Here is a 61,732-nt window from a genome sequence, read left to right as displayed (position 1 = left end):
ATGTATTTAGGTTTTTTAACTGTTTGAGATGTTTTTGAGATTATGCTAAAACTTAGGTGAACATAGTGTTTTACCCTACATATTATAATATGGAAAAGAACTATTTTTTTAGTCTATTCTCAAACTTACATCCACAGGAGAAAGAAAACTCCAACTCCCACTCATAGCCAGACTTTTGTTAATTTTTTCTTTTAAATAGAAGGGTAAAATAGTTATTTTATTGTTTATATTAAAAAGTTATAAAGTTTATTACTCCTTGCTCCCCAGGTTTAGAAACTAATATTTCACCTTTACCTAAAGTTTTCAAATTTTAAAAAATAATATTTTCACCCCCAAACCTAGGGTTTTCATAACTTTTAAAAATAGCAGTTTCACCTTCATTCTTCAACTTTATCTTCCGATGTCGTCTCTGACCCCCTCTTCTCCTAGTGTGACGGTAGTGGTGCAATAAAGAGATCTTCATCTCTGCATCGCACTGTGCAATGAAGAGATCTTCATCTCTGTGTCTCATGGTGCAACGAAGAGACAAAGATCTCTTCGTCACATGATGCGACGAGGAGATGGAGATCTCTTCATCGCACCGTACAATGAAGAGATCTCTCTTTGTTGCACCACCCAGATGACGAAGTCGTCCAGATGCAACGAAGAAGGACGATGAAACGTTGTCTTTCATCTATTCTTCTAGACCTAGATGACGCTTCGTCGTTTAGATCTGGGTGACAAAAGGTCGTCCTTCGTTATCTTTTGTAGTCAAAGATGGGAGATGTCAACTATCGATGGTGGTCAAAGAAGGAAGCAAACCCTATAGGTGAAATCTAAATTTTTTAAACTTTGAAGATGGGTTGAGGTGTTAATTTTAAAACTTGGAGGGGAAATGATAAAATTTTAAATTTTTAAAGTTTATAGATAAAATAATGATTTTACCCCTGTCTCTAACTAAAATTTTAGATGATAATTTGGTCATAAGTGAAAGTTAGGGTTTTGATCTCTCGTAAGTGTAGGTTTGAAAATAACTTAAAATTTGGATGGACATAGTCGATGGCCTAATATCTTATTTTCAACTATCTTTTTAGGCCCTCTTCAAATTTGACAACTGTAGCCATCCCCACCAAATCTCTGCAGGGTATAATTAATAATCAATAAATATAATTATAATATCTTCCTCTGACAATTTAATTCCATGGAGTCTCACAATCCCAGCTCATCTACAGGCATACATGAATGAAAAGCTTATAACTAGGCCACAACGGAAAGAGAGGGCAAACAGAGAGAGGTTGAAGAAGAAAAGGAGAGAACATACCTATCAATGGCGAACGCCAAGTATGAAGAACCTTTGAGTCCTGCAGCTCAGTTATTTCATTCGCCCAGCTTCAACTGCTATATTGTCGCGATTATTGGGACCAGAACTAGACTAGATCCAGTTGTTATCAAACAAGGATTGAAGACTTTGATCAATCACCCTCGTTTCTCCAGCAAGCTGGTGAGTTTTCTTCTTGAATTTCATATATTTTATAATATGTTTGACTTTTAAATTATATATTTAATGCTTAAAAAAGGCCATGAATGAGCCTCCGATATTACATCATAACCCTATTTTAACTGATAGTAGGACTCTCTATAGATTTTCATATTTATTATAACCCCTTCATCTCCTGAGTACAAACATAACAACAGAAGGAACAGGGTTTAAATACCTTAATCCTCTTCCTTGTTTTTATAAGAAATTTTTATTTTTATTTTTGTCTAGTCTCAATATAAAGATGATAGAGAATTCTTATTCTTTCCTTGCATGAAAATTTTCTCCTCCCTTTTCTATCATATCTTTGAAAGGAAAATTCTCTATATTTTTCTCTTCTCATCCTAATTAAAAAATAATCAAATAGTTATTATGTATTAAGATATTTATAATAATTTAAATTTTTTAAAGCTAATTTAATATAAAAGTTCAAAGAATATATAAAAGAGAAAACGAATTGAAAGAGCATGAACGAGAAAAAAATAAGTCAAAATATATTTATCTCTATTTTGGTCTATTCTTTACTATAATAATTTTAATTATTCTTGTTTTTGCCCTTATTTTTGTTTTTATCTTTTATCGGGAATGTTATCATTTACGTAACATTGAATCGATCGACGTAAATTTGTTTGGTTAAAATGAAAAAGGTAACACAAGGAAGGAAGATGAGGTGGGCTCGAACAACAGTAAATGTTGACAACCATGTGATTATTCCAGATTTAGATGCAGAGTTGGAAAATCCTAAAAATTTTGTTGAAGACTACATCTCCCATATGACAACACAGCCTCTGGATCTCTCAAAGCCCTTATGGGAACTTCACCTCCTCAATGTCAAAACTTCGGAGGCAGAAGCCGTTGGAGTTCTCCGGATTCACCACTCGATCGGAGATGGGGCGTCTCTCATTTCTCTTCTGCTTGCATGCACCAGAAAAACTAGGGACCCTGAAGCGTTGCCGAGTGTTCCGGTGCAGAAAAATGAAGGCCCAGGTGGCCGTGCGAAGGGGGTTTGGTGGGTGTTTTTGGCAATATGGTCAGGGATAATGTTGATATGGAATAGTGTTGTGGATTTGATTATGTTTTCGGCAACAACTTTGTTTTTGAAAGATACAAAAACTCCTCTGAAAGGTGATGGCCCTGGAAATGAGCACGCTCCCAAGCGGTTTGTTCACAGAACATTGGATTTGGAGGACATTAAGCTTGTCAAGAATGCAATGAACATGGTATGCTTACTATTCCCTTTAAAACCATTAATGGATGAAATTTTATTTCCTGGTGGATGTGAGAGTGGACTGGGCCAATGCCGGTGTAGACCACCAGGCCCATGTGTCAGGTTATATCAAGGCCCATCATTTGATGGGCTTTCACGTCAGACCAACTTGACAAAATGTCAAACTTGGGCATGGCTTAGGGTTTGTAGGCCATCACCCATGGGTTAGTGTAAAAAATCGTATTAAATTGGTCAATTTTGTTGTGACCTGAAGTCTCACATCACTCTCGTTCTGTCTACTGAGCTTGTATATAGGCAGAGACTAGACTCTTAACTCAATACGCGTAGAAAGCCGTGTAGAGCCTGAAGCCCAAAGAGAACAATACATATCTGCTGATCATATTGGTGGATTCCATTATATTATTGCAAAAATTTTGACAAATTTGAAATGCATAATAAGGAAAAATGAAGCTTAGTAGCCAATTTAGAAAATTTTGGTGTAAATGCAATAATGGTCTAGAGGCCAGCAGGAAATTGGCTATATAAAGGACATTTCCCTTCTTCATTCGACTGTAACATTTTCACAATCTTCTTGCTTCTTGCCTTCTGTTTCTTCACTCTTACTTTCTTCTTCTTATTTTGCAGCCTTGAGTTAAAAAATTATCTTTCTATTCTTCAATTAACTCATCTTGCAATTTGTTTATCTTATATTTATAATACGTTATCAGTACGATAGCGAAGGGGGGATGTGTTGTGACCTGAAGTCCCACATCGCTCTCATTCTGTCTATTAAGCTTGTATATAGGTAGGGGTCAGAAGCCTTAACTCAATAAATGCGTAATAAAGTCGTGAGGGCCTGAAACCCAAAGTGGACAATATCTGTTGAGTTGTTTATAATACGTTATCAGCACGATAGCAATTGGGGGGGGGGGGGAGGGGGGGTTGTGTTGTGACCTGAAGTCTCACATCGCTCTCGTTTTGTCTATTGAGTTTGTATATAGGCAGATGCTAAAAACCCTTAACTTAATAGACGCGTTTAAAAGCCATGAGGGTTTGAAGCCCAAAACGGACAATATCTGTTGGACTGTTTATAACAAATTCATCCAAAAAATTAATAAAATATAAAAATAGTTCAACTCTATTAAGCAAACTCACAAGTCGTACCTTATAGCTTGAGGTAAGGCCTGCTTTTTCTTGTGCTAAGCCAAAGTGAGCTGTTTCAAAATTGTCATGTCCAGTCGAGCTATGGGTGGGACGGATTCATTTGTCATCTCTATTTTCGAGTATTATATAATAAATATATTTTAATGCATGAATATAATGTTTTTATGATGTCATAGAATACCCCATTAAAGGGAGCATGTTATTTGTAGCCCTCTCAAGGCGGGAATATATTTTGGGTTTAGACATTGAGGAGGTTAATTTAGGTTTTATTTATTGCATTGAAGTTTCGTTTAACTGAAGGTTTTAGGTTTCATACAGACATTCAGATCTAAATTAGACCCAAAATCCATTATTCAACAACACTGAAGCTTTGATCAATCGGTCTCTCATTGCACATTGCCATTACAACATTGTTGGTTAAAAATTCGCCTTCTTCTCCACCCGTTAATAAAAAATGCTCCACCAAGTCTTCACTCCAACAGCCTTCTTCATGGAAAATGAAAATAGGACGAAGAGCAAATGAACAAAATCTTAGCCACTGCAAACCCAAAACTGTTCTTGGGCTTCGGGTTTGAACAACCCAAAGCTACCTTATCTCAAGATGGATTCAAGCGAAGCTTTGGGTTTAAATCTAGGCCAAACGACTATTTCCCACCCAAGGTATGCTGTAATGACAAGTTTCCCCCCTTTAACTATGGAAATACCAAACACCCACCCATGGCCAGTTAAAAGTAACGGGGTTAAGGGTAAAATTGTCATTTTCTCTATAATATTAAAAAATAAACTAAAATATAATTTCCTTTTGCCCCCCTAAAGTTTGAAAACAAAAATTTCCCCCCAGCCTAAGTTTAAGAAAATGGCAGTTTCACCCTAGGGTTTGGTTTTGAAATCTCCGGCGACCTCTCCGGCTCCGTTGCCGACGGCTTCTCCCTCCCGAAGAATCCTCTCCTTCCGGTGATCGGTTTCCTCCCATTTGGAGGCCCGATCGTCGCCGGAAAAGCGGTGGGAGACGAAGAACTTCGTCGGGGAAGACGAAGTTCTTCGTCTTCCCAGACGAAGACGAAGCCGTCGTCTTCGTCTGGGAAGACGAAGAACTTCGTCTTCCCCGACGAAGTTCTTCGTCTCCCACCGCTTTTCCGGCGACGATCGGGCCTCCAAATGGGAGGAAACCGATCACCGGAAGGAGAGGATTCTTCGAGAGGGAGAAGCCGTCAACAACGGAGCCGGAGAGGTCGCCGGAGATTTCAAAACCAAACCCTAGGGTGAAACTGCCATTTTCTTAAACTTAGGCTGGGGGGAAATTTTTGTTTTCAAACTTTAGGGGGGCAAAAGGAGATAAAATTTTCAGGCGTTAGGGTTCTGTTAAATTTAACTGGCCATGGGTGGGTGTTTGGTATTTCCATAGTTAAAGGGGGAAAACTTGTCATTACAGCATACCTTGGGTGGGAAATAGTCGTTTGGCCTTAAATCTATGTTCTTATTTGTTTTTTTAAATTATTTACCTCTTTTATGTTGTCATTTATCTCATTGATAATATTATTTATTTTATTAGTAATCTTTTAATAATATTAAACAAAATTAAAATTTAATATTATTAATTCGAATTAAACTTAATTTGGTCCTCATCAAAACTTTACTGACCCAAATCGACCGGCGTAAGAATGTTGAAACGGAAGTGCAGTTTTTACCTTTCAAGTCCACGGTATTGAACAAAGAGAGAGCAGCATTTTACAAAAATTATTCTCATTTGGTTTTTCATAATTTCTATACTTAATTTCCTCTTCTTGTTTTTGCATCATGAATTAATGGGTTGTTGTTAATTGTCAGACCGTCAACGATGTTCTATTGGGAGTGACTCAAGCTGCCCTCTCGCGGTACCTCGATCGAATTGACTGAGTTCTCTTCCCTTAAAATCCTCTTTTTTTTTTTTTTTTTTTTACCAAGGGAATATTTTCCATCCAAGATTTAATGGAATGACAAATTTTTATTTATTAACTTTAAAAACTCAAATACTTATCCATCTGTTAAAATTCATTATTAGAGTTAAAGATAAAATTGTTATTTAGCTAAAATATTTAAAAAATTATCACATTTCATCCCTCAAATTTAAAAACTAACAATTTTCCTCCACCCAAAGTTTGAAAAATTATATTTTTTCCCTTAAGATTTGATTATTTTCAATAACCACTTTTCAACGACCACTTTAAGAAGGTCATCAATCAACCTTCCCACCAACCCCCTCCCTAGTGGTTTCCCAGCATGAAGACAACCAAAAATCTAACCAAAATGCTTAGACAACATCGCACAAATTTGTGTAACGTCACACGGATCTATGCATTGTCTGGATGATGCACAAACATGTGCTTCATCATTCAATTAACGTTGAAGTGGCTAGACAACTCACAGATATATGTAACATCGTCTGACCATTTTGACCAAATTTTTGGTGGCTTCCATGTTGGAAAACCATTGGGGAGGTAGGGGTGAGAAAGTTGACCAATGGCCTGGTTGACCAATGGCCTTCTTAGAATGGTTGCTGAAAAGTGGTTATTGAAAAAAATCAAATCTTAAAAGGGGAAAATACAACTTTTCAAATTTTAGGTGAAGAAAAATTGTTAGATTTTTAAACTTAAGAAATGAAATGTAATAATTTTTTAGTTTTTTAATATTTTAGCTAAATTACAATTAACCCTAATAGTAAATTTTAGTAGATAGGTGGGTATTTAGATTTTAAAAAATTAATGGGTGGAAATTTGTCCTTTCACTATACCTTGGGTGGGAAACACTCCTTTGGCCTTTTTATTTTGATAATAGCATGTCTATGGAGTTTCAGCTAAAACTGATCAAGATGGAGGACAGAAGTCAAGTAATCATCCAAGAAACATCCGCCTCAGGGCATCTGCTCTCGTCAACCTCAGACCAACTACAGGGATCCAGGTGAAAATTTATCTCTCTTTACTATTCAATTAATACTAATAATTAGGAATAAAGATGAAGTTTTTGTTAATATTTTCTAAAACAGGCTTTAGCTGAAATGATGGAGAAGGGATCCAAGTGCAGGTGGGGAAATAAGATCGGATATGTTCTTCTTCCCTTCAAAATAGGCTTGCAAAATGACCCATTGAATTATGTCCATGGAGCTAAAGCCACCATGGATAGAAAGAAGCTTTCTCTTGAAGCTTTATGCACGTATTCAGTTGCCAAGTTTGTACTCAAGGCATTTGGTTGTAAGGTATTTATATATGAATTCAAACATCTCATTTTCTTTAATAAGAATTAACTGAAATTGTTCCGAATTACAAAACAGGTAGGTGCTGCTACAGCAGTGAGAGTTCTTTCAAACACAACAATGGCTTTCTCAAATGTGGTTGGCCCTTCTGAAGAAATTAGTTTTTATGGCCATCCTATTGCTTATATTGCTCCATCTGTTTATGGGCATCCACAGGTAAGAGTCGAGCCTCGTCATTTCATATAGAGACATCAACCAATCTGTCACCATGAATGATATGTTGTTGGTTTTGCAGGCATTGACAATCCATTTCCAGAGCTATGTGAATAAGATGTCTGTTGTTATAGCTGCTGATCCAGATGTGATTCCTCATCCTCACCAGATTTGCGAGGATGTTGATGAATCTCTCCAAATCATAAAGAAGGCTGCTCTAGATGCAGGAAGAACAAATCTCAGTGATCTTGTCTAATCATATATATGTATTTGTTAACTTTAAAATTGTGATGTTTGGTTATCCGTAATCACATCTGGAAAACAGAGCAACCAAAAAAGGCTTGAATATAATTGGATATCAGAGGAAATTTAGAAAAATGCTGTAACAAATTCAGGAAGATTTGTTTTACAAATTGTGTTGCATTCATGTACTTCACTCAAGTGCTTTTATATGGAAGGATTGAAACAAGCATCTGTAGAAGGATTTGCTTTTCATTAAACATAAGATGAACAAGTACACTTCTCGGCTTCGTCTTATTCAACAAGCTTTATATACAATCCTACTTGCCCGCCGTTCTGTTTACTTGGTAGGTTATTATAGAAAATAAAAGATTGCCTACCTCCGCAAGAGCGGAGGGGGGGTCTTGTTTATTTAGCATTACCTCCTTCGGCTTTCTACGAATTCTCTTTGCCAGGCTTCACTATTGCACATTCTTTGCATGATACTTCATCAGACCCAGCTATTTCATTCCCGTTCTTCCTCCTCCTCCTCCTCCTCTTCTTCTTCTTCTTCTTACTGAATTAGGTCCGAGTCATTGCCTCCTCGACATCTCTGGTTCTTCAGTCTTTGCAAAGCGTCCACGAATCCTTGGTTGGCTGTCAGCAAGAGCCTTTCTGCATGCATACTGAAAAAAGCAACATATAAGTTTTAGTAAGGAGTATTCCATAGAGCACCATTGCCACAAGCAACACAAATTTTTGTAGGTAAGTTGTGTGAGTTTGTAGTTTGTTTTTGTAAGTACAGCAAAAATGACAACAATGATATACAAAAAAAAGGCAAAAATATAAGTATTACTTGTAAGTCTTACCTTTATTTTTCTGCCAAAGTTTCTCTTTGTCTTTTTATTTCTGTATCTGGAAAGCTTTTCCCTGCGGTCCTCAGTAGGGAAGTTGGTGATCACCATAGGCCGTTCATGAGGAGAGTGGATGAAGCTCATATTGCCATTACCAAGAGTCTGTCATAAAAACTCAGTATCAATGACCCAGCCCCATCCTGTGGAAATGGCCAGAAAGGTCTAAACATTTCTCAGTCCACAGGCTACTATGCAAAGCCAATACTCAGCAGGTCATGCCACACGGATGTGCCAGGAGTAAATGACGATACTAAGAAATGAGCAGCATTTCCCACAGCTAGGCCCTTAATTAAGGAGTGAATGTTTTCTATAAGCGGTCAAGAATTTATAAAGGGTAAGTATTTAAGCCAACTCTATCAGGAGAATGGTTTCCATCTTTCTAAAACACGTGGATAAACCACTTCTCTGGACTACAGAACCTATTTAGCATATATACTCTCTCTGTATTGGTGGCTTTCAAGTAATTCATGTCAGAGGCTTGAAATTACTAAAGTCTTAATGCTTTACTCGTTATTCAGAGACACCAGTAGTGTACCAGAATGTTTAAAGAAAAATTACTGTCGACCATCATAAACAACCTTGATATTAATTATTTGGAAAGTAAGCCTCACAAAAAGACATTCCCCATCTACCTCATCTAAAGAGATTTATAGGATTGTAGGGAAAATAAAAAAAAATGCAAGTGATTTAGGAAACCTACTACTCAAACATGCAGAGCAAATTATAGTGTAAGTGCATAGAAAAAATAAGTCAGACCTCTATGTCTCCTTCACTGAAAGCTCTCCGCATGCCATAAACAGATCCAAAATCCATACAAGCAATTTCCAGAAAGCTCGGTTTCATCATAGTTCCATGCACCCATTCCATTGAGGTTAAGCTTCCAGAGCTCACACTTTTCTGAAATGGTGTATCAGGAAGCATCTTGCCTTCCTGAATTTGGCTTTCATGGTTCCTCAAAACAGGAATCTTGACGTCAAGGACCTCAGAGAGTGGTGCATCTATTTCTGGCTTTTCCACATGATCCTTCTCCCACTCAAAGAAAACCTCATTCAGAAGCTGTTCATGGTGAATTGAGTCAATATTTGCAGCCTTGAGTGCTTGGGTAGCGACAACATCTTCACCACAAGAGATCATCATCGAAATGGCTGATGTCACAGGATCAAGCTCCCCAAGCAGTTCTTCAATGATTGGCTCCGGAGCTTTGAATAAATCTCCTTCTCCCCCCAGGTCATAGTGTGATATGCTGGAGGTCTGGACATTGTTGCTCTGCACAAAAACAAATAATTAAAATCAACAATTATTGCATAAGATGTGAATTAAAAAAGCTCTAGGTTAGAACACTTCACCAACAACATTAGTTACAATTAAGATGCTGAAATTACTTTAAGAATCCAAAAATGTAAATTAAACAACTATTCCTAATAATCACTGATCAAGCAAATGCTGCATTGACTAATCACAAAAAACCTCATCTCAAATGCCCTGACACCATCTTACTTTCTTCTGAAATCTGTGATGAATAACAATTTTAGGAATGAAATACCCCACATCAAAAGTATGATAGACACTCAATCCACAAAATCAAGAGAAAAATTCTACAATTACCATAATTTTTTTTACAGCATCAATGTGCATAAAAGCATCATCTGAGGTAATTGGCAATTTTTGTAAATCTATTTTATCAACTTCTTAGACCCCAACACAGAAAGTCTACTACTTCAGTATTCATATTTCCACCAAAGCAATTGTTTCTAACTTCAAAAGCACAGCATCACTTCAACTTAACCAAACTAAAATATCATATAAAAAATAATAATAAAATTGAAATCTTTTCTCCCAAAATTTCCACATGACAAAGTCTATATCAACAAGAAATTTCCATTATAATCAAACCACCGAAAAAAAAGGTAAATTAACTTAATCTCACTGAGGATAAAATTCACTTTTACCTAAAGTAAACATCTACCATAACTTTCATGGGAAATTTTCATTTCTTCTACTTTCACTAAATTAGTTTTAAAAACGAAAATAAATAAATAAAATAAAATTAGAACAATAATAAAGGCAGAAATAAACTGTTTTCTCCTTTTAGTCTCTTAAAGAAATTAAAATTAAAATTAATACAAAAACAAAAGATTCTGCTTTTCAAAGTGCTGTAAAAAGCTAAAAACCAACTAACACCACACATAAAAAGTAACAACAGAACGAAAGAATCCTTGAAGAACACGGAACTTGTGACCGTGAAACCATTTCTAATTATATTTTCACTTTTCTTTTTCTTTTTCGATTATTATTGTCTATACCCTGTTTGTCTTCCAAGAAAATGTGGACAAAGAAAAGTCATTAAAAAAAGTTACCTTCTTTGTAAAAACCCATATAGCATATTCCACAAACTATTAGAAATTTATAATATTTCAAAGAATTAAAGAAAATAATAGAATCAACAAAAATACAAATGGAATTTGTATTCAATTTTCAGGATTTTTTTGCAATTTTCAGAGAAACGAGACAGAGACTACAATAAAACTACAAACAAAAATAGAAAACTAGTGAAACCCAGTTGAAAACAAGTAAAATAAATGCAGATCACTTGAAATTAAAAGAGAGTAGACATGGAAAGAGTACCAAAAAAGAATCAGGTTTATTTGATTCACAATATTCCTCAAGTTGCTGAAAATCTTGAGAGAAATTGTGCATGTAAGGGAAGAAAAGGCCAGTTTCTGCATACATTTTCTGGGGTGCGAAATCAAAATGGTGAAAGAAGAGAAGGGAAATAGAAGCAGAAAATTAAGAGAGAAGAGCAAAATGTAAGGAGGCAGAGCAGAGAAAAAGAGAAGGTTGTATTTGAGTTCTAATGTTGGGACATCAAGAGGAGAGAGAATTCATTTATATAATAATCTGAGGTGCTATTTAAAATTAATAAAAATTAATTAATTTTTTGATTTAATTAAATATAAACGTCATATATCAGAACCGACCTATATTTTTTGTCATTTACTATCAATTTAGTTTATTTTTGGCCAATTTTCAACGATTTCGAAATTTGATAGGTTTTGGTTTTATTAATGAATATATTTTTTTGTTTTTTAAAATAATATATTGGTTAAAATGAATTGTCTTCACAATTGATTTTATATATATATATATATATATATATATATATATATATTTAAATAATACCCTTTTATGTTACTGTTTTTAAAATTTTATTTTCAAGTTTGGAGTAGAGGTTGATTTAAATGATTTTTTTCATGGTTTAAAAACAAATGCAAATGGACAAAAATAGTGTATTGTATGATTGAATATTGTGCATGTTAATTGGAATTATATCTTAGTAAAAATAAAAATGTGTATATATTTTTTTTATATATAATTTGGATATATAAATAATATGTTATTATATGAGTGAATAATTTTAAATTAAAAATAAAATAATATCAAATCATATAATGACATTATTTATATATCTAAATTATGTACAAAAAAAGAACACATAACATTACTCATTTAACAAATAACATTTAAATTGTTTATAGTGAATTACATTTTTCCTACTTTAGGTTTGGTCAAAAAATACTATTTCAACTATTGATAGAATGAACCAGAGTTTTCCGCCCATAATTATACTTTGTTTAAAAAGAAAAAACACTATAAGAGTAAAATCGTAATTTCACTTCTAATGTTTAAAGAATAGAAGAATAAACTTTTTACATATCTCACTTTAATGTTTTAAACATGATATTTGACTATTTTATATGATTGAGAACCAATAATTCATTCCCTATCATTTTGGAAGCCTTAGTTGCCACTCCAAACAATCACAGAATACTATTTCTTGAGCTTCATAAACAATTTGTACACCATAACCACACACAAATATTTCATTATCGCAAAAAGATATTGTCGATAAACACCAAAATTGACAAACTAGTCAAAGTAGACTATTAGCATGCGGAAAGAAGTCGTAGACGAAGAAAGCAAGCATGATGAGCTAGAGTGGGTCGTTCGCATGCCAAATTTGATTAAGTCGAAGTGAGTCATCATATAATAGTTTTGATTAATTCTCGAGCGAGAAAAGAAGACAAATATTATAGCTATGATGGCTTAGTGGAGGCAATAATGGTTTTTGTTTTGTGGGATGGGGGGGCGGGCGTAAGGGCGAGCAAGACAATGAACTAGATGTGTGACCAAGAGAGAAAATATGGTGGATGTGGAAGAGATGGTGGATTGTCAAGATAAGCCGGTTGTGCCTTGGTGGCGACAATAATGATCGTGGGGAAGAAGAGTACATTAATGCAGATTTAATATTTTAAGGGGTGATATGGTAATTTTGTTATTTGAGAAGATATGGTAATTTAAAAAATATATATTTACAAATAATATGATAATTTAACTTTCTTACTAATTTTGAATAAGTATGATATATATCATCAAGAAGTGAAAAAGTGTTTTAGGATCAAACCCTAGTGGAAAAATATATTTCATTATATTGTTTATTACATAATTTGGTGAAATGACAGTTTTCCACCCATAATTTATTGTAAAGACACTTTCTCACCTTTCATCGTTTTTATTAATAAAATTTCTTAACTTTTATATACTATGTATTGAAAAGACAAAAATAACCTATTCTAATGACATTTTTAATTACAAATCTTTCTTCCACCCATTGCTACTTTCCTTCACTCATTGCACATTCAGACAATGATATTTTTTCTTCTAATCTTCACTTTTGTAAATCGTAAAAGAAAAATACAATAACTACACTAAACTAAATTAAACCATCGTTAAGTGAAATCGGCTATAGGTTTCTAGAAGATTTTAGAAGAAATGGTCATCATTGTTTTTGTCCTTGAAAATGAGATCTTTGAAAAAATGTTGATCTTGAATACTCTTTGAAAATATTCAAGTATTTACAATTTAAAAATGAAAGAGTAAAATAAATGTTCGAGGGTAGTAGAAAATAAAATGAAAGGAAATAAAAGCATTGGAAGAGGAAATTTAAGTGTTGAAAAAAACAATATTGAATCATAGCAAAACAAAGTTATCACATAAAATGATCCATCGCCAAAACCATCTTTAGCTTGTGTATGTTTCATCACATAAAAACTTCCATCGGAAGATGAAATTCTATCGCTATCTTCATCATTGTTGAAAAAATTAATATCATGTATAACAAATTGAGAAAGGTTTCAAAAGTGATGGAGTTTTACCATTCATTAATGTAAAAAGATTCACAGTGGGATTTTGGGTCCAGTGTGGTGGAAGTATTATCGATGGAAAAATAAAAGGAAAAAGAAGAAAGAGTAGAGAATCCACCCAAAAGGATTTAGAAAAAAAAAAAGAAAGAGAGAAGAATAAAGAAATTTTTTTTATTTTTTTCAAAATTATAACTGATTTAAAATAAATATAAAAAATTATTTGAATAACTTTTTATAGTTAAAATTAATAGAAATATTGGATGAAAGGTGATAAAGTGTTGTTTTTAATGTTTTAAGGTGGTAAAATGACATTACAAACAAGTATTGGTAGGAAACAGTGATTCTGCCACATAATATTATTGAATCACTTGCCCAAATCTCAAAGGTCCTATTTATATATAAATAATATACGTAATATTATATATAAATAATAATATATTATTATAAAATTAAAAATTTTAAATTAAAAATAAAATATTATTTAATTATTTAATTATATATCATTATTTATATAATTATTTAGATACATAATTTTATGAATAATAAAATAATTTTATTAAAAAATAAAATATTAAAATATTAAATAAAACAAAATAAAAATAGGGAAATGGAAAATAGAAAAAAGGGAAAAAGGGGAGAAATGACACAATATAAATAAGCTAAAGTGTACACGGACATGACATGATAGAACTGTGGAGTGTCTGTCCCCATATCTTGACTTATATGCAGCATCACCCTCTTGTCATCTTGGCCTTTTGTGGCCTACACGGTAAATGCATCAGTCATCCTTTATCACCCTCACGCTCCTTTTCAGCGTGTGTCCGTCTCTTCTCATACATGTGGATGACATCTCGGCTCTTATTACTATTTGTTTTCCTTTGTTACTCCTATTAAATCATATTTTAGTTAGTAAAAATTTTGATTATAAAATTTTGATTCATTTAATATAATAATTATAATTTAATTAATATATTTTAGATTGATTTGTCTAATAAAAATAAGAGAAATCTCAATTATCAAAAAAATATATAATAATAATAATTAAAAAAAGGGCAAAGTCAATTTTATTAAAAGATTTTTTATAATCAAATCAAAATTATTAATACTAATTATGCCAATTACATAACATTTTTAATTTATTAAGCAACTAATGAGGTAAAGACATCAAGCCAGTTTTTGTGGTTGAGAGTGAGACAATTTAATTTAGGGTTATATCATAAATCTTAAATTGTAAACTCTAAATAAATATTTCGTTTAACTTTGGTAAAATTAGGAGTTCTTTACTTTCATATTACTAATATCATTTATAACCTCAATATCACATAAACAAATTCATTTCATCCAAATTATTTTATATGTTTATTTTTTACTCCTTCTCTTCTTTTTTCTTTCTTCTTTTCTCATTCCTAATTTTTTGGCCCTAAAAAAACATCTTAGGTGGAGCTAATGGATCTTAAAAGAACAACTTTTACATCCAAGATGTGAATTGTAAGTTGGAGGTTAAGCAATGCAATGTTCTATATTGGAGTAGGAGCTAATTGTTTCCTATCTCAAAGCAGTCTTTCATTCACCTACCAAATAAAAGAAGTTACTATCAAAGAGTTTGCCCAATTGAAGTACAAAGGTGTGCTCTGCCTAGTATGTTAAAAGGAAATTGGTTTGCGGTTGAATTGAAAATGACGATGTTGCAAAGAGTAAAGTGGGGCTTCTATCAAAATTCCCTATCTCAAAAGACAACTAATTCTCAATACTAGTTATTTTGTTACATACACTTTTTTTCCAATATTATTGAATAGCACGGTATGACGTCAAGGTAACTCAAATAGGAGTGTCTAGTTGTGTGCAAGTGAGTGTTTATAAAAAAGTTATCAAAATATTTTTTTGTTTGTTTGGTCATTGACCTTATCTATTTATAGCCCATGAACACATTCATTCTTCAGTCGTAGAGGGACTTTTTTCAATTGTAAGATGCAATATATATGAGCATTATTCTATAAAACAAGTTGAATTTCAAATCATTTACTTGTTTTTAACTACCCATGTTTTGTATGTAAGAGCATCAACTATGATCTTGTGGGCTTCTAAGGAGCAAAAGAAATTGTTGGAATTCTATGAAAAAGTCACAAAAGTTGGGATGCATACCAATTTCATACGAGCAAGTGGATTGGCACAAGATCTACCTCGTGGCTTATGTTAAGATATTGATTACTCTATCCAACAATTTGTTTCCCATATCAACAAATTAGAAAAGATGTCAATTAGCATCCAATTATGGGTAACAATGATTAATAGATATTGGTATTATCATTAGACAACAAGCATAGGATTTGGGATTAAGTGGTGTAATAGAAATCAAGAGACATGAGGATATAAGGATTTGTGGCCTTTAGTAACGAAATTAATTACAAAAAAAATACATACAACACCAAAAATCATACTTCAGATCGTCTTTGTAAGATAATGAATATACAACTATTATAAAATACGCATAGAGTGTTTATTTAGTTATACCTATGTAAACGATCCCTCTAACCGATTGAGGACATTATATAGTTTGTGAGAGAAAGGGTAAAAGAACTCACTATGTAGGTTGTGTATATTGAATACTATTTCTAAAAGACATGAGAATACATGTGTTTTTATACACATAAAAGAAGTTTGCTCGGTCCTTATATGAGGACTAGGTGATCTTGGCTTTTTCACACCCGATCCAAGCACAAGGACCAAATCTACAATTTAAGCTTTTGGGCATAAGCCTGATCAAACCTTATGCAAGGACTGGGTAGTTTACCCTTTGGCCAAGATTCACGCTTGATCTTGGACCAAGCGGTCCCAATTAATTCCTCCCCATGATTTTAATCAACCTAAGTCATAGGTGTGGATTTAGATAAAATAAAATCCTATAGTGCGTAATTTTAAATTTCAAATTAATTGGGTTAGGTTTGGATTTATCCAAATCTTGTCTATTCTCGTAAATGCCCCTAACTTTTCAAGATGATTATGCTAATGTCTTTAAGTATTATAAAATATACTTTCAAGCTCATAGACCTTTTGAAGGCTTTAAATCTTCTATTCAAAATTTGGACCAATCCAATTCGGATAATCTTATGTCTCTAAAGTTCATCAACTCTTTTTCTATATGACCCATAAGCTCTCCACTAAGTTAATAGTGATCAAATTTGAATTGGGTTTTTGACTCGATATTTATCTAGATATAAACCAAGATAAACCTCTATTAAAATATTATGACCACCTAATTAATAAAGGGTCAACATATGACTTTTTAACTTGTTAGTGACACGGTTACTCATACAATTCGATCATTTCATTATATGATATCTCTTCAATGTTGAGATATAAATAAAAATGTCTCCCTCAAGGATCTTTGAATTACATAAATTGACCTTTATCAACAATCAGATAATATCAGTTTGAGCAATAACTCAACCTCACTGTGCCTATATGTTTAAGTGGTTGTTACCATTTGTCAAAAGACCATAAATAAGATATAATCCTTAAGCTTGAAAGAAACGAATCATTTATTGATTCATCAAAACCTTCCTATAGATCTTGATATGGTCAATCATCACCTTTTTGACAATCCTCTAATTAGACTATATTGAGCTGATATCAAACTATATCAATATTTGAACAAGATGGTTTGATGACTTAAAGTCTAAGGATTATATGTACCTATTTGGAATCCTTTTGGTGGGTCAGTCTAGCGAATATGTCTACAATATGTACTCATGTATTGTACCAAATAATCAACAAACAACTTTGACATGTGAAAACTGTCATTATCTTTCAATGAGATTATATAACACTATGATAACTTCATCATTATTACTAGTGTCTTAGGTCATAAAAATATCAGAGTTACAAAAGTTTTAAAAATAACCACCTAATGTGCATATAAGGTTCTTAAAATCAGATGTTAAACACTGATTTACTCGTCATTATTCAACTATTCTTAAGACAATTATTTAATTTGTATAAACAAGGAAGAATAATGAAATTGTCATGTTTATTAATTAAAATGTCAACTATTACATAAATAATAGTTGTGACAATTGGCTCTAGGGCACTATCCTGATAAAAGACATTGATAGCAACATAAGGTGGATAAAAATTGAAAGATTGGTTAGTGGTTACACAAAGGTGGCGACAACGAGAAAGAATTAGTTATTATTAGACAAGAGCAAGATTTCATTCTTTCCTATATTTTTTTATAATTTTTAGTTTTTTTAGTTATTAACTAGGGATGGATAGAAATTTTATAAATGTTTTGGGGCAACAATATTTGGTTTCAATAAAGATTGAGAATATTTATATATTTTCTCTAATTTTATGAAAAAAAATTGATTTTATTAACAAACTTAATAGATAAAAAGACTAAAGAATTTTTCAAACTTAAACGGTAAAAAAATGTTGTTGCTTCAAAGTTTGAATAGAAATAGCCACTTGACCTTTAATTAATTATAACAAAGATTAGCATAATCACTAATAATGATGATTAAGTGATCAAAGAAAGCAATTAGACAGGGGATATATGAAGCAAAAGCAATTATGTTGTCTAAGTTCGTCTCCCCCTTTAATAATCATTGGTTCGATAATGTTCTGGTTATATGGTCAATTCCTTCGTGTGGAACATCTTCTGGAGAAATTTCTCTTTGTTTGAATCAGTTTGAAAAAATTACCATCAACTAGTTATATGTCTATGTCAAAATATATCTCTTATCCACCTATTGTCCAACAAAATAGATGAAACTTTCACTTTGAGATAGTGAAAAAAAAAACTTTAAAAAATAGTAAACCTTTTTAGCATCAACAAGATAATTTTCTTATTTTCCTTCGTGTCAACATATTCAATTCTAGTTCAATTAAAATATGAGTAAATCTCGATAATCATATTTGAATAAAGAATACTCGGATTTTGTTATTCAATATAAGCTCTCTTATCTATCTTATAAAATATGAATGATTAACACACAAGGGATGGGAAACCACAAAAAGTAGAAAGAGGGTAGAGTAAAAATAAGAAGCTAATAGATATATTATTCCGGATACAAATAAGAAAAATGTCACTTTTTCCTACCCAAGGATAGTTGTTCAAAAATTACATCATTCTTAAGATATTCTTTATTGTAACATCGATTAATAAATATAATAAACATAGATTTCTTGACTATCAAATAGAATCACGTTAACATTTTTTTTGTTTCATTTATTATCTTTCATTTAAATAATTTTACACTGTTATAGATATCAAGATTCATTTACAAATTTTTAATTTCTAATCATAGTTTATTTTACACAAAACTTAGTAGGTAATAAAAAATTTCATCAACAATTCATTTCTCAAATATTAATATAATAATTATATGTTATTAAGTTACCGATTTAACATGAACTCCAATATCATGAAAATCCTCAAATAACCCCTATAATTTTAAAAATTCACATATAAAAAAATTAATATTTTATATATATATTAATTAAAAAATCTTTGCAAAAATCTTAAAAGACCATAGGTAACCAGGTTGAAAGAATGTACTTGACCAATGCAATTGTAGATTTAATCATAAGATATGAATTCATAAATTAATCTCCACTAAGCATGTTTATTGGGCAGCTTTATTATTCCACTAATTTTTACCTAAAATTTATATTATTATGGTTTGAATCTGAGATGGCAAAAGCATACTACCTCTAAATACTATGCATGAAATTAAACACAAGTTGACAAATAGTGATTTGATTAGACAAATTTAATTAAAAAGACAATGAACTACAAGAAGACAATTTTAGGCCTTGACTGCAATGGCAAGTGCCCAATTTGGCTGCCTAATAAGTTAAATTTAGGTCTCTAAATTATTATTAATCTTATCATCATGACATCTAATTAACAAAACATAATTAAGAATTAACAAATTGTCAAGTCTTTAGTGTCATTTGAATTTTTTTTTTTTTTTTAGGGTTTTATATTAGTTCATCAAGTTGCATGCCAACACACATCATTTGAAAATAAATTTTGTCATTAAAATTGAATGAATTATGTTTATCATTTTCCTTTAAAAGAATTATATAAATTTCTCAAAGTCTTATTATAAATTTTCTGAAATGATTTGTCCTTAGGAGAAAAAATATCACCACTTAGTAAATGATTTGCATAAAATCAACTTTAATTTAAAATGTGACATTTTTGTTTTTATTTATTATAAATATTCGCAATAATATATTTTAATTCAGTAATTATAAAACAGCAAGAAATTGATGATTGTAAATTAGTATATTAGATTAAATTGATATTATGAGCTAGAAACTTCTCTCTCTCACAAAGACAAAAGGAGAGAAGGAAGAGGGACTAGCTGAGAGAGAAGAAGAGATCTAGACAAGTTGGTCGATATTTGAAAAGGAGATAGTCATTGAAGAGAAGGAGAAAAAGACTTTTGAAAGAAAATTATCGTTTTTTAAATTTTAGATAAAAAAATTATTAAAATTTTAAATTAAGGGACGAAATGTGATAAAATTTTAATTTTTTTAAATATTTTCATTAAATAACGGTTTGACTTTAATCCTAACCGAGAATTTCAATAAAATAGTAGGTATTTGAGTTTTTTTGAAATTTCATAAATAGAAATTTGAGAATACACTAAACTTTAAGTGAGAACAAATCTTTTGGCCAAAAATAAATAATTAGATATAATACAACAGATTGACTTATAAAAGATTTACACAGATACAATTCGAGAGATTTTCTGTTATATTGTAGATTGACACGATCCTTAAGAGCAGTCAATTAGCAAGTCATGACACAACATCACTTAGAGGCACGATATATCACACCAGATCCTACTTGACATGGCCCAAACTTATTGTATAAAAAATAATAATTTTGAAAAGAAAGAATCTAATAGAGTTAATTATGAAGTGAAAATGGTATATCCTTTGGATAAACTATTATTCATGCTAAGAAGAGATTCAAAGGAAAGTGACTCCTCAACTACACCCAAGTCGACGCAGCTTTGAAACTCTTATCAATTTATTATTATTCAAGATATAAAATTTAAATATAAGTTTTTTTTTAAATGAAAATAAAAAGGATCTTATGAAAATGGGATTGATCAAAAAAAGTTTTGATAAAATTCAAAACAAAATTAATGTGAACTTAGAAAACAAAGAAAATGATGTTTTCTTAAATTTTTTATAGATTTTAAATTTTATATCATCATCCGTAATTTATAATCTTACAAATATAAGAATATGACTCTAATTTTCAAGTGCTAGTTTTTAAAAATTGTTTTAGGATCAAAAATTAAAAGGGCCTACTTTTTAAGAGTAATTATTTCTCATTTTTTTCATGAATTAGAATTAATTATTTTCAATTCAAAATTATCTCGTTAAAATTTTATTTCTTATTTTTTCAAAATAAGATAATATCATTGTAAGTTATGTCAAAAAGTTTTAATTAAAACTTATTGACAATTTATTAATGTTTCAATAAAATTAAGTAGAAACGTAATTTTTGAAAACATAGTATATATGAGAAGGTCAAAATCTGAATCTATTCATTGAATTAGGTAAATTAAAAGTTTAATTTTGAAATATCGTCAAAATAAATTAAACTCATACTTTTATATACATAAAATCATCTCTTTTATTACTCAAACTACTTTTTACACTAAATTTGGAAAATTTTAATGATAGAAATGTAGTTCCTGACTCTTTGGTTATTGAAGCAATGGTCTTGCATTAGAAAAATAGTATGAAAGCTCCTAGTCATAATGATACTTTATCTATCATATCACATAAATAATATTATATTTATTAATTTATCTTAAATTAAATTTTATATCTACTCTTTAAAATATATAGATAATTTTAGTAAATATTTTATTATTCAATTCATATATATTTTGTTGTTAATAATAGAAAGAGTGCATACATCATGCATGCATGCATGCATGCATGAGAAATTGTGATTCATGAAAACTAGATGGATGGGAAATAGTCTTTTTGGCCAACATCATTTATCAATCGGAAAAGAGTGCAATATATTCCAAGTGAATGAAGGCTAATTTTGGAGAGTCTATTATTGAGTGTAAACTTGAAAAGGAAGAAGAAGAAACAATCTCTAGTTTTTACATAAATACTGCATTTACTCTTCATAATCCAAATGATACTTTAATTGAAATATAGCATGGAGACATTGGACATTGGACAGAAGAAAACAACAACAACAACAACAATCAATCTTATGGTTCACATTGCTAATTATTTTTAACATAAATTATTCATAATCTACCCTAATCCATGAATCTAGAGAGAAGGTTTATATGGGCAAGTGGATGAAATCAAATCAACATAACAATAATTATATAAGTGTTGAACTATTATTTTTTTAAACAAAAAATAATTTTTTTTTATTAAATATACCAAAATTATTGAGTGGATCAAACTTAAACATATATTTTATCATGTAAAAACAGAGTTAATCTCTGACGTTGTCAAAAACTAATGATGTGGATTTTATATTTTAATTAAAAAATAAACACCAAAATAAGTTTATTGAAGAGACTAAATTTTTATATTTTCATATTAAATGGATTAAATTTATATTCTTCTCTCTGAAATAATTTTAATCTCCAAATGTGCATTATGTTTTTTATTCAACCTCTCTATGATATACCTTTTATGTTTGAAATTCTTTTAGTCAAAATTATGCTAAATTTTGCTTTTATTCTATTTTTTTGTGTATTTTATTTATTTAAATATTTCAATAGAATAATATTTTATTAAAATCCAAAAAAAAAATTATTTGTACTATTATCTATTATTAGAACCTGATAAAATTAAGTAATAACAAAATTCTGAACTTTCAACTTAAAAAAATCCTTATAATAAAAAGTTGGAAAATTTGATTCTTTCTTAACAAAAAAAAAAGTTTAAATTTTTAATAAAAATGGAAAAATTCGTTTTTAATGAAAAAAAAAAAAAAGAACAAAGTGGGATCTTTTATTAAAAAAAATTGATAGATTGATAAATCAACTCGTAGAAAAAAAAAAGTGAATGAATATGGCTTTAGAATATAACTTTGATTTGATGGGTAAATTGTGTAAATTATGCAATAATTTAAAATAAAATAATTAAAAGAGACAGATTCCTTCCTGTCGCATTCCCCAAGTTTAGAACCTTCTGCATCAATCACAAAGGTGTCACGGAGATGTAAACGATATATATATATAGCTGTAAACTTAATTAAAGTAATGAGAAAGACACAGATTCCGACTTCCAATTTGATCAAAATGGCTCAAATTCTCTTTTTAAATGTGGCAAGTCCACGCTCTCATGTGTTAGTTTGAGCGTAAAAAAAGAAAAATTTATATATAATATATCAAAATTAAAATTTTAATTTATTTAATTTAATAATTTTAAAAATAACCATTAGATCTAAAATTTATCTTCATAAATATGATTAATTTGACTCTGTAAAAATAGTTGGATTCAGAAAAAAATTCCGCGTTAAAAGAAAAAAAAAAGGGCATAATCCCATTTCTCTCACATTGCAGGCTGGACTACATCTCCACTTTACTCAAACTTGAAGCATAAGTCAAAAAATAATAAAGATGAAACTGAAAGAAAATAGACTTTTTGTTTTCTTCTGAAAATTTTTAGTTTTAGAAAGAAATTTAATTTTGGAGTGAGAGCAAGCAAAACTTATCTCTTTCCAATTATATTATTGATCAATAATAATCAGTTTCAAATGACGATAATTAATTTTAGTTAAAGAATAGTATTATATGTATAAATAATATATAAAAATTTATATATAATATTCAATTATTATATAATTGAATATTATTTTATTTTTAATTTAAAATTATTAAATTTTATGATAATATATTTTGTTTATACAAAAATTTATGTATGTTATTTGTATTAATAATTTTACTCGCTACCAAAGTATTTAATACTAGCGTTTAAAACTTAATAGTAAATGAAATAAAAGCTAATGATTATGAATAAAAGCTAATGATGAATCTTGAAAGTCATGAGCTCGAGTTTAATATAATAATAATGCTCAAACTCGACTTTATATTATAAACACAATTTTGTTTTGATTCCAAAATTACATCATATGTATGTATAATTTATAAATAAATAGTTTTTAAATTTTAAATTTTTTATAAAAAAAAAGATATGAATGGTACAAGCGACACAAGGTTGTGTCACAAGTGAGTTGACACTATCCAAGAGACAACGCAATAGGGCTCATAAAAATTAAAAATATATAAATAATCAAATAATTTTATACAAACACAACTAATCATATCGTGGACCTTGAATATTTGATGGGCCAACATGACCTATCAAAGGCCAACGTTTTAGGACTTTGGTACGATACAACTTGTAGCATTAGGTCTTGCCAGTTTAACCATTTTCGAGTTATTACCCCTTTTAATTGAAAAAAGTTGAATTATGTTAGAGAAAAGAGTGAGTTTATTTATGATAGGAGAAACAATTAAATTTAATATTATTTTGATTATCATTCGTAATTAATTAAAATAATATTATTTTTTTGTGTTTGTGAGCCGCTCATACACTTGTAATCAAATCAATATGACTTGAAATGATTTTATATATTTATAGCTTAAATTTGAACTTAAATTTATCAATAATTACTTATTTTTAATTCAAACAAACTAAATTGATAATCAAAACTCGAGCCTCCCCAGCTAAACTCCAACCCTCAAAATTGGAAGCATTCAAATAGGCTCTCTTTTCACGCCTCTTGGTTAATCAAATTATAGCAGAGGGCAACTTCTGACATGACTTGTCTATTTTGGAATATCAAGTAGCAAGTGTCCTTTCAATTACATTAACAAAATTTTGGAAAAATTGTAACGCTACAAAATATTAAACGGCACCCGATCAAAATCAACCAAAAATTTTATGTTGAATAGGTGATATTATTGACTTTTTACCCCCTTGGTAATTTAATTATAAATCAAATTAGATTTAATTCTTTAAAAGCTTTCATTAATTACTTTTTACCCCCTTGGTAATTTAGCTAATTAATCTCATAGATCGATTAAGAAATGAATTAATAACTTAATTACGAAGATCAAATGAGGTTGATGTTTGAAAAAAAAAACAGAAAGGAATATGGAATTCGGCTGTAAAGTAAAAAGGGTTGTGGAGAATTTCAACCAAAGAGTAAAAAAAGGCAGAAAAAGTTATATGCCACTTTAGGCAAAGAGAAACAGGATTGAAATGTACACTTTCGGACGGCTGCTGCATGTGGACAAAGCCTCAAATTCCCACATTGGGAAAATGAAATTGTTAGTGGGTGCTAAAATCGACCAATTGGAGGCTGCCATCTGGTGCCGCTTCAACTCAACACTTGGCATTTTAAGCCGCAATTTCTATAGAAAACGCGCTTTTTTGGATTTGGCATCTGGTTATGAATCAATCATGTTATAACACGTGTAAATTTGTTAATGCATCAAATGGTATTTTTATTGATTATAATGATTGTAACAATGTTAAGTATTTTATTTTGAAATATCATTAATAAAATTTAAATTTTATTCTTATATTTTAAATTTTTTTTGTTATTTAAATTATTTTATATAAACGATGTAGTATTCATATTGGTATGAACATTTACTCTATCAAAATCTATTTAGTTTGATGCAATATAAAACCTCGAAAAAATTTTTATATTAATATGTTTTTTGACTTTCGTTAATAGAATGCCTAAAATCATTCGTATTATATTGACACTATAGTCTAAAGCTCTCAAATTTCTTTCATGATGGTGACTTTTTGGTTCAATCATGAAGGCATGAATAGTGATTAATCTTTTAAATTATTTTTGACTAAATATGGAATAATGAAAGTGGTTGAACTATTTGAAATAAAACTTACATAATATGAAAGAACTTGAAGGGAAAATAGTGGAAGGAAAATATGAGGATCCCATTTTGACAAATGGTTGACTTAGGAGAGAATTTCAATTGAAATTCTATTAATGGAGATGCCGAGGAGAGAATCACTGAATCCAGTCATGTCTTTTTGTAAGCTTTGCATCTAAAGAGCTGTAACAAATATTGCTATTAGTGCTTTTCCTGCTAATCTTGGATTTCCAGCTAATTAAATTATTTGTCCTGCATCATTTTTTTATGCTCATGAGAATCCCCGCGACAGAATAAATAACTTGTCAAATCTGAATAATTAAGGGTGATTAATTTATCTGTAAACTTGACAAATATGCTCAAAATCAAAGCTCAAAAACCAGAATTTTAGTGGAGGTACATGATGTATACATGAATGATGTATAGATTTACATTAATGGGTATTCATGGTAGAGAGGTTATTTCCGATATTGAATGTAGGACGTCCGAAATTAAGGGCTGAAAATTAGGGTTTTGAAGATGGAAATGGTGGGAAATGGACAAATATGAAAGAGATATACATAGAGGTTAAAATGAAAAACAACTGGAGAGAATTGTCGGGTAGTGGGATTTTGTCTTGTTGTAAAATTATAATGGAATTTGCCTTGTGAAAATGGGACCCTTCTGCACCCCTTTCATGGCTCAAAGTTGAAAGCATTTTCTGGATTCTTTTCAAAGTAACAAGTGCTTCCAACTGGTTGACATTCACATGACTGGTTCAATTCAGTAAATGCTTCTCCAACCTAACCCACCTACACTTTTATGTGGTGCCTTCTTTTACTGCGTTCAAACTTCTTTATACTCTCCGAAAAATAGTTTAAATGATAAATAATTGATTTAAAATACATAAAAAAGAGAGTTTAAATTTAAAATCTGTTAACGTTATATCAAAACTAGATTCTTATATTATTTAGTATAATAATTATAAAATCAATCACTGAATTCAAAATTTTATCTTTCTCGTTACAAAATTTAAAAAAAAAACATTTCATTCTATCTTAAATTTTGTTTTTTATTTCATATAATTTGATATCCCAATATGTGATTGTCATTTTCCTGGTTTATGCATTTATAATTCTAAAAAATTACAATAATAATACACAATCATTTAATTAGATTAATCTTAATACTTAGATATAATAATTTTTTTGCTTGGAGGTTTTAAGTTTGAGATAGTTCAAATGAGTGAGAGACTGACAAAGTTAGAGCTTATTTTTAGATAGTGTTAGAAGGTCTAAGGATAAAGGTAAAATTGTATTTAGATTAATAATTGGTTATATTAAAGTATAAAGTCAGAGTAATTACTAATTAGTCATTTTTGTGTAAACTACCTAATTTTGGTCATTTCATTAATATCTATTATATGGCACTAATCAGTAATATCAATCAATTAATGATTTAAATTTGACATATATACACACATATATGAACTTGCCTACAAACATATATATATATATATATATATATATATATATATATATATATATATATATATATATATATATATATATATATATATATATATATATATATAGTGTATGTATACCCACTTTGAGTATATAAATAATTACATATTTGATGTATGTCCTCATACGATTAAGTGATTTAAATTAATAATAAAAGTAATATTTAATCATGTAATGACATGCATTAAATGTATACTCATTTCTGTATTCAAAGTGGATATACATAATTTTTTTTTTCTCTCTCTATATATATAGCCTCCAAATAAAGGGATATTTTATAGTTTTAAAAAACAATATGCATTTAAAATAAATATTAATAATAATATGTTAATATATGATTTTAAATTACTTAAATTTATATTAATTATAAATATACATAACATTACTTGAAAGGTTAATAATAGAAGTCTGATTCCGGCATAATTAATTAACAAAATGTGTTCCTCATGTCGTGAATTATTTGATGTTAATAAATGGTAAAAATATTTTTGTTATGTTTGAAATCTCTAAGGATAAAGATAAAACCCCAAAATATTTTAAGGTAGGTTTGGGGATTACAAGTAGGGATGAATTTGAACTGAGTCGAGCTCAAATCGACTTTTTAGTTAGCTCGTTATTAAAATAATATAGTTTTAATACATATTGATCAAAACGATATTATTTTATATCAAAATTTTTAAATTCGTGAGCTTGATGAACTTAACATCCCAAAGCTCAAGCTTGAGCGTGAAAATATTGAACATTCAAACTTGAGCTAATTTAAACTGAGCTGCTTTCGAGCTTTTTTGAATCAAGTTCGAGTTTTAATAAGTTCAATTTGAATTTAACTCAAATTACAAGATACTAAATTATAAACTCCCTTTCAACTGTTAAAGATTTTAAACAATTTCTATTCACCACTCTGACAAGGACCTAATCACAAAAAATTTCATGAAGTGATTATCATTTTCACAGCGAAAATGACAAAATCTATAATAAGGTTTTAAGAATAGTGTTGAGAAATGTATTGTTTATTTAGACATAGACAGAACTGGGGTCACTCCATTGAAGGAGAATTCCACTTGTCCTTAACATATAAACTTTCTGGGCAACTTGCCTGCCATTTCAATTTCATCAAAATTATAATGTTCACCATATTATATATGATGATTATAATAAATCCAAAAATGAACATGCATTTTATTGTTTGGTCATGTCGTTTCCCTTATTTTGCATGGTGATTGATTGTCGTTTTTTCCGGATCATATTTGAGAAAACACCTTAATAAATTCATATCCCCATCATTTATGCCTCGTAAGTATCTACCCCCTCATAGACATTTCCCGAAAATGTCAATTATGAAGAAGTCGAGCAACAAGCAGTATATCCCAATTAAGATATGTTAAATCTTAATTTTGTAAAGGCCACTTGACTGTTTCCCATCTGAATTCCGATGAAACAATAATTTTTCATATTTTTTTATTTAAAAAATTTATTTTACACTTATTCGTTAAAGTTAGACGGTGGTTTTAATATTTAAAAAAATATTTGTATGATGTTGTATAATATAAAGACAATTCACCTATGTTTCTAATTGCTTTATCACTCTAATTATTTTATTTTTTTTTCTCTTTCTTTCCATTTCAACTTTTTTCTTTTTTTGTTTTTTAGCTCTTGGAAAACAACGGGGATTTGATGAATTCAGATGTACGAAAATGTGAGTACAACGAGACATCTTGAAATTGATGAAATGATAAGATTTAACTAAAACAAAACTTATAAACAATAAATCTAAACAAGAAGTGATGTATCTATCAATATATGATTGATAATGATATAAGAGTTAGAAATAATTTCGTTAATAAAGTTTAATAATTTTTATTTTTTTATAATTATTAATCAAGGATGGATAAATATTTTATGAAGAACAAATGTTATTATTTAAGTTTAATAAAGATAAAAGGCATTTTTTATAAATACCCAATATACGAATTTTGCTATAATACAATGCTTTATCAATACACAAACAAGCAAAACATCATTTAGGTTTTTATAAAGTAACACACTTAGTTCAATGTCAATTTTTTTATAATAGTATATAATTATTTATTAATATATCACCATAAAATTGATAAAATGATATTGTAAAATTTATAAACCGAAAACATAATACTTGCAAAATATAAATTGGGTGAATGGGGAATTCCCACTAGAACTTTGAAGAAATGAATTTCTTCTTTTTACGTTTGAAAATTTTGTTTTTTATCTATAATTTTATTAATACATTCTATTAATTTTAATTATATAAAGATATAAAAAGTTAAAATATTCTTCAATAATTAATAAAAACCAAAAAAATATTCAATAATTGTGAAAGGTTCAAGTCTCTGTTTTTTCACCTTTTTCCTTCCCTCTCTACCTTTGGAGCTGTCACTCATCTTCCCAAAACCTAAATCAGATCACATGGAGCCAATTCCTCAAATTTCTAGTCAATAAAAAAATTATGGTAGACTAACTAATATTTATATCAAATGATGGAGGAGCCTATACCTATTGCAAAAAATATGCATATTTAGTCTTTGGTGCTCAACGCTTGCGTGATGAAAATAAAGAGTATGGGAAAAATAGGATGTCCTTGTTTAAGACCCTTAGAGCTATTGAAAAGCCTAATTGGAAATTCATTGATGGAAAACAATATTGTTGAGATATAAGTTCTTGATTAATCTCCATGTCCGAAACCAAAACCTATGCTTTGAAACATGTAATTTAGGTAGGATTAGATTCAAACTGAACTGACTTAAACTCGATTGAGTCCAAAATAAACAGTCGACTCGAGCTTAACTTATAAATTTACAATTGTTTTAGCCTCTCACCTATATGAGAGTTTTGAAGTTAGGTTGAACATTTATTTATAGTGAGTGAAATGAGTGACTGAAGTATATCTTTCTAATATTAGACTTTTGTAAATCTATTTGCAAAAATTCAATAGTGGAAAGATATAATTCAACAATTCACTTCATCTGCTATAAATAAACACTCAATCCAATTACAAAACTATTACATAAGCAAACAAAATTCTAATAACTCAAGTCACCCATTATACATAACTTTACTTTGAGTAAACTTTCTTCCTTGCCTTTTTTAAAAAAAAAAAATTAGAAAACATAAATTGTAAAAAATAATCATTAATAAATTAAATTTAAATTTAAAAAACAATACAGTATTAAGCTAAACTCGAGTTTAACTTATCATATCAAGTTTGAACTCAAACTTGATTTTGTCAAAACTCATCAAATTTAAATGTAAGCTCGAACTTAACTCCCTTCAACCTAACCAAACTCAAGCAATCTCAAGTTTAAGTTTGTTCAATTCAAATCTATCCCTAAATCTAGTAAGATTTAATAACAATAAGTTTTTTTATATCAGTTTTTATATAGTAACAGGAAGGGACAAGTGTATTATTTATGCAAGGGAGTGGATGTCACATAAAATGTTGGGTTATGTTTCAGGAAGGGGGATGGGAAGCAAGGTCACCGTGGAGGGAAATGGTAGGTGGTGGTTGTTGCGGTGGGTTCTATTGTGGTTTGTTAAGGTAGTGGAGGATGAGGGTGATCTTATTTTGTCTCCCTTTCTTCCATACCCTTAGATTTTTCAAATGATTGTCTCTCTCTATTTTATTTAATGCTCTAGGTCCTTCTTCACATTATTTTACACAAAATATTCTCATTCTCTTACCCAAATTATCCATCTTGTTCTTTTCCCACTTCGTTTCTTTGTCTATTAACTTTTATAAAAAAAAAAAAAATGTAATTAAATTGTGCAATTCAAACCTTTTTGTTATTCTCCTACTTTTTAGATAAGATATAAAAGAAATGAAGAAAGAAATAAAAGATAGAGAAGAAAAATAAAAAAATAAAAATAATTAGTATACAAATATAATTTATTTATATTATTAAGAGTGTAATTGATATTAATCATTTTAAAGCGTAAAAAATATTTGTTTCATCAAAATTTGGCCGTAGAAAAAAAGATATTTAACCATATAAATATTCAATATTGTTATTAAAATCAATGTCTTATCTATGTCTATGTCTATGTCTATGCTAAGCTTAATTATGCTACTGTCATATTCGATTAAGTTTTTAATGTCTAATCAATTGATAGATAATTATGTTCAATTTGAACCTTAAAATTGGCTTATGATAAGCCAGTTTTGATAATGAACAAATTAATAATTTCTTTGGATCTTCTCTTTCATGCCAAACCCAAGATAAGATCATGAACAAACTATAGCATCATGGATAATTTATAATAAATGAAAATCTCATCGGATCTAATCTTCCCTGAAGTTTTTTCTCAAATTCTAATCTTATCTGATGATGCATCATACCCAAATTTTTAAATTGTCTTAAAAAATAGAATTTTTTTAATTTTTCTGGGTTAAAATGTAAAATAAAAATATTAAATTGGGAAATAAAAAAGGGAGATGGGACCTAAGTTTGATGTAAAAAACTGATTCCAAACAAAAGAGAGTGAGCTGGTGGACAAAGACAATTGTCATTATCAACTAAGCATAAATAGACATGGGCCATATTGGACAAAGAATGGTGGGAGCCCAATCTAGGCCCATTGCCTTTTACAGTAAAATGACATGTGAGAATGACACGGATGGCTTATTAAGACACGTGTCAACCTATGGTTGATTTACGAAGAGGGTATGAAGTGAAAGGTTTGGTTTATTGTTGTGCAAGTGATTTGCATTTTCCCATCTAAAATAAGTTTTTTTTTCCGCGTATTCAATGTATAATTCACATTTTCTTACTCAAACTTAATTCCACCAAAAATTAAAAAAATAATATTATAAGAGGAAAATAATAATTTTAGTATAAAAAATAATATTATAATTTAATTGTTTTATTAGCATAGAAATCTATAATTCAAAGTTTTTAGTTGTCACAATTGTAACCTATCAAAATTCAAACTCACCAGAATTGCCATCCATGCAAACCCAAATCCACTAAAACCACCACCACCCATTACCAGAACTCCTAACATAATAATTTTGTTTAGGTTTAAAGGCCTATGATTTTAGGTTTGGAAAGCCTAATCATCGCAAAGCCCTACTTATCCAAACACCATGGGTGGATTTGCTTTCTTGAATAAGAGATTGGCCTAACTCTCAAATGGTACCCATGAAGAAGGTCAAAGCACTAAGCAATATTTTAAGATTTTTCAATAGCTTCCAGGGATGATTTCTAGAGTGAAAAGTTTTTTGAATTTATTATTATTATTATTGTTTGAGGATATGTTGTCATCTTGATAGAGCACCCATATGATACACGAAAAAGAAAATGAGCATGAAAGATGCTTCACTGTGAAAGAGATTTCATAAGCTTCAAATTGATTAAATTTGCAAGGAGGAAGAGAATGGAAGTTGAAAAGAAAAAGAAGATTCTAATGAAAGCTCTCTTATGCAATGAACAATTCTAAAATTTTGTTAATTTAGATCATATCGTAACTTAAAAAAAATGAAATAATTAAAAATTCAATAAAATTATATGTACCCATTTTTGATACACAATTTGTATACACATATGAGGTGTTATCATGTGATTAAATATTTTTTTATCATATGATGACACATATTTTAAAATCACCTAATTACATGATGACACATCATTGTGTACATGATTGTGTATCAAAAATAGGTACACATAGCATTGCTCTTAAAAATTACATGAAAATTGAACTTTTTTGATATTGTGAAAATTATGATTCATGCATGTAGTGAGTTGAAAAGTGTTTTAAGTCCAAACCTTGGTGGAAAAATAAAAGCAATGTTATACGTTTTGGTATATATTTATGTATATCATTATATAATTAAATATTATATTATTCATAATTCAAAATTAATTATATATGTCAAATATATACCTATCTATATACTTAAAATATATACACATAATTTTATCAAGAAAATGATATTCACTCTTATTCTGTTTTTTGAATTTATTAATTTTATGAATTTCCCACAAAGAAGTTATTCTCCATTTCATCACAACTGCCCACCCAAGTGATTCGTTTGCCTGCCCACTTTAGCCGATCGATAACATCATCGTTCTTGTAAAGACAAGATGCTATAACTTTTTTGTCAATTGATTTGTGAATACTTGTAGGTATTGTCGCTTGTGGGAATTTTAGATTGGTATTGTGTTGCATCCATATTTAAGTAAAGCTACCGGAAGGATGCTTTTTGGTGAATGAAAGATTGGCTTGATACCAGAAGAAAGCTCATTAGAATTCTAATTCTAACAGGAACATTTTTACATTTTTTCAAGATAATACGATTCTCACTAGCACTATTGATTCATAAGGATACAAATCCAGAAGGAAAACAGCGAAGAAGAGAAAATCCAACAAAGTACACGAGGCCTAAAAATAAACATTTGTCTAAGATTATGTCGCCAAGATAATAAACAAACGCTTAAACCTATATAAACCTGCAAAACTTAAAATCCACAATAAACTTTAATGGTAGCTACCATAGAATCATCATAATATTTAATTAATCCCCGATGCTGTATTTATGAGATCTTAGCCCTTGAGAAGTCCATCTCCGGATGCTGCACCGAATCCAAGTTAACAACACAAGTTAGATAATTTTGCAATATACATGTTTTCTAAACCCAAAAGAAAGTTGGAAGATGTTCGATTCCGTAAAAGATATTCACCTCAGCCATAAACTTCTTAAGAATCTCCTGTTTCTGCATCTCGTCGCTAGTTGGGAGACCCATGGACTTCTGCCTTTGATCAAACTATAGAAGAAACATAAGCAAAAGGAACATAAGAAAGGACCACAGCTCTAAATGCCAACACATCAAGAAGAGAAACAAAATACCCAGGAATATGCAAATATGTTCTTAAATCACAAACCAATAATATAATTCTGCATTCAGTCACTAATTCTTAGTTGTTATAGGTCCTCAAACATGCAGATGTGGACTGTCATTTAGATAACATAATCAGAAGACTAGAACAATCTTATGAAACTGATGATCTTCAGTGATAACACAATGTCTTGAATAAGAAAGGTAGACAGTGTTATCTCGAATAAGAAAGGTAGAAACAGATATGAAAAAGATTGTCTAATTACCATCATCTTTTCAACTGTCTTCCTAGTTTCTGGATCTAGGTCAGATAATTTACTGTTCTCAGGTTCAACTTTCTGAGTATCAATTTCAGGATCTCCTTTCAGCAACGATTTCCACCATTCCATCTGGTTCTGCTTGGTCAAAAGAATAGAGATGGAGTTCTGATCCTCTGCAGAAAGTTATGTGGTGCTTATACAAGATGAACTACTGATAAATACAAGTTTAACAAAAATCATTTTACAATTCAAACTAGGAAGTGGCTCTAGACAAAAGCAATAGGTGAAAAGTAATAAGATGTAAAGAAAAAAACTCTCGAAAGAATGTACGAGAATTAAGGAAAATGTTTGAGCCTTATTGATTTATCAGTTCTTGCAAATTGCCAAAAAAGGGAAAAAACTACTGATGCTACTTGTGTTTTAAATCATAATTTTTTAGAGGCTATTCCCTGGGCACACAGCATGGTAACATACCTATGCTCCAATAACAATCATCAGGCTTGACATTCTGACTAAGTTCCCCCTGCAAATATTTGTTGCATATAATTAGAAATGAAGAAAATCCAAGCAAACTGGCAGAGAGAGATTAGAGATAGTGATAAAACTCAATACCAAACAGTTGAACACATGTAACTTACATCAATAATAGGAGGCTGACCCTTGAGTCCAACTTTTAGATGGTTCTTCTTTATCTCACACACAACAAACCTTGATTTGGTTCCATTAGGAACTGGAACAATAATAGACAACTCTTGCAGGGTCTGCGTCCAAGAGTAATTATCCAGATCAAGTCCATTTCCTTTATTTGGACCTGCATGATATCAACAAGCAGAGGAAGTAACTAAAATAATAAGCTTGATAAATCACCTTGCCGTCACAGATAAAAGAAAAATGTAGCATGATAAAAGAGGGCATATGCCAATTACAAATATGGCTTGCATACCAAAGTCATTCACAGATATTAACTCAAGAAACCAACAACAAGACAGCCGGGCAAGCAGACAATCAATAATGCCCTCTAGTTCAACATGCAAGACAAGTGACTTACTTCAAAGTGGTCAATGAATAACTATAATTTACACCCTGTGTTCTTCCTTCTGATGACATAGATTTGCAGAGAGCCTCCAAGGAAAATAACTACAATTCGTGGGAACTGCCTAGTATAGTTAACGCAAGGTTCATAAACTCCAATGATGAAAAAACGATACCACATATAAGAAGCTCCAAACTCTGCAAATTAGAGTGAACATTAACCTTTTCTTAACATGAATACTGGCATCTCCAACTTCACTAACTCCTTGACCTATCAAAGCTCCCTTGGCCCATCTATAACTTTAAACAAATTTCTCGAGAGTTCAAGCTTCCAGTGAGAGGTTTGTGTTTGAAAGTGTTTATCTACATTGTCTATAACGCCACAGGTTACACTTATGGCTAAATTTTCAGTATTCATAGTTGATTCCAAATCTTCTTTAAGATGGTTAACACATTACAAAAATTAAAAAAATAAAATAAACCATTACAAAAATTGAATAACATCAATAAAAAATCTCATTCTCCGAGAGAATCATCTCTAAACCACTCATCGTCTAAACCCTCAAGAAATTGCGAGATAATCATAAAGGAAAGTTTCATCGATCCAAACAAATAAAAAAGTAATAACCGAATAAGCAAAGCTTTTGAAAAGAATATCAACATTGAAAAAAATAAAACTTAAGATCACTTAACAAATTTATTTTCTCAGCAACCAGAAAAATCAAGCCATAAACAAAAACATTATAAAGCGATAAATCCAAACCTCTAGATTGATTTCCATTAGCATCGAGCTTCGGCTCCGGAGGCGGAGCTTTCTTGACGTCAATCGTCGGCAAGTTCTCCAAATCCTGATCCCCTTCCTTCCCCTTCTTAGCTTTCTTGGGTTGGATATCCTCCACTGGCTTCTTCCTCTTCTCCTTGGCCGCTCGCACCACCGCCGTGATCTGATTCTCCACCGCTTCGTTGGCCAGAAAGTCGCTCTCATTCGCCACGAACTCAAACACCTTCTCGAGAAACCCTAACGGATTAGAAGCATCAAATGTCGCACTAAACGGCGTCGTCTTAGAAGAGGACGACGTGGACCCAGAAGCTGAAGCTTTCTTGACCTCCGGCATCTTCTCTTCTTCCGTATAATCTGAGATAATCGCCATGTCTAAGTAGTTCGGAATTGTCCGAGTTATGTGAGTCAGTGAGAAAGTAACGAAATCGAGAGAGGGGTGAGCATAAATACAGTGAAGAGAAAGCTCAAATACGAGGCAAAAAAAGAGTTCGCGAACAATTGCAAGGGCATTTATCCAAATAACACCCTGTAGTTTTGGAATTAAAAGTATTTTTACCCACCCAAGGTTTGGCCTAAAAACATTTTCCATTCCTAAGTAGTAAAATAACATTTTGTCACAAAAATAAAACTCTGTTAAAACAATAATAGGGTAAGGGTAAAATAATAATTTTGTTATCTATTATTAAAAAAATAGTTTTGCATTATACATAAACATTTTAAATATAATAATTTAATCTAGAAAAACTTAAAAATTTATAAATTAATCTTTGAAATTTTTTGAAACCTCATATATTTTGAAACTATATATAACTCAAATAATTATAATATGAAATTTATACTCATAATTTGTTGTATTATATTTAATTTTTTAAGAGTATAACTATTAATTTTGAAACTATAAAGATAGATTGATATTTCAAAAATTTTGAAAAAATCTCTATAACCCTTAAAAATTTTCAAAAAACCTCTAATTTGTCTCATGATATATGATTTTATAATAAAAATACCTATATTTATAAGAAGAGATAAAAAACTAGTGAAGGTAAAGAAAATTAATATAAGAGATTTTTATATGATATAAATAATTAAAATGTTTCTTTTAGTTATTGTTAATTACAAGATTTCATGACATCATTGATCGGAACTGGCTTTTCAACTTCTTTGATTGATATACTTTCTGCTTTGTGGAATTTGAATCCAATTCTAGCCATATGAGACTGATTGCTCCTTCTTGTTTAATGTAAGGCTTGCTCCTAGACTCGTGAATAAGGCTCCTCCTTGACTTCCCTTCCCTTAAACATGAGCTTCGGCTTAAGTAGCCATTGGTGTCGAAGCTGAAATTGCAAGATCTCTTGTAGACGTAAGAGCTTGTCTTGTTTGTTACTATTTCTCTGATGATTGATGTTGATTACAATTTTCTTTTTTACAATCTATTAATATAGGCTTGTTGATAATTTTCAAATATAAAATAGTAAGTATAAAATAGTAATTTCACTTCATAATATATATTTTTTTACTTTATAATATTGTTGTTTTATTAATAGGATTTTATTTTTAGTAAAAAAAATGTTGTTTTTATCAACTAGAGGTGAAATAGTGTTTTAAGACCAAACTTTGGGTAGGAACATGTGACTTATTTTTTTCAATTAATCCCTATTAATTAGACAATCATAACCACCGTTAGAGTGAAGAGTTGAGCTCGAATTCGCCTAAGTTTGAGTTCGAGTTTACTTTAGTAAAGTCAAACTCATGTTTGAGCTTGAGTTCACTATAAAGATGTTTGAGCTCAACTATTTTTAGAGAAGTTTGATTCGAGTTTGAACTCGATTTGATACAAAAATGATGTCATTCTAATACATAATAGTCAAAACAATGTCATTTTAATCTATTCGTATCAAAATTTTCAAACTTATAAGTTTCATGAGTCAAACACTCCTAAAATTTGAACTCAAAAATATTAAATTTTCAAGTTTGAACTCCCTTGAGTGAAGCTTGTTTTAGACTTATTCAAATTGAGCTCTTTATCTTGAAATTGTCTCTAAAATTCATTCCAAAATATTTATAATCTTCTTTATTAGAACTTTTTTTTAAGTTAAAAATCAAACATTTTCTTATCCTTACTTGGGGTGTATATAATTTGGTTCAAACCATAAAATTAGATCGAATCATTTAAAAATTACAATTTAGTTTAAATTGATAAATTTTTAAAAAACAGTTTTAGTTTAGTATGGTTACAGTTTGAACGATTTTCAAACCAAATTAAACTATATTTTTTTAAAATACTTATTTATAACTATATTTTTTTAATAAACAATTAGAGGTATAACTTATTTTGTTATATTTTTATATGTATTTGTATAATATTACATATTTCTATTATGTTATAAAAAATACAATTCAATTAATTTTGTTAAAAAATATATATATTTAAAATTAAATAATTTTAATAGATTCAAATTGTAATTCAAACTAGGTAAAATTATATTTTTTTAGTTTGAAAGTCTAAAATATTTTGTTCTGGTCTAAACTAAACTATGTTTTTTTAATATTGTTAAATTTCATATCGTAAGGACGGGCTGTAACTGATATGGTAAAATGCTCGTTTTGCATGCGAGAGGACCTGGGTTCGATTTCTCGCACCTCCAAAAACATTTTTCGAAATTTTTATAAATTCTGTAAGTCAGTATTGGCTTATCGAAATGTTTCAATTTCTTATGGCTACTATTTAATTTCGAATCAGATTATCTTCCCATTTGAATCTCCATTCTTCAATTCTTCTCTGGCTCTCTGAGAATTCATCAAACAGGAACTTCAGTGTCTTCGTTTCATCGCTTGGGCATTGAAGTCTCTTCTTGTTTTAAGCAGTATGTTTCGGGTTTATTTTTTCTTTTTAACGGAAAACCTCACTTGAGTTGGATCACTATTTTCAGGTTGAATTCATATTTACTGCTGCCACTTAAGTGCCAAATTTTTGGATTTTAATACTTGTTGAAAGATTTTATTTAATTTATTGTTGATCTCTGCTCTGCTGCAGCTTGTAACGGGTATAGGGAAAAGAAGAGGCATGGCATCTGAAAGGGAAATTTTTGAGGATTCGGGACCTTTATACCTCACTGCTGTTGATTGGTAAGACCATTTCATAATATTTTGATTAATTTATTGCTTGACTGTTAAGATACTGGGGCACGGAGACTGCCATTTTAGGTTAAAATTGATCTGTATTTAGGCTTCTGGTTTTGCTTGAATATTTATGCTGCAACGTGTTCTATTGTTTAACCGCTAAATGAAACCAGCTTTAGAACCAACAGTTTTGATAAGGTGGCAGGACTTGGGTTATATATTATATGTAAGTTTCCAAATGTAAAGAAAGTATAGTAAACAGGTTCTTGCACCCATTCTGACCGGCATAACAATTGTTATGCAAAAATTAATATTATGTGTACACATTTTTAATACATAATATAAATACGCAAGTGATGTGTCATTATGTGATTGGACATTATTTTTTCTTTAATTCAAAATTATCTAATTACATAATAACATATCAACTATATACCTAGATTATGTATAAAAAATATATACACATAATTTTATTATAATAATAATGTTAGAATATTTGCAATTGCATAAAAAATTTTAGGATTAACAGTTCGAAATATAAATAACCAATCACATAAAAGATACAATATTTAACCCAACATTTATATATGAGAGAAGAATATAATATAATCACAAAACTTCAAACTAATGATATCCTATAGGAGCAATTTACCAAAATAGCAAACTAATGATATCTCAAAAAAGTTTTGTAAACCTCTCATATATTTAGACTATTAAACTTTTAAATTTTTGTCTCATATCGGTTATTTATATACTTTTTTATATACACTTTCTTTATATATTATAGAAAGGAGAGCAAAACTAATTTATCTTTTCTTTTTCTCACTTCCTCTCTTTACATTGACAAAATGACTATTTTTTGTTTGATATATTTTTATTATAATACTTACAAGAAATACAAACTCAAACTTCACAAGGAGTTGTGAGAGAAAACAAGCTACAATACTTAACAAATCTACACCTCGGTGAAATTTTCACTTGAGCAACAAACTTAATTTTTCACTCCACCATCAATGCATAAATAAGCATGCTCAAATTTCGCCAAGTGCGAAATGGCATTGTTAAAATGCTATCTCACAAAACTAAATTCTTTTGTGTGCACAATATCTTGAAACAATTTACCTCTTAGATCAATAATTGATGCTTTGATACTATTTGTTAATAAACTTACAAAAGTATGATAAATTTTAAAATTAATAATATGTGAAATAAATCACTAATCACACAAAGAATAAAATATTTGATATTGTTCGACATAACCCGTCTACGTTCATGAATTATAAAGTAATATACTATACTCATGAAATTATATGAGTATAGAACATTGTATTTTATCGTAAAGGAGCAACTTACCAAAACTCCGGCCACTAATGATATCCCAAAAATGTTTCATAATAGGCTCTTACATGTTGACAAAAGCGCCATAGTCACATATTTTCCTCTTCCATGAACTAATTGATTGTCAAAGTATTATATTTATAGACTGATAGGGATAAACAATCCTTGTATTTTTTTTGTAACAAAATTTTCTAGGTAAATGCAAACTCAAATTTCACAAGAAAACTGAAGGAGGAAACAAGCAACAATCCTTAAAAGATAAATTAATTCATAGATATGTGTTTAACTAGTATTTAGTTAAATGTCACAGTCTAATTGACCTTAAGAGAATAACAAAACTAGTGGAAAATTAAAATTTATAGAAAAAAGATATGGGTTCAAGTTTTTACTATATTTGTGAAGAAAAAATCCAATATCTCATGGACTTTGTAGCTGATTATCCTATGAATTAATCAATTGAACTTTTTGTAACAAAAGTCTTCAGGTGTTAATTATTCTCTAATTTATAATATATTTACAGGGACAATTTTCATCACAAAAGATCAGTTGCCGCAAGCTTGGTCCAAGGAGTGTACAATCTTGAACGGGACCGCCAACAGAACCGCCAAGACCACCAATCTCAAGCTTCTCCATGGTGGAGCTCCTTCCGCTTTGAATTAATTAAGCAACTAAAAGATGGTGTTGATTCCTCAATCTTTGGCGCCATTTATAGATATAATAATCCATCTGTTCGCCATCACAAATGCCCAATAAACGTTATTGCCTTCCGAGGTACACTAACCAAGCCAGGTTCCATGTTTAGAGATATTAAGTTGGACATCAAAGTCTTCCTCAGCAAACTTCATCAAGACTCCCGCTTTCATCTGGCACTGCAGGCTGTGCAGGATGTAGTTGCAAAAATAGGAACAGCTAATATTTGGTTAGCTGGGCATTCTCTTGGAGCAGCTATTGCTTTGCTTGTAGGGAAGAATATGGCAAGGGAAGATTATCCTATTGAAACTTACCTTTTCAACCCACCATTCATTTCTTTCCCTAAGTTGAAGCCAGTGATTCGCATTGCAAGCAGTTTTCTGAAAGCTACAATTGCTCCTGTAATGGGCAAACACCAAACAGATGACTCTTTTTTTGCATTATCTGGCTGGTTTCCTCACCTGTTTGTTAACCCAGATGATCATGTATGCTCTGGATATATTGGTTATTTTGAGCATAGGAAAAAGATGGCGGAAATTGGAGCTGCAAAGATTGAGAGACGTGCAACACAAATTTCTACAGGGAATATGATATTTGGTAAACAAGAGGGGGGTTGCGAACCCTTGCATCTGCTGCCTTCAGCTAATCTGACTATTAATGTGATTCAGTCTCCGGACTTTAAACGAGCTCACGGAATTCTCCAGTGGTGGGATCGAAGTTTTCATGGCCGGTCGGAACGTCACCAGCTCAGGTAATGTATGGTATTTTCTCTTGTTGGGATTGCTTGGTGAAAGAATTTTGTTTAAACACGCCGCACGAATCTGGTGGGAAAATGTTAGGTGCATTCAATTTTAAATACCCATTTCAGTATCTAAATAATATATGAGTATCTGATTACATGTTATTTTATATTTAATTTAAAATCATTTTATATTATGACATATCATTTACTTATTCGATTAGGTATTAAACTGGATAATCATATTTTTATTATTTTCAATTTATGTTATTTATGAATAAAATTATGATACAAATAAATTATATAAACTTATCTATATAAACTGATATAATAGTTTATGTCTAATAACATGACTGTTTATTTTTCTCTTACTTCAATTTTATGAATTTTAACAATGTGAATAAACTATAAGGCTGTCTAAGAATGTTTATTGTCATCATCAAGCATTTCACTTCTTTTGCTGGAAGCCAAGTGATTTTTAATTCCCATCTATTTCATCAAATGTTTATATTGAATTTCTAGGAAGATGATAAGTTTGATATTCTCTTCCTTTGGCACATCAAATCGTGGCAAACATGGGGCCATTAATGGAAGGAAAATAAGGAAAACTGATAGGTTTTAGAGTGTTCCAATTCATTAGGTTTTTTCTTTCAAATAAGTGATTTCGTCGTTTTGAATTTTGACTTTATTTTAAATCCCTAATACAACATGTACTTATATAAATCATGCATGGCAAAATTTAGATTATCTCCAACTATGGGTGACTTGTTTGTTTAAATAATATAATGCAAAAGGCTGAAGGATTTATTACCATCCAATGTCTGTTGTATTGCTAAATTAATATTTATTAAATATTAAAAATTCAAATATCTATTTATAAACAATTAAAATTAACCGAATTTCTTAAATTATAATGAAAAATTATTATTTAAATAATAATATATTAAAAATAATAAAATATTATATAATTTCTTAAAAAAACCTTATCTTATAATTAAATTTTGAAATTAATATCCATTCGAGTTTTTTTTTATGAGGTCATCTCCATCCAATTTCTCTTTCTCTCTCTTTTCTTGGATGAGCCGAAAAAAAAAAAATTTAGATAGACTAAACTATTCTTTCTCATAGATAGGGCAATTGACACCCACGATTTTTCAAAATAAAACTATCACTATACAACCCACCCAATTAAATTAAATAAAATACATATTAATATTTTTTATGAGGCCATTATTCTAATAAATATATTTTTAATCAAAATTTGCATGGATAAAAAGTAACTTTGGTGATTTCAGTGTGTGTCATTATCACAACTCACCCACAACAATTTTTTTTTTTTAATTGTCTTTATTCTTTATATATATATATATTCTAAAAAAATTATAATTAAATTAATTTTATTAAATAATATATATTTATAATTGAGTGATTTTAATAAATTAAAATCGTAATCCAAATCATATTTTTTAATTTGATTTGATTTAAAATTTAAAATAATTTGATTTGATTTAGAATTTTTTTAAACCGTTTTATTTAGTTTAATTTTAAAAAAACCCTCAAACCACGTTAAATCGGAGTGTCCACACTTTTAGTTTCTATTAAACAGTCTTTCAACTTCCTGAAGAAAAAGAAAAACAAAGACAGTCCTACAAGCTGCATGAGAATATCAACCAAATAGTTCTGTCATGTCACTTTGCTAATATAGCTCATTTTAAGCAGGGGTGTAGCTCATATGGTAGAGTGCTCGATTCGCATGCAAGAGGCACTGCAACAATATTTTTCGGAATTTTTGTAGGTTCTTGAAGTCAATAGGCGTCTTCTCAGATTTTCTTTCAAAAATTTTATAAATTCTTTTAAGTCAATAGGCGTCGTCTCAGATTGTTTAAATATCTTATGGTTATATTAAATTGGCAATTGTCTTTAATCACTACCACCATTTAATGTAACCCAATTAGATTGGCAACTTGTATTTGTTTTTAGTTCCACCAAACTCCTCTAATTCACATTATGCTTCATATTTGAATCTCCATACTTCAATTCTTCTCATTCTCTCTCCGAATTCATCCAACAAGAACTTCAGTGTCTTTGTTTCATCACTTGAATATTGAAACCTCTTTTTCCTTAAACGGTACGTTTTGGGTTGAATTTCTATTTACTGTTGCTATCTAACTGCCAAATTTTTTAATTTTGATGTTTGATTTTGTTCAATTTATTGTTGAATTTATATTTTCTGCTCTCCCGCGGCTTGTAAAGGATATAGGGAAACAAAGAGGCATGGCATCTGTAAAGGAAATTTTTGGGCTAATTACCAAAAAAAAAAAGGGAAATTTTAGGCTTTCGGGACCTTCATGGCTCACTGCTGTCGATTGGTAAGACCATTTCTTAATTTCCCACATTGTTGAGTGATTTGGAACAAGTATATTTGCTTGATTGTCGAGATACCGGTGCATGGAGACTGCCATTTTAGATTAAAATTGATCTGTATTTAGGCTTCTGCATTTTGCTTGAATATTTACTCTGAAACGTGTTCTTCTATTGTTTAACCGCTAAATGAAACCAACTTGTAGAACCAACAATTTTGTTAAGATAGCAGGAGTTGGGTTATCGCATGTAAGTTTCCAAAAATAAAGAAAGTATAATAATCAGGTCCTTTAACCCATTTTGACCGGCATAATAATGATAATTTTAAGAAATTTGCGATTGCATAATAAATTTTAACGTAAAATCGCATGTAAGTTTCCAAATCTAAAGAAAGTATAATAATCAGGTCCTTTAACCCATTTTGACCGGCATAAAAATGATAATGTTAAGAAATTTGCGATAGCATAAAAAATTTTAATGTAAAGAAAACAACCGATCACAAAAAAATTCAATTTATTACATAATTCAACATAATCTGTTTATATTCATGCACAAGAGAGGAATATAATATAATTCAGAACCAAGCATAAGTCAATCACCATCTTTTTGACAATTTTTTTACCAGATTACGTTAGATTAGTATCAAATCATATTGATCTTTATACAAAATGATGTGGTAATTTCAAATATAAGAATCACATATACACCTATTCATTAAGAAGATAGATTCCATATATATTTGATCAACCATCCATATGAAATTTTTTTGATGAGTTAGTTTGTCGAACACATCTATAATATACACTCATATATTGTTCCAAGTTACTAACAAACAATTTTAATACTTGAGAATTGTCATTATGGTAACTCTATTATTATTACTTATACCCTTAGTCATGGTGATATTAGAGTTACGGAGATGTAAAAAATAGTTACTTTATATGTATATAGAATTCTCATGATTAAGTGTCAAATACTGATACCCTTGTTATGATTCAACTATCCCTTAAGACAATTATCTAATTTACTTAAATGAAATATTATAATAAAATGTTATATTTATTAATTAAATATTAAGGATTACATAAATTTTGGTTATGATGATTGATTCTAAAACATTACCCTAACAATTTGAAGATTAAAAAAAAAAATTTAATCTATTATATTTTAAAATATACAAAATATAAAGAGAATTAACGAAGAATTTAGAGGATATTGATTTATTTCATTTAACTCCTTCTGTTGATGGTAAAGAAAGATAAGTTAAGTTTTTTTTTTTTTTTTAAAGGTTTTGTTATTAAATTTATTGTTATAAAGTGTAGAGAAATGATCAAACTTTTATTTATAAGAGTTAAGTGTAACTTCCATCAAGAGTTAAGTACTTAAAAAAAATCACTTCTTTTAATTATCCAATATAATTTAAATATAGAAAATCTTAATAAAAATTAATCTCTTGTTAGCTATCAATCTTATATTAGGGTCATAGTAAGTCACCTTTGCTGCTAGCCACAGCTCATGGACTTTGTAGCTGCTTTTTCTAAGAATTAATCAATTGAGCTTTTTGTAACAAGAGTCTTCAGGTGTTAATTATTCTCTAATTTATAATATATTTACAGGGAAAATTCTGGTCACAGAAGATCAGTTGTTGCAAGCTTGGTCCAAGGAGTGTACACTCTAGAAAGGGACCGCCAACAGAACCGCCAAGGCCACCAATCTGAAGCTTCTCCATGGTGGAACTCTTTCCACTTTCAATTAATCACCCAACTTATAGATCCTGTTGATTCCTCTATCTTTGGCGCCATTTATCAATATAATCCATCCGTTTGCCATCACAGAGCCCCAAAATATGTTATTGCCTTCCGAGGAACACTAAACAAGCTAGATACCTTATTAAGAGATTATAAGCTGAACATCAAAGTCTTCCGCAGCAAACTTCATCTAGACATCCGCTTTCATCGGGCACTGAAGGATGTGCAGGATGTTATTGAAGAAGTAGGACCAGATAACGTTTGGTTAGCCGGGCATTCACTTGGATCAGCTATTGCCTTGCTTGTAGGGAAGAATATGGCAAGGCTAAATTATCCTCTTGAAACTTACCTTTTCAACCCACCATTCACTTCTTTCCCCAAGTTGAAGCAAGGGATTCGCATTGCAAGCAGTTTTATCAAAGCTGGAATTGCTGCTGTAACGGGCAAACACCAAAGAGATGACTCTTTTTTTGAATTATCTAACTGGTCTCCTAACCTGTTTGTTAACCGAGCTGATCATATTTGCTCTGGATATATTGATTATTTTGAGCATAGGAAAAAGATGGAGGAGGTTGGAGCAGCAGAGACTGTGAGACGTGTAACACAAATATCTATAGTGAACATGATATTTGGTAAACAAGAGAAGGATTGCGAACCCCTGCATCTGCTGCCTTCAGCTTATCTGACTGTTAATATGATTCAGTCTCCAGATTTTAAACGAGCTCACAGAATTCAGCAGTGGTGGGATCCTAGTTTTTATGGCCAGTCGGAACTTCACTTGCTCTGATAATGTAAGTTATTTTCACTTTGTAGGATTGCTTGATGAATGATTTGTTTAATTACACTTCACCATTCTGGTGAAAACTTGCTATGTTTGATCACAATGAAACACAAATGTTTATTGCTGAATTACTAGGAAGATGATAAGTTTGATATTCTCTTCCTTTTGGAACATCAGATCGTGGCAAACATGGGGGCCATTAATTAAAGGAAAATAAGGGGAGATTAATAGGTTTTAGGTGTTTCAATTCATTAATTTTTTTCACTTACTAATTTCGTCGTCATGAACTTTGGACCTTATTTTTCTTTAGCTAATGGCCCCATGTTTGGTTCGAAGGGTTTAAAGAAAAATTTATCAACATATCATTGGGCATTATGTTGTGGGAAAGAAAGCAAATCATAAAGGGTGAGTTTTTAAAAAGAGAAGTTTTGAGGTGGCTGGAATAGAAAAACATGGTGAAGATGGAAGTTGCGTCATGACATAATTGAAAAAAAAAAAAAAAAGAGAATGATTTTAGATAAAGAAAAGTGAATCATTTAAGGTGAAGAAATAAAGTAGATTTTAGTGTGAAGAAGACTTGAGGGTGTCAAAAATTATGGAAAAGTCACTATGTTTGGTCATTTTTGGTTGATTTAGAGAATGGATTGGTCTGGTTAAAATATTTGGACTTCTTTTTTTGGAACAGCAACAACGCATTTAATTCATTCTATTTATTAACGCTAGAATTGAAAAGCTTCCATCGACACATTCATGGTATCTCCATTTTTATCAACTATGCTATCTTTTCAGGGAATCAGAGACTAGCTATTATTAGCATAAAATTTAGTTTTAGTTGCTTGTTTCCGATAAGGTTTTGATAAGGCAGCTTTGCAGAAACGTGCATATCAGATTCAACTTTTCCAGGCTTCTTTATTCTCTTTTATGCACTCCTCTTCTCTATCTTGGTTGCAAAAAGAGAATAGAATAATACGTCAATATTGCCCGATAACTTTGGGGCCACCCAGTATGGATAAACAAAAGAAGGTGCTCACGAAACTGTCACCAATTTCTTTCTCTAATCCATACCCGTTTCATTTCCAAGTTCTCTCTGACTCTGTTACTGTCACAGGTATCAACTCCACCTGTATCTAAAAATTATTAACTTCCATATTTATTCATACGTGTTTAATGGTAGTTCATTGATGATATTTTTCGGGTTTTTTTTTCCGTTGTGTGTTTAAAAAAAGTGTGTGCATATATATATATATATATATATATATATATATATATATATATATATATGTGTGTGTGTGTGTGTGTGTGTGTGTGTGTGTGTGTTTTCGTGACTAGTTTTGATTGTTGATTTAGCCTATCTGATTTTGTACAAATCAAAGAAGTATATCTACTCTAAATCTTCCCATTTTACTTGGTCTGTTTATCATTTTTTGTGTTGACTTTCATCAATATTGGTTCATTGATTTGATAAAGAATTTAATCGGAAATTAAGATTTATACCTTTTTATATATAAAATATTTTCTATTGTTATTCAAGTTACCTTTGAAAGCCTCATTATTCATATATTGCATGCAATTATTTTTGGGTATAGGGGACAAAGCACATTTATAGATAAATTGTCTCTCTTAAAACATTTAAAATTACATAGATTGACTTCTCTCAATAATTAAATAGATCTTTTATCCAAAATTTGAATCATATTCAACTTAGTTTATCTTATGCCTCCAAAGTTTATCAATTCTTTTGCGTGTGAAATCTATAAGTTTTCCACTAAATTGTTAGTGTTGAGATTCGAATTAGGTTTCTGCTCTATAGCGGCTGTAAAGGGTATAGGGAAAATAAGAGGCATGGCATCCGTAAGTCAAATTTTTGGCCTTTCGGGACCTTTATGGCTCACTGATGTTGATTGGTAAGACCATTTCTTAAAGAAGAGCAATATTATGTTTATAAACTTTTTATATATAATTTGAATATATAAATGATATATTATTATATCATTAAATATTATTTTATCTTTAATTAAATAAAAATATATTGTTTATTTACAAAAAATTATGTCCACCTAATTTTATTATTGATTATGTAACAGAGGTTGGGCTCTAGCATGAAAGTTCCCAAATGTAAAGAAAAGTACAATAATAATCAGGTCCTTGCACCCACTTTGACCTGCAAAATAGTGATAATGTTAGGAAGTTTGCAATAGCATAATAAATTTTACCGTAAAATAAATAACCAATCACACACAAAAAAAAAAACAATATTTAACCTAATTCTACATAATCTGTCTACATCCACGTGCGAGAGAGGAATATAATATAATTATAAAAACATCCAAGTGCGATATTCCATGAAAGAAACTTATCAAAATTGCAAATTAATGATATCCCAAAAATATTTTTCAAGACACTTTTATATATATATATATAGACAAACTTTGTGACACTTTTATATATAGGCAAAAACAATTCCTACCAGAAAATGCTTTCCTAATCTTTGTATAATTTTTATTTCTTGTATAATTATATTTTTATTATAGAAGTTTTCTTAAATATATATAGACTTGAGGTTTACAATGAATCGTAAGAGAAAACAAGTCACAATTCTCAACAAATTTCCACCCTGACGAGATTTTCACTTGAGCAACAAATATGATAAACTTAACCAATACATAAATAACCATGCCTGAACTTTCACCCAACACCAAATTATATTGTTAGAATGCTATCTCACCAAAAAAATTCAAAGAGAATCTCTCTACTGATAACATAAACTCTATTATAGCCAAATTCTTTTGTAGGCACAATATCTTGAAACAATATATCTCTTGGATCAACAACTGAAACTTTGATACATCTTGTTAGTAAATTTGCAGAAACACAATAAATTTCAAAATTAATAATATGTGAAATAAATCACTAATTACGCAAAAGACAAAATATTTAATATGGTTAGACATAATCTGCCTATATTCATGAATGATAGAGTAATAAATGTATCATAATCACAAAATTACATAAGTATAAAACAATGTATTTTGCTTACCAAAAAACAAAAAAAAGAAAACAATGTATGTATTATTTTATCACAAAAAATAAACTTATTAGAACTAATGATATCTCAAAGAGTGTTTCCAAATACTCTCTTACATGTTGACAAAAGTGCAGTTGTCATTAGGATTGGATTTGAATCGAGTTTGAGTTTAAATTCGATTCAAATAAACCCAAAATAAGTTTCAACCAAACGAGAGCGAGCTTGAGTTGTTTGTCAAATTTGTAAACTAAAAATTTTAATATAAAACGACGTCGTTTTAATAACAAGTTAGTTAAAGTTTGAACTCAATTTGGTTCAAATCTAGGCCTTTGTCACATATTTTTCTCTTCTGCCAACTAATTGGTTGTCAAGATATTATGTTTATAAACTAACAGAGATAAACAATTGTTTTATGTTTATTGTAACAAATCTTCCTAGATAAATACAAACTCAAACTTCACGGGAAACCGAATGAGGAAAGAAGCAACAATGTCGTATAGGTGAAATCTAGTCTGATTTGCTCCTAGGCATATCTCATGGACATCGTAGCCAATTATCCTATAAATTAATCAATTGAACTTTTTGTAACAAGTCTTCAGGTGTTAATTGTTCTCTAATTTATGATATATTTACAGGGAAAATTCCAATCACAGAAGATCAGTTGTTGCAAGCTTGGTCCAAGGAGTGTACACTCTAGAAACGGACCGCCAACAGAACCGCCAAGGCCACCAATCTGAAGCTTCTCCATGGTGGAACTCCTTCCAGTTTCAATTAATCACCCCACTTGTAGATCCTGTTGATTTCTCAATCTTTGGCGCCATTTATCAATATAATCCATCTGTTTGCCATCACAGAGCCCCAAAATATGTCATTGCCTTCCGAGGAACACTAAACAAGCTAGATACCTTATTAAGAGATTATAAGCTGAACATCAAAGTCTTCCGCAGCAAACTTCATCTAGACATCCGGTTTCATCGGGCATTGAAGGCTGTGCAGGATGTAGTTGAAGAAGTAGGACCAGAAAACGTCTGGTTAGCCGGGCATTCACTTGGATCAGCTATTGCCTTGCTTGTAGGGAAGAATATGGCAAGGCTAAATTATCCTCTTGAAACTTACCTTTTCAACCCACCATTCACTTCTTTCCCCAAGTTGAAGCAAGGGATTCGCATTGCAAGCAGTTTTATCAAAGCTGGAATTGCTGCTGTAACGGGCAAACACCAAACAGATGACTCTTTTTTTGCATTATCTAACTGGTCTCCTAACCTGTTTGTTAACCGAGCTGATCATATTTGCTCTGGATATATTGATTATTTTGAGCATAGGAAAAAGATGGAGGAGGTTGGAGCTGCAGAGACTGAGAGACGTGCAACACAAATTTCTATAGTGAATATGATATTAGGTGAACGAGAGAGGGATTGCGAACCCCTGCATCTGCTGCCTTCAGCTTATCTGACTGTTAATATGATTCAGTCTCCAGATTTTAAGCGAGCTCACGGAATTCAGCAGTGGTGGGATCCTAGTTTTTATGGCCAGTCGGAACTTCACTTGCTCAGATAATGTAGGTTATTTTCACTTTGTAGGATTGCTTGATGAATGATTTGTTCAATTACACTTCACCATTCTGGTGAAAACTTGCTATGTTTGATCACAATGAAACACAAATATTTATTGCTGAATTACTAGGAAGATGATAAGTTTGATATTCTCTTCCTTTTGAAACATCAGATGGTGGCAAACATGGAGGCCATTAATTAAAGGAAAATAAGGGCAAATTAATAGGTTTTAGGTGTTTCAATTCATTAATTTTTTTCACTTAGTAATTTTTTCTTTATGAACTTTGGACCTTATTTTTCTTTAGCTAATAGCCCCATGTTTGGTTTGAAGAGTTTGAAGTAAAATTTATCAACATGTCATTGGGCATTGTGTTGTGGGAAAGAATGCAAATCATAAAAGGTGAGTTTCTAGGTCTTGAAAAAGAGAGATTTTAGAGTAGTTGGAACAGAGACACGTGGTGAAGATGGAAGTAGAGTTTTGATATAATTTTTTTTAAAAAAAAGGATGATTTAAGATAAAGAAAAGTGAAATTATTTAGGGTGAAGAATTAAAGTAGATTTTAGAGTGAAGAAGACTTGAGGGTGTGAAAAATGATTGCAAAGTTACTATGTTTGGTCATTTTTGTTGATTTAGAGAAAGGCTTGGTTTAGTTTTAATATTTGGACTTTTTTTTGGGAACATCCCAAACTAAACAGTGCTTGATATACGCATATGCTTAATGAACGAAATTTAATTTTTTATTACCCTTTGTAAAAAATGTCAATATGCCCCCATCATCCTTATCATATATATACTTATGACAAATATAATTTTTTTGCTCACTTTTACCTAGTCCTACCATGTGTGACTCGTATGGTAAGAGCACACCATGCACAGTAAAAAAACGTTGGGAAATAAAAATGGGGTTTCCTGCTTGATTTTACCATTAATCTATTTTAACCATGTTTAATCTCATAAACATTTGTAAAACTCAACAAAAGCACAATTAATTCATTCTAATTCCAAAAAAAAAACACTAGAATTGAAAGGCTTCCATTGGTGCATTCATTGCATCTCCATTTTTAGTGTACACAAAAGTAAATCTCTATAGCCTAAGTTATAAAAGATGAAAATAAACAATTTATTAATTTTCTCCATTTTTTTGTAAAAAGCGACAAAATGCTCAAAATTGATGGCTAAAATATAGTATGTGACAACTGTTATACATGCGAGGGGTGTATATATGTATTTATGTATGTATGTATGTATGTATATGTGAGTTTTTAAATGGTCCAACTGAGTCATATGAAATTTTTTTGAAAGGGGGTAATTTCATTTAACTCTGACATGTTGGTCAAAAAGGTATATCAATTGGATTGCTGTTTATTTCAATATAAAGCCCTTGGAAAATTTATCATTTTAATTAATTATCCTGAACAAAATATTGAATTTAATATTATTTTAACATGGGCTTTATCTTGGTTGAGCCCATATACTTTATATAGGTTTTTGACTTGGAGAGCCCAGAGTATTCTTTCCCATTTTTGGTATTTGCCGTTTTTCGGTTTGATAATTTATTATCAACCATGCTAAATTATGTCTTAACTCTAAGTAAGTATTTGGTTTGATGAATATTTTATTATTAAAATAAGGAAGTTATTTTAAAAATAGTTTATTGTAAAGATTATCAGATATAAATTATTATTATATTTGATAAAAATTAATAAATATAAGTAATTATTATGTTTAGTGAAAGATAATAAAAAAATATTAATATATTATTTTACTTAAATATTTTTAAATATAATTGTTCTAAAATATTTTTATGTTATTTATTATATTAATTTAAAATAAAATTATTTTTACTTTAAATAATTAAGTAAATAAAGATATAGTTATAATAAAATCAAAATTATTTTAATAATCTTTTAATATTTAAAATAAATATATGAATCAAAATAATTCATATATTATATATCATATTATCATTACTAATAAAAAAATTATTAAAATTATTTATTATTTATAAATAAAAAAATAATATAAATTATAAAAATAATTTTGTTATTTTAAGAATCGGACGCTCTCTATGAGTTAAAAACTTTGTAATTTCAGAGGGGTCATCATCACTCACCGACAACTAATTATTTTGGTTAGAAAATAAAAAGCTCTCTCCATAAATAGTTGATTTGATTAGACATGAAATTTGCACTGAAATTTGTAATTTATGTGCACAAACTTTGAGGAGATGGTGACTAATGGGGACTTGGATTCAATTTCCTATTATTATAATATTCTGATGGTGTTGGACAGTGCTACCCTTGAATCCAATTTGACAATTAATGGTTGAAGCTAGACACGTCAATTGGGCCAGATCGAATGAAGGCCCGGCCCGAAGCATGAGAAAAAGCCCGGTCTAGTACTGTAGTGTATCGGGTCAGGCCCATGGGCTTACTAGGTCGGGTCTTAGGCTTTAATATTAAACCCATAGACTGGTCCGATCCGATACGACACTGCTTATATATATATATATTAATTTTTTCCGGTATCCTGCTGCAAGGCAGAAGCAAGAATTTGCTTCTGTCTGGCAAAAGCTAGCCGTTGCCAAACTTTTTTAAAATTTTTTTTTTAATTAATTTATTTTTTTCTATAAAAACCTATTCAATTTTTCATTTTCATTTTCAATTACAATTACAATTTACAAATTTCTCAACTTCTCAATCTCTCAAACTTCCAATCTCTCAAACTCTCAATCTCAACTATTTATTATATTTTTAATTTTATTTTATTTTAATTTTATCATTACAAAATATTACAAATAGATCCAATGTCAAATGAATTCAATCCATTTGAATATTATCATGCTGACGCTGATGATAGTATTGATGATGCACAAGGTGGAATAGGTGGAGCACCAACAGGTGAAAGTGGTACGGGTACAAGTTCGCATTATTCGACAGACAGAAAAAGAAAACAAACGTCAATAGTATGAGAACACTTTGATAGAATTGAGAAAACAATAGAGGGGAAATTAATTCGTCGAGCAGTATGCAAACATTGCGGTTCCTGTTTAACATGTGCAAGTACAAGTGGGATGAGACATCTTCGCCGACATGTTACTGATTACTGTAAAAAAATTCCACATGAACTTAGAGGACAAAAACAAATTGCATTCACCAGATCGCGATCTGTTGGTCCAGGTGCCACTTCAGCAGGAGGTCTGAGCGGTTCTGGACATATGGGAGAAATGTCAACTTTTACGTACGATCAAATGAAGGTGCGAGATTACATGGCCAGGTATGTTGTTGCTTCTGATCAACCTTTTAGTTATGCAGAAGATGAAATTTTAGAATGGATGATGCAAAATAGTATTTAACCAGCATTTAGAAGAATTCCTAGGTCAATTCTTAGGTCAGATATATTGAGAAATTATGAATTAATGAAAATAAAAATTATTGGAGAATTAAGTAATTTTAATGGTGTTATTTTAATAACTTCTGATTTATGGACTGCTACAAATCAACGCATAGGGTATCTTTGTGCAACTGCTCATTATATTAATTCTGATTGGCAATTATTCAAAAAAGTTATTGCATTTAGAAATTTAGAATATCCACATAATGGTCTTGCAATTTATCGTTCATTAGCAAATATTTTTGATGAATATAAAATTAATAATTCTATTTTTTCAATTACTTTAGATAATGCTAAAAATAATAATAAAGTTATTGAATATATGTATAATCATTTATCTCCTCCATTTAATGGAAAATTATTTCATGTTAGGTGTGCATGTCATATTATTAATTTAATCGCTCAAGATGACTTGAGTTTGGCAAAAAAACATTTAGAAGTAATTAGACATGTCATTGCATATATTTCATCATCCCCATCACGAATACAAGCATATCATCAATTATGTAAATCAATGGGGTTAAGAAGGAAAAAATTAAAAATGGATATTAGCACTAGGTGGAATTCAACATATCTCATGTTGAAAACATGCGAAGGGTATGAAGTTCTTATAACACGATACTTCAATACCTAACCAATGGATTCGCAAGATCCTATTTTTTTGACAGATCAAGATTGAGAAATAGCTATGACTTTAATGAACTTGTTAGAGCCATTGAAAACAGCCACAGATCATTGCTCAGGTGTGTATTATCCAACAACTTGTTCTATAATATATAGTATGGTAGAAATAAGTGATATTTTTAAAGAACATAGGTATCGTCACTCTCATAATGCTTTTCAAAATATATGTATACAAATGGAACAAAAATTTAAAAAATATTGGAGTGAAATTCCTTTACTTTATTCTGCAGCTACTATTTTAGATCCTAGGGCAAAAACTAATGGATTACAAAATTTATTTGATGTTATTAATGAAAATTTGTCAATTAATAGCAATGTAAATTCTGTTGAATATGTTCAAGAATTTTTATTTGATATGTATAGTATTTATGAACAAAAATATGGAAAAACTAGACAAAGTTCTGCATCAGAGGTAAGTTCTGGTAGTTCAGGTAAAAAAAAGTCACGCATATGATTTTTATTGCGCAAAGGTAAACAAACTGTTAGTCAAAGTACAAATTATAGTCAATTTTACAATTATATAAATATTGATCATTATCCTGAAATTGTTCAAAGATATAATGCTGAAAAACTAGATATTTTGGCATGGTGGAAAGACAAGGCATAAACCTTTCATATGCTTGCAGCCATGGCTCGAGATCTACTAACACCTCCGGTGTCAACTATAGCATCGGAATCCGCTTTTAGTGCAGGGGGATGCGTGCTGGATGATAGACGATCCAATTTATATCCAAATATGGTCGAAGCGATAATGTGCATGAAAGATTGGATCAAAGCTGATTTTAAATTACAGAATCGTGTGACAGAAGATGTCTTTAAAGAATTCAAAGATTTGGATGTAGAAGATGAATAGATAAATATTATATAGAAGATAAATTGTATTTATGTTTTGTAATTTATACAATATGTAAATTAATTTATTTGTATTTTATTAACAATTTATAATATTTTTTATCATGTAACCACGTATTCCTCCGCCATAAGTGAGGGATTATAAATAAAATATTCGAGGTATTGTCCTCGATTTTAATAATTAAAAAATAATTTGTGTTTAAAAATTTTAATTAAAACTTTTTTTAAATATTTAATAAGGCCCGGCCCGGCCCATTTAAAGCCCGCTAGTATATGGGCCGTGCTTTGGGCCTTGATATTTTAAAGGGTCGGCCCGGCCCGAAGGCCCGTTACTGTTTGGGCCTCGGGCCCAGCCCGGCCCATCAGCCCAACAGGTCGAGCTGGAGTCGGCCCGGCCCATTGACGTCTTTGGTTGAAGCAAAATTATTAAATCTCACTTTATTTTATATTTTAAGTTCACTGTATCTTTTTAAAGTTATGAATATCAATTGATTAATTTTATGTAAGTTTATTTGATGTATGTATGAGATATATGGGTGACTTCACAATTTTGAAGTTTATGTTTGATGAAGGACAGTTCTATCCTTGATTCTTAGCATTATTAATAATTTTAGAATTTTGAAAATAGATATGAAATGAATATCATTTTTAAATTGCTTCAAGATGAGCTGGTTGGCCTTAAGAGAATTCATCTCAATAGAAATACCTAGAAAAGGTAAGAAGCTAAAATTTCGAACTTCGGGGAGGCCTCATGCATTGGTCCCATCTTATATAAAGAGATTTATTTATTTATTTGTAATGTTAAAATAATGGGTAATATATATATATTTTTATATATAATTTAGATATATAGATAATATATTATTATACAATTATATATTATTTTATTTTTAATTTAAAATTATTTAATTATATAATAATAAATAATTTATATACCAAAATTATATATAAAAAATATACATGTATAGTTTTATTCTAAAATAATACGTAGTTGGTTTTCAATTTCCTGCACCTCCACTTCCTAATTAGTAAAAACGAGAATTTTTTGTTATTCAAATGTCTAATCTCTCCCAATAATTTTTTGTGATAAATGAATTTTGATTATATATTATATTATATTATATTTAATAATCAATTAAATATTTTATATTTGAATTGTTGATCAAATAATTTATAAAAAATATTAAAATTATTATTGATAAAAACATATTATAAATAATATATCATATAAAACTCATATATATATATATATTTTATATTTTTTTATATCTAAATTTTATGATTTTTTTTTTCACTAACCTATAGGGGCTATTTCAAAGTCAAACATTGGAATTTTTTTGAATGTTTTAATTTTTTATCGTAATATCAAATTGACAGTTGACTTTTAATCACTTAGCCTATTACTATGTAATATAACCCAATTTGTTTTTCAACTTGTATTTGTTTTTGTTCCCACCAAACTCCTCTAATTCAGATCATGCTTTCCTTTAAATCTCCGTTCTTCAATTCTTCTCTGCCACTCTCAGAATTCATCAAATTTCAGTGCTTTTGTTTAATCTCTGGAAAATCGAAACCTCTTCTTGTTTAAACGGTACGTTTCCGGTTGAACTCTTATTTATTATTGCTATCTAACTGCCAATTCTTTTTTTTAATTTTACCAATTTATTAAATTTCTTTTTTTTTTTTCCTTTTCTCTTTGGTATATATAAATTCTAAATACCCACATTTATGTTGACAAATCTGTAACATCGAAGGTTAAAATTGTGACATTATATAAGGGTTGGATTATTACAGGTTAAACATTCAATGTTAATAAACTTTACATATTTTTTTCTGAAACTTCAGTAAACTGGACATGGTCAGATGCGAAAGAGTCAATGTTATGAGACATTTTCTGAAACTTCAGTAAACTGAATATGGTCAGATGCGAAAGAGTCAATGTTATAAGACACTGAGTGTTAATATGTGTGGATACATTCTTCTTCGAGTTCATGCATGACCGATTACAGAAGATCCCTTGGTTGGTTGTTGAATGGATAAACAATTCAGAACGTTCTTTTGGAGATTTTTCTAGGGTTATCATCCCTGAAATGTAGGTGACTTATATGTTGTTGAAAGATTTTTTTTTTTTTAAAATTTATTGTTGAATCTTTGTTATCTGCTCTGCTGCAGCTGGTAGAGGGTATTATGGAAAAAAGGGAAACGGGAAAAGGAGAGGCAGTGGCATCTGTAAAGGAAATTTTTGGCCTTTCGGGACCTTTATACCTCACTGCTGTTGATTGGTAAGACCATTTCTTAATTTCCCACATTGTTGATTGATTTGGAACAAGTGCAATTGCTTGATTGTTGAGATACTGGGGCTTGGAGACTGCCATTTTACGTTAAAAAAGTTGATCTCTACTTAGGCTTCTGGATCTTTGCTTGAATGTTGATGTTGAAACCTGTTCTATTGTTTAACGGCTAAATGAAACCTGTTCTATTGCTTGAATGGAAATCTCTCTACCAATAACATTAAACTCTATTACAACCAAATTTTTTGTGTACAAAATTATGAAACAATTTACCTTTTTGATTATCACCTAATACTTTTTTTTTCAGTTAACTTGAGAGAACTCTTGTGATAAACCTCTAATCGCTCATAGTCATCTAAACCCACAACTACGAAACAAGCAAATTAGAGAATAAACTTTATTGTGGTACATCATGTTAAGGTCAACCAAACCTTGAATGTTTACAAATAACTCTTGACCTTATACCACTTAGGTCAACTCCTGAGATCCATCACCTAATACTTTGATACCACTTATTAATAAATTTGTAAAAGTATAACAAATTTTAAGATTCACAATATGTAAAATAAATCATTAATCACACCAAAGATACTGTACATATCTAACATGGTTTAACATAGCCCACCTACACTTATGAACGGGAGAAAACTATATTATGATCACAAAAATATGTAAGCATATATAACACACTATTATATCCCGAATAAACACCTTACTAAAGCTTCAAATTAATGATATCCTAAAAATTGTTTCCCAAAACTCCCCCATATATAAACAAACTTTGTATCGTCATCACATATTTTTGTCCCTTATGAATTATTTTATTCTTAAGATATTATATTTATACGTTAATAAAGAAAAAGAATTTCTACAAGAAAATACTTTCTTTATCCCGTAAAATTGTTATTCTTATATAATTGCATTTTTATTATAATAAATATTTTTTTTCCGAGATTTACAAACTCAGACTTCACAAGAAAACCGAAGTAGAAAAATTATACAAAAGTTTTGCACGGCTTAACTAGTATTCAGTTAAATGTCATAACGGTGAAATCCAGTCTTGATTCATTTTTCAAAACTTTTAGGCTCAATAGTAAGTTACTTTTGCTGCTAGCCATATCTCATCGACTTCGTATCTGCTCTCTCTATGAATTAATCAGTTGAACTTTTTGTAACAAGAGTTTTCAGGTTTTAATTATTCTCTAATTTATAATATATTTACAGGGAAAATTTTAATCACAGAAGATCAGTTGCCGCAAGCTTGGTCCAAGGAGTGTCCATTCAAGAACGGGACCGCCAACAGAGCCGCCAAGGCCACCAATCTCAAGCTTCTCCATGGTGGAACTTCTTCCACTTTCAATTAATCAGCCCACTTATAGATGAGGTTGATTCCTCAATCTTTGGCGCAATTTATCAATACAAGCCATTTGTTTTTCATCACAAGGCCCCAAAATATGTTATTGCCTTCCGAGGTACCCTAAACAAGCCAGATTCCAGATTAAGGGATTTCAAGCTGGACATCCAAGCCATCCGCAGCAAACTTCATCAAAGCTCCCGCTTTCATCTGGCAATGCAGGCTGTCCAAGATGTAGTTGCAGTAGAAGGAGCAGCTAATATTTGGTTAGCTGGGCATTCTCTAGGATCAGCTATAGCGTTGCTTCTGGGGAAGAAAATGACCAGGCTAAATTATCCTATTGAGACTTACCTTTTCAACCCACCATTCGTTTCTCTCCCCATAGAAAGTATTGGTAATCCAATGGTGAAGCAAGGGATTCGCATTGCAAACAGTGTTATTAAAGCTGGAATTGCTGTTGCTGTGAAAGGCAAACACCATAATTCCCAAAGAGATGGCTCTTTTTTTGCTTTATCTAACTGGGTTCCTTACCTATTTGTTAACCCAGCTGATCATATTTGCTCTGAATATATTGGTTATTTTGAGCATAGGAAAAAGATGGAGGAGGTTGGAGGTGCAAAGATTGAGAGACTTGCAACACAAATTTCTTTAGGGAATATGATATTTGGTGTGCGAGAGAGGGATTGCGAGCCCTCACATCTGCTGCCTTCAGCTTATCTGACTATTAATATGATTCAGACTCCGGATTTTAAACGAGCTCACGGCATTCACCAGTGGTGGGATCCAAGTTTTCGTGGCCGGTCGGAGCTTCACCTGTTTAGGTAATGTATGGTATTTTCTCTTGCTAGGATCGCTTGGTGAAAGAATTCTGTTTAAACAGGCTGAACGAATCTGGTGGGAAAATGTCATGTGCACTTAATTTTAAGTATTCAAATAATATTTTATTATGTGATTATATATTTTTTATATGAGTAATATTATGTGTACCTATTTTTGGTGCATAATTCATATACATAGTGATGTATCATCATGTAATTAGATGATTTTAAAACATGTGTCATTATATGATAAAGAAACATTCAATCACATGATAACACCTCATCTGTATACACAAATTATGTATCAAAAATAGATGCACATAGTTTTATTGTTTTCATATTTAATTCAAAATCACTTTTTATATACACTTAATTAGACATTAAACTAGATAACTATATTTTTATTGTTTTCCATATATATTATTTATGAATAGAATTATAAAAAAAAAATAAATTATACAAATTTATTTGTATAACCTAATGTGGTAATTTTTCATCCTTTTTTTTTTCTTACTTCAATTATCATAATCCTAACCATCTGAATAAACTATAAGGCTGCCTAAAAATGTTGATTGTTCATCATCAAGCATTTCACAATTTTGTGGAAGCCAAGTGATTTTTAATTCCCATCTATTTCATCGATATCCTCTATCATACATCCATTTTAAATTTAAAAACTTTCTTTAAGCCCCATTTAATAACTAAAAGCTTTCAAACCCTATTTAATTAACCTCCACCACGCACATTACATATAGTTATAACAAGTATCAATTAACCCCCATCTTCATCAACTCTTATATGTGTGACTCACATGGTGGGAGCATATCACACATGGTGAAAAAGCCGAGAAAAATGTAGATTTTCATGCTAGATTTTACCATTAATCTATTCTAACCCTATTCAATCTTATAAACATTTACAAAACTCAACAAAAACACAATTAATTCATTCTATAA

General features: G+C 30.2%; 7 protein-coding genes across 7 annotated transcripts; 5 read left to right on the top strand and 2 right to left on the bottom strand.

Annotated features, from left to right (window-relative positions):
* Nucleotides 1-1,288: 1,288 nt before the first annotated feature.
* LOC123194703 (wax ester synthase/diacylglycerol acyltransferase 11-like) lies at nt 1,289-7,770 on the top strand. The gene is made up of 7 exons (XM_044608070.1): nt 1,289-1,480; nt 2,164-2,736; nt 5,715-5,781; nt 6,721-6,824; nt 6,910-7,119; nt 7,195-7,332; nt 7,412-7,770. The coding sequence occupies exons 1-7, from the start codon at nt 1,307-1,309 to the stop codon at nt 7,583-7,585; spliced, it is 1,440 nt and encodes a 479-aa protein (XP_044464005.1). The 5' UTR covers nt 1,289-1,306; the 3' UTR covers nt 7,586-7,770.
* A 33-nt stretch (nt 7,771-7,803) lies between these two features.
* LOC123194738 lies at nt 7,804-11,335 on the bottom strand. Its single transcript, XM_044608118.1, has 4 exons — nt 11,088-11,335; nt 9,219-9,728; nt 8,418-8,564; nt 7,804-8,234 (listed from the first exon to the last, which is right to left on the bottom strand). The coding sequence occupies exons 1-4, from the start codon at nt 11,190-11,192 to the stop codon at nt 8,142-8,144; spliced, it is 855 nt and encodes a 284-aa protein (XP_044464053.1). The 5' UTR covers nt 11,193-11,335; the 3' UTR covers nt 7,804-8,141.
* Nucleotides 11,336-33,341: 22,006 nt separating this feature from the next.
* LOC123194720 (protein BOBBER 1-like) lies at nt 33,342-36,510 on the bottom strand. The gene is made up of 6 exons (XM_044608094.1): nt 36,011-36,510; nt 34,854-35,026; nt 34,690-34,738; nt 34,222-34,388; nt 33,800-33,883; nt 33,342-33,691 (listed from the first exon to the last, which is right to left on the bottom strand). Exons 1-6 carry the CDS (start codon nt 36,396-36,398, stop codon nt 33,653-33,655), a joined length of 900 nt encoding a protein of 299 aa, XP_044464029.1. The 5' UTR covers nt 36,399-36,510; the 3' UTR covers nt 33,342-33,652.
* A 2,218-nt stretch (nt 36,511-38,728) lies between these two features.
* On the top strand, nt 38,729-43,837 carry LOC123216809 (GDSL esterase/lipase At4g10955-like). Its single transcript, XM_044637390.1, has 4 exons — nt 38,729-38,958; nt 39,063-39,154; nt 41,007-41,927; nt 43,635-43,837. Exons 2-4 carry the CDS (start codon nt 39,093-39,095, stop codon nt 43,708-43,710), a joined length of 1,059 nt encoding a protein of 352 aa, XP_044493325.1. The 5' UTR covers nt 38,729-38,958; nt 39,063-39,092; the 3' UTR covers nt 43,711-43,837.
* Nucleotides 43,838-44,063: 226 nt separating this feature from the next.
* On the top strand, nt 44,064-46,975 carry LOC123216803 (GDSL esterase/lipase At4g10955-like). The gene is made up of 2 exons (XM_044637379.1): nt 44,064-44,284; nt 45,893-46,975. The coding sequence occupies exons 1-2, from the start codon at nt 44,106-44,108 to the stop codon at nt 46,809-46,811; spliced, it is 1,098 nt and encodes a 365-aa protein (XP_044493314.1). The 5' UTR covers nt 44,064-44,105; the 3' UTR covers nt 46,812-46,975.
* A 1,672-nt stretch (nt 46,976-48,647) lies between these two features.
* LOC123195889 (GDSL esterase/lipase At4g10955-like) lies at nt 48,648-51,419 on the top strand. The gene is made up of 2 exons (XM_044609755.1): nt 48,648-48,709; nt 50,466-51,419. Exons 1-2 carry the CDS (start codon nt 48,648-48,650, stop codon nt 51,385-51,387), a joined length of 984 nt encoding a protein of 327 aa, XP_044465690.1. The 3' UTR covers nt 51,388-51,419.
* A 6,333-nt stretch (nt 51,420-57,752) lies between these two features.
* LOC123192773 (GDSL esterase/lipase At4g10955-like) lies at nt 57,753-60,924 on the top strand. The gene is made up of 4 exons (XM_044605426.1): nt 57,753-57,904; nt 58,159-58,405; nt 58,486-58,595; nt 59,829-60,924. Exons 3-4 carry the CDS (start codon nt 58,501-58,503, stop codon nt 60,781-60,783), a joined length of 1,050 nt encoding a protein of 349 aa, XP_044461361.1. The 5' UTR covers nt 57,753-57,904; nt 58,159-58,405; nt 58,486-58,500; the 3' UTR covers nt 60,784-60,924.
* The last annotated feature ends 808 nt before the right edge of the window (nt 60,925-61,732 follow it).

This window comes from Mangifera indica, chromosome 1 (genome assembly GCF_011075055.1).
Source record: "Mangifera indica cultivar Alphonso chromosome 1, CATAS_Mindica_2.1, whole genome shotgun sequence".
NCBI classification, from domain to species: Eukaryota; Viridiplantae; Streptophyta; class Magnoliopsida; order Sapindales; family Anacardiaceae; genus Mangifera; species Mangifera indica.
This window is presented reverse-complemented; position numbering and strand designations above follow the sequence as displayed.

Bases quoted from the DNA above. Each gene is read 5' to 3' on its own strand.
- LOC123194703 (XM_044608070.1), top strand. From the start codon at position 1,307: ATGGCGAACGCCAAGTATGAAGAACCTTTGAGTCCTGCAGCTCAGTTA. The intron at 1,481-2,163 runs GTGAGTTTTCTT...AAAATGAAAAAG, and splicing joins CTCGTTTCTCCAGCAAGCTG to GTAACACAAGGAAGGAAGAT. The intron at 7,120-7,194 runs GTATTTATATAT...ATTACAAAACAG, and splicing joins TCAAGGCATTTGGTTGTAAG to GTAGGTGCTGCTACAGCAGT.
- LOC123216803 (XM_044637379.1), top strand. From the start codon at position 44,106: ATGTTTGATTTTGTTCAATTTATTGTTGAATTTATATTTTCTGCTCTC. The intron at 44,285-45,892 runs GTAAGACCATTT...ATATATTTACAG, and splicing joins TGGCTCACTGCTGTCGATTG to GGAAAATTCTGGTCACAGAA.
- LOC123192773 (XM_044605426.1), top strand. From the start codon at position 58,501: ATGGAAAAAAGGGAAACGGGAAAAGGAGAGGCAGTGGCATCTGTAAAG. The intron at 58,596-59,828 runs GTAAGACCATTT...ATATATTTACAG, and splicing joins TACCTCACTGCTGTTGATTG to GGAAAATTTTAATCACAGAA.
- LOC123195889 (XM_044609755.1), top strand. From the start codon at position 48,648: ATGGCATCCGTAAGTCAAATTTTTGGCCTTTCGGGACCTTTATGGCTC. The intron at 48,710-50,465 runs GTAAGACCATTT...ATATATTTACAG, and splicing joins TGGCTCACTGATGTTGATTG to GGAAAATTCCAATCACAGAA.
- LOC123194738 (XM_044608118.1), bottom strand. From the start codon at position 11,192: ATGTATGCAGAAACTGGCCTTTTCTTCCCTTACATGCACAATTTCTCT. The intron at 8,565-9,218 runs GTCTGACTTATT...TTTTTATGACAG, and splicing joins TCAGTGAAGGAGACATAGAG to ACTCTTGGTAATGGCAATAT. The intron at 8,235-8,417 runs GTAAGACTTACA...TGCTTTTTTCAG, and splicing joins ACTTTGGCAGAAAAATAAAG to TATGCATGCAGAAAGGCTCT.
- LOC123216809 (XM_044637390.1), top strand. From the start codon at position 39,093: ATGGCATCTGAAAGGGAAATTTTTGAGGATTCGGGACCTTTATACCTC. The intron at 39,155-41,006 runs GTAAGACCATTT...ATATATTTACAG, and splicing joins TACCTCACTGCTGTTGATTG to GGACAATTTTCATCACAAAA. The intron at 41,928-43,634 runs GTAATGTATGGT...CATTTTAAGCAG, and splicing joins TCGGAACGTCACCAGCTCAG to GGGTGTAGCTCATATGGTAG.
- LOC123194720 (XM_044608094.1), bottom strand. From the start codon at position 36,398: ATGGCGATTATCTCAGATTATACGGAAGAAGAGAAGATGCCGGAGGTC. The intron at 35,027-36,010 runs GTTTGGATTTAT...GATATCATGCAG, and splicing joins TAATGGAAATCAATCTAGAG to GTCCAAATAAAGGAAATGGA. The intron at 34,389-34,689 runs GTATGTTACCAT...AACTTTCTGCAG, and splicing joins TGATTGTTATTGGAGCATAG to AGGATCAGAACTCCATCTCT.